This window comes from Chiloscyllium plagiosum, chromosome 31 (assembly GCF_004010195.1).
Source record: "Chiloscyllium plagiosum isolate BGI_BamShark_2017 chromosome 31, ASM401019v2, whole genome shotgun sequence".
In the NCBI taxonomy this organism is placed as follows: domain Eukaryota; kingdom Metazoa; phylum Chordata; class Chondrichthyes; order Orectolobiformes; family Hemiscylliidae; genus Chiloscyllium; species Chiloscyllium plagiosum.
In genome coordinates this window covers 21,852,652-21,924,740 of record NC_057740.1, presented here as the reverse complement: position 1 = coordinate 21,924,740, position 72,089 = coordinate 21,852,652, and the positions used below count along the sequence as shown (strand labels likewise).

General features: G+C 40.8%; 1 protein-coding gene across 4 annotated transcripts; it reads right to left on the bottom strand.

Moving 5' to 3' along the window:
• Window positions 1-24,115: 24,115 nt before the first annotated feature.
• hmg20b (high mobility group 20B) lies at window positions 24,116-68,676 on the bottom strand. 4 transcript variants are annotated; one of them, XM_043721130.1, is made up of 12 exons: window positions 68,406-68,433; window positions 64,293-64,344; window positions 56,831-56,975; window positions 54,349-54,558; window positions 46,123-46,243; window positions 43,616-43,653; window positions 42,360-42,438; window positions 40,587-40,802; window positions 32,995-33,127; window positions 30,409-30,530; window positions 25,295-25,492; window positions 24,116-24,725 (listed from the first exon to the last, which is right to left on the bottom strand). In XM_043721130.1, exons 1-10 carry the CDS (start codon window positions 68,416-68,418, stop codon window positions 30,518-30,520), a joined length of 1,020 nt encoding a protein of 339 aa, XP_043577065.1. In that variant the 5' UTR covers window positions 68,419-68,433; the 3' UTR covers window positions 24,116-24,725; window positions 25,295-25,492; window positions 30,409-30,517. The 4 variants fall into 4 exon arrangements, with proteins under 4 accessions (XP_043577065.1, XP_043577067.1, XP_043577064.1 ...); XM_043721132.1 differs by lacking the exon at window positions 68,406-68,433 and adding an exon at window positions 68,518-68,676 and having other exon boundaries at window positions 24,116-25,492; XM_043721129.1 differs by having other exon boundaries at window positions 24,116-25,492.
• Window positions 68,677-72,089: the final 3,413 nt, after the last annotated feature.

Below are 72,089 nucleotides of genomic sequence, written 5' to 3'. Positions count from 1 at the left end.
CTCCATCTGCCACCCCTCAGACCATTGGCCCATCTGACTAAGATCCTGTTGTACTCTGAGGTAACCTTCTTTGCTGTCCAGTACACCTCCAATTTTGGTGTCAGCTGCAAACTTACTAAATATACCTCCCATGTTCACATCCAAATCATTTATATAAATGTCAAAAAGTAGTGGACCCATCACCAATCCTTGTGACACTCCACTGGTCACAGGCCTCCAGTCTGAAAAGCAACCCTCCACCACTACCCTCTGTCTTTTACCTTTGAGCCAGTTCTGTATTAAAATGGCTAGTTCTCCCTGTATTCCATGAGGTCTAACCTTGCCAACCGGTCTCCCAGAAGGAACTTTGTTGAATGCCTTACTGGAGTCCATATAGATCACATCTACCATTCTGTCCCCATTAATCCTCTTTGTTACTTCTTCAAAAAACTCAGACACGTTTCCCACGCACAAAGCCATGTTGACTACCCCTAATCTGCCCTCGCCTTTCCAAATACATATGAATCCTGTCCCTCAGGATTCCCTCCAACAACTTGCCCACCATGATGTCAGGCTCACCAGTCTATAGAACATAAAACATTACACCGCAGTACAGGCCCATTGGCCCTCAATGTTGCACTGACCTGTGGAACCAATCTGAAGCACATCTAACCTGTACTATTCCATTTTTGTCCATATGCCTACATAATGACAATTTAAATGCCCTTAAGTTGGCGAGTCTACTACTGTTGAAACTTTATTGCTGGAACAGCACAGCAGGTCAGGCAGCATCCAGGGAACAGGAGATTCGACGTTTCGGGCACAGGCCCTTCTTCAGGAAATGAAGAAGGGCCTGTGCCCGAAACGTCGAATCTCCTGTTCCCTGGATGCTGCCTGACCTGCTGTGCTGTTCCAGCAATAAAGTTTCAACTTTGATCTCCAGCATCTGCAGACCTCACTTTCTCCTCGAGTCTACTACTGTTGCAGGCAGTGCGTTCCACACCCTTACTACTCTCTGAGTAAAGAAACTACCTCTGATATCTGATCTATATCTACCACCCCTCAATTTAAAGCTACGTTCCCTCGTGCTATCCATTGCCATCTGAGGAGAAAAGCTCTCACTGTCCAACCTATCTAACCCTCTGATTATCTTATATGTGTCAATTGTCACAACTTAACCTTCTTCTCTCTAATGAAAACAGCCTCAAGTCCTTCAGCTTTTCATCTTAAGACTTTCCCTCCATACCAGGCAACATCCTAGTAAATCTCCTCTGCACCCTTTCCAAAGCTTCCACATCCTTCCTATAATGTGTGACCAGAACTGTATGCAATACTCCAAGTGTGGCCGCATCAGAGTTTTGTACAGCTGCAGCATGACCTCATGTTTCCGAAACTCAATCCTTCTACCAATAATAGCTAACACACCATATGCCTTCTTAACAGCCCTATCAACCTGGGTGGCAACTTTCGAGGATCTATGTACCTGGACACCAAGATCTCTCTGCTCATCTACACTACCAAGAATCTTACCATTAGCCCAGTACTCTGCATTCCTGTTATTTATTCCAAAGTGAATCACCTCACACTTTTCCGCATTAAACTCCATTTGCCACCTCTCAGCCCAGCTCTTCAGCTTATCTATGTCCGTCTGTAACCCAGAACATTTTTCGTCACTATCCACAACTCTACAGACCTTCATGTCATCCGCAATTTTACTAATCCAGCCTTCTTTGCCCTCATCCAGGTCATTTAAATAAATGACAAACAACAGTGGACCCAAAACAGATCCTTGCAGTATCCCCCTAGTAACTGAACTCCAGGATGAATATTTCCCATCAACCACTACCCTCTGTTTTCTTTCAGCTAGCCAATGTTTGATCCAAACTGCTCTATCATCATCACTCCGATGCCTCCATATTTTGTACAATAGCCTACCATGAGGAACCTTATCAATACCTTACTGAAATCCATATACACCACATCAACCGCTTTACCCTCATCTACTTGTTTGGTCACTTTGTCAAAGATCTCAGTAAGGTTTGTGAGGCACGACCTACCCTTCACAGAACCGTGCTTACTAACCCTAATCAACTTGTTCCTCTCTAGATGATTATAAATCCTATCTCTTATAACCCTTTCCAACACTTTACCCACAACCAAAGTAAAGCTCACAGGTCTATATTCCCAGGGCTGTCTCTACTCCCCTTCTTGAACAAGGGAACAACATATGTTGTCCTCCGGTCTTCTGGCACTACTCCTGTAGACAATGACGACATAAAGATCAAAGCTAAAGGCTCAACAATCTCCTCCCTGACTTTGCGGAGAATCCTAGGATAAATCCCATCCGGCCCAGGAGACTTATCTATTTTTACATTTTCCAGAATTGCTAACACCTCCTCCTTAGGCAGCTCAATCCCATCTAGTCAAGTAGCCTGTATGTCAGTATTCTCCTCGACCACATTGTCTTTTTCTAGTGTGAATACTGATAAAAAGTATGCATTTAAGACTTCCCCTATCTCCTCTGACTCCACGCACAACTTCCCACTACTATGCTTGATTGGCCCTAATCTTACTCTTGTCATTCTTTTATTCCTGATATAGCTATAGAAAGCCTGAGGGTTTTCCTGGATCCTATCCAACAATGACTTCGCATGTCCACTCCTGACTCTTCAGCTTTCTCTTTAGGTCTTTCCTGGCTAACCTGTAACTCTCAAGCACCCTAACTGAGCCATCACATCTCATCCTGACATAAGCCTTCTTCTTCCTTTTGAAGAGAGATTCAAGTTCCTTAGTAAACCACAGCTCCCACACTTGAAAACTTCCTCCCTGCCTGACTGGTACATACTTATCAAGGGCCCACAGTAGCTGGTTCTTGAATAAGCTCCATATTTCAATTGTGCCCATCCCCTGCAGTTTATTTTCCCAAATTATGTATCCTAAATCTTTCCTAATCACATCTTAATTGCCTTTCCCCCAACTATAGCTCCTGCCCTGCAGTATATACCTATCCCTTTCCATCACTAAAGTAAACATAACCAAATTGTGGTCACTATCACCAAAGTGCTCATCCACCTCCAAATCTAACACATGGCCAGGTTCATTACCCAGTACCAAATCTAATGTGGCCTCGCCCCTTGTTGACCTGTCTACATCCTGTGTCAGGAAACCCTCCTGCACACATTGGACAACAACTGACCCATCTAAAGTACTTGAACTATAGTATTCCCACTCAATATTTGGAAAGTTGAAGTCCCCCATAACAATGACTCTCTCACTCTCGCTCCTATCGAGAATCATCTTTGCTATCCTATCCTTTACATCTCTGGAACTATTTGGAGGCCGTTAGAAAACTCCCAACAGGGCAACCTCTCCTTTCCTGCTTCTAATCTCAGCCCATACTATCTCAGTAGAGGTAGCCTACTATTTCCCAGGCTGCTGTAAAATAGTACTGCAACCGTAGTACTGCAACCGTAATACTGTCCTTGACTAACAGTGCCACACTATTCCCTCTTTTACCATTTTCTCTGTTCTTACTGAAACATCTAAATCCCTGAACTTGTAATAACCATTCCTGTCCCTGCTCTACCCATGTGTCCGAAATGGCCACAACATCAAAAGCCCAGGCACCAACCCATGCTGCAAGTTCACCCACCTTATTCCTGATGAAGGGCTTTTGCCCGAAACGTCGATTTCGAAGCTCCTTGGATGCTGCCTGAACTGCTGTGCTCTTCCAGCACCACTAATCCAGAATCTGGTTTCCAGCATTTGCAGTCATTGTTTTTACCTTATTCCAGATGATCCTGGCATTGAAGTAGACACACTTCAAACCAACTTCTTGTCTGCCAGTACCTTCTTGCGATCTTGAAATCTTCATTCTGACTTCACTACTCTCATCCTCCTGTATACTCAAACTACAATTTTGGTTCCCATCCCCTGCTGAATTAGTTTAAACCCACCCGAACAGCATCAGCAAATTCCCCCCCCAGGATATTGGTACCCCTCTGATTCAGGTGAAGACCATCCTGTTTGTAAATGTCCCACCTACCCCAGAAAGAGCCTCAATTATCCAGGAATCCAAAAGCCTCCATCCTGCACCATCCCTGCAGCCATGTGTTCAGCTCCTCTCTCTCCTTATTCCTCGCTTTGCTGGCATGTGGCACAGGCAACAAACCAGAGATAACAACTCTGTTTGTTCTAGCTCCAAGCTTCCACCCTAACTCCCTGCATTTCTGCTTTAAATCCCCATCTCTCTTCCTACTTATGTCGCTGGTGCCTATGTGGACCACGGCTTTGGGCTGCTCCCCCCCCCAAGGATTCTGAAAAGTTGATCAAACATCACAAACCCTGGCACCTGGGAGGCAACAAACCAAACGTGAGTCTCTCTCATTCCCACAGAACCTTCTAACTGTCCCCCTAACTAAGGAGTCCCCAATGACTAATGCTCTGCTCCTCTTCCCCTTCCCTTCTGAACAACAGGGACAGACTCTGTGCCAGAGATCTGTGCCCCATTGCCCCTTATAGTTCCCTGGCTTTTCCTTACTTTCTCAAATAGTGGCACCATGTTTGCCAATCTCCAGTCTTCCGGCACCTCACCTGTGTCTGTCAATGGCACAAATATCTCAACAAGGGGCCCAGCAATCATTTCCTGAGCTTCCCACAGAGTTCTAGGGTACATCAGGTCCTGGGGATTTATTTATTGTTATGCATTTCAAGACATCCAGCACCTCCTCCTCTGTAATACGGACATTTTTCATGCTGTCACCATCTATTTCCCCACAGTCTATATCTTCCATGTCCTTCTCCACAGTAAACACTGATGCAAAATACTAATTTAATATCTCCCCCATCTCCTGCAGCTCCACACATAGGCTGCCTTGCTGATATTTGACAGGCCCTATACTGTCCCTACTTATCCTTTTGTCCTTAATGTATGTATAAAAACCCTTTGGATTCTCCTTATCCTATTTGCCAAAGCTATCTCATGTCCCCTTTTTGCCTTCCTGAATTCTAAAATGTCTTGAGGTTTTCTGGCTCTGTGGCCCTTTTGGGCAAAGAGTTCCAGATGCCCACATTCCTCTGGGTGACATTGTTCCTCACATTCCCTTTAAATCTTTTTCTTACCTTACAACTATGCCATTTCGATATTGACCCATATGCAAAGGGGAAAGATTTCTTCCTATCTGTCCTGTCTATGCTCCTCAGAACTTTGTGCACCTTAATCAGATCCTCCTACAGCCTTGTCTGCTGGAAAGAAAACAACTCCAGCCTGCCTGGTCTCTATCTAGCTGAACCAGTCCAGCACAAGCAGCATATTGGTCTCTTCTGCACCCTTTTAAATGTAATCACATTCTTTGGTGCAGTGAGCAGAAATGCACACAGGTCAGCAGGTGTGGCCTAACTAATACGACATAATAGCTCCATCATAACCTCCTTGCACTTGCATTCAAATGGAAAAAAATTGATGAATCAATATTACACTTATGCAAACCAAAACCAGAAGACACTGACAATAAGAATAAAGAAACAGCAAGTGAACAAACCCAGGCAGCATCAGCGGTGCAAAACAAGTGTTAACATTTCATGTCTATGACTTGTTATCAGCACTCCAAAGAAATTGGATTCTAAGTTTTAAAGACAATGGAAAGCAAGAGTGAGCTGGAAGAGCAAAGAGGAATAGTTTAGGGTAACATTAAATATGATTTCCTGATGCTAAAGCCAAAATAGAAGTGCAGAACCAAAGGTCGTGTCCAAATAAAGCTGAATTGTTCGAGAAGCTCCATGTGAATGCAACACCGCGGGATAAATAAAGAGAAAGACCAACTTAGCAAATAAAAATGCACCATAAGAAAGAAATAGAAGAAAAGGTTATGATGAAAAGTTGCTGAACTCAAGGTTGAGTCTAGAAGGCTGTAGAGTACCGAGTGGAAAGATGAGGTGTTGCTCCTGGAGCTTAGAGAGAGCTTGCCTGGAACGGGAGCGGATTTGAACGGTCAGCGTGACAGCGAGCTAGAGAATTATATTTTAAGAACTGGAAGCTCAAATTGCGGTTTGCCGACAGAGGGGAGGTGGTCCACAAAGTCTGCATTTGGCCTCCCCAGTTGCTGACGGCGGGGGCATTTGTGGTACAGTGGGAACGTCCCTACCTCTGGACCAGGAGGCCCAGGACCAAGTCTCACTGGCTTCAGCTGTGTGAAGAAAAATACCAGGGAGGACCACATGGAAGTAGATGAGATATTAAGCTCTCTGCCGAGAAGTCCGCTTGGTGGACAGGTTTCAGATCTCGACCTGGTCCTGCTTTCCTTTTTGCTGCGTGACCTGATGTGAGTTCGGATTTTTCCCCCGTTTTGGTCCTACCTTCTCAAATATGTGGGTGTGGCCGAAACCTTGGGAAGGTAGGACCTGCACTTTGAGTTAACAATGGAGACTGGAATGAACAAGCCCGATTGTTAGCGGGGGAAAGAAATCATTAAGACGTGAGAGGATGTGTGAGGAAACCGAGTTAACTGTTTCCGAACCGCGTCGGAGTGACTGAAGTTTAGATACTAAGCCGCACTTTTGCAAGCAAGCCATCTTTTCAAATCACAGCCGGTTAAATTCACAATCAGCTCGTACATGCAGCTGTCTCAAACTGCCTCCAGTCATATCGCACCATTTAGGTTGCAGTACTATATTCTTTAGGCGAATGATGAATTGCATTACCTGAGTACTGACCTTAAAACATTGCTTATATAAAGCAGAAAAGCTCTGAAAATAAATGGAATAAAGATGCAACAAAAGACATCGTGTGGCTTTTGAAATTAAAAAAAAATGTCTGATGAAGGAGCTGGAGAATGTTCCCCTTTCTATAGCAGCAACATTGCATTGACAATAGTAAATGTCATGTCTTTTCCTGATCTTTTTGCCGACATAGATGACACCTTTCTATTTAAACCACCCGCCGGTGTTTTATGGTTAATTATTGAATTAATTTACAGAAAGTCAAGTGAACATGTTGAGAGTTATTTCATGTTTGTGCATGAGCATTTTTTGATTTTTTTCGCAGCTATTAAATATTTATGTTGTAAAATCCTACTCGGTCTCTTCACTCTGTGGTGTGTTGCTTCCAGCATGATGACTCACCACACTGAGTACCCGTGAATTATTGCTTAATATTGGAACTGTGATTCACTTTCCAGGCCGTTCCTGTACTTAACCTGAACAGTTGATCGTAAGACAAGTATGCAGCAAAATGAAATTGCTGATACACTTTTATTTAACAGAAGAAAATGAATCATGAGTTTATCACACTTGTCAAGGAACAAAACTGTGGGGATTGTAAATGTCGCAACAGCCTCCAAATAATCTTGTAAGTGATGCCTAAATGGCATTGCCTGAGATACTGAACAAAAAAACAGCCATTTCCCATAACCAGGGAAAGAGACTTTTGAAAGGCACGCCCCGGTGGAACCATTTTAAATCTGTCAAATACTGAAATCTCTATACACCTTCACTGCAGTTAAGGTCCTCAATCATTTACCCGGTTACTCTTGGTGATGTATTCGAAGTTTTGTGTTCTGGCATGAACGCAGTGAATCATATTTTATGTAATAACCTGCCTGTAGACCTGCTAACGACAGTTGAATTCATATCCCCACTTAACTAATCCATTTGGAAGTGCTGTACTTTGCTCTGAATTTGCTGAACTGTAAAAGAGTGACAGTATGCTATATTTGTGACCCATTTAATCTACGGTTCTGAAATTGTATCGAAGCTGACAGTACTGCACACAGGATAGCGTGCTAAAAACGGATTCCTCCTCAGAAGTGCGCTGTGCATCATAATCAGAAACGATGGCATTTTTGCATTTGAAGACCTTGCTGCAAAGGTTTGATTTTTGAGTCAAAGATTCACATGTATCTGCGCGTGTGCAAGGATGGGGCAGCAGAGTGCCTCACTCCAGAGCATGAAGATGCTGTGGAAATGAAGACAGCTGGGAACAGTCACCTTTCTCTGAAGGAACTTGATGAATCGAAATTTTCCACAACCACTCCTTCGCTTACTAACTGGCACAGAAAACATTAGCTTAAATCTAAAAGTAAGGCAATCTTCACGGCTACAGAGCATGGATTCTTGAAGAAAACCAGGAAAGTGTGGGGAAAGAAAATGTCTGTAACACTGACAATTCTCCTATTGGCCAGGCCTATTGGTGATATGTGTGTGATGTCCCTCTAGGCGGTGCTCCGGTCTCCACTCGCTCATAAGGTACAGTCTGTCCAGCAATGGTGATTAGCTATTTCAGGGTGCCAAAGTTACACGCACTGGACGGATGGCAGTCTCTATCGTTCACACCACTATCAGCTTTTACATTTTCTTGCAGGAAATGAAGCCGCGGAAGCATATGAATCTATTTGCAGCAGCCTGGGAAATAATTTGCAGCAAAATATAACATTGTAAGCAGACTGCCATTTTGCTTTGTCCTGAGGCTGACAGGGCACCCCAATCCATAAAATTTCTTAATTTTTTCAACGGATCTGCTATATTTTAATAATCAGAGCCCTCTGTCTCTAGCTTTGAGATCCCAGGACGTGCAAATACGTGTCCAAGAAGCACACCCTCTGCAGTTCTGGAGTCATCAATTTCCTACAGCGCTTTAGTAGAGTTTGACCCTGTAAAATTAAAATAATATAATCGTAGAAATTATGTAGCTGTCGCGTCCACACTCTGATCACGATCCTGATGCTACCTTTGCTAATAATGTCCGCACTTGCTTACTGAGTAGAGATGCAGCAATGGCAGGAAGAGACAATGCTCTGTCGATTATTCGTAACGTTTATTCTCAAAATGTGGGTTTCATTTCGTGTTGGATTTTCCTGGAGATATCAGAAAAGACTGACATGCAATTCGGAGACATGTAAGCACTCTTTCTCTATTGCACTGGGGATTTAGCCTTAGGCAATGTTCCAGTGATCATAAATCCAGTTTGGAGGTGGGGGGAAATCCACTAATGCTTTGGGGTAGTGAATTTATTTACATTATCTTAGTGTTTTGCCCATGTCATCGTGGTGTCATGAAAGCATTGTCACTTCAAAGGGAGAAAAATATAAGGGCACTGTCACATAATTTACTCAATCGCTTTCAGTGTGGAAATGCCCTTCAATGAGAAATGAGGCTGAGATTGTTTAGAGACACACAATTTATATAGATATATACTATATATACTGTATGGTATACATACATATATAATCTGCACTTTTTGAAGAGCAAAGAGTTCTCCAGATACCTTAGTCAGTATTAAATCCTGAATGAACACTATATCATTTGCTTTTCTTGAGACAATGCGAGATACACACGTTATGTTGTCATAAAACAGCTCCCAGACATCTCTGCAGGAGTTGCTCAGGATAGTGTCCTAGGTCTGATCATCTTCAACTGCTTCATCAATGACCTTCCCTCCATTAGAAGGTCAGAAGTGGAGATGTTGGAAGATGATTGTTCAGTACCATTCTCGACTCCTCAGATGTGAAGCAGTCCACATTCAAATGCAACAAGGTCTGGACAATGTCCAGGTTTGGGCCGACAAGTGGCAAGTAAAATTCATGCCACACAAACGCCAGGCTATGACCATCATCAATAAGAAACAATCTAACCACTACCCTTTGATATTCAATGGTGTTACCATCACTGAATTCCCCACTATCAACATTGACCAGAAACTCAACTGGACTTGCCCCATAAATACAAAAGCTACATAGATACTGAGGCAAATAACTCACATCCTGACTCCTGAAAGTCTGACTGTCATCTATAAGGCACAAGTCAGGTTTGAGTGATGGAATACTCCCCACATGCCTGGATGGGTGCAGCTCTAACAACATTTGAAGAAGCTTGACATGCCATCCAGGACAAAGCAGGATGCTTGATTGGCATTACACACACAAACATCCACCACCAACACTCAGGAGCAACAGTATGTACTATGAACAAGATGCACTGCAGAAATTCACCAAAGATCTTCAAACAGCACCTTCCAAATGCATGACGACTTCAGTCCAGAGGAACAAGGACAGCACACCACTATCTGCAAGTTCCTCTCTAAGCTACTCATCATCCTGATTTGGAAATATATCACCATTCCCTCACTGTCACTGGGTCAAAATTCTGGAATTCCCTCCCTAATGGCAATGTGGGTCAACCCACAGCAGGTGGACTGCAGCAGTTCAAGAAGGTAGCTCACCACCACCTTCTCCAGGGAAACTAGGGACAGGCAATAAATGCTGGGCAGCCAGTGATGCCCACATCCCACAAATGAATTTTAAAAACCTAGCAGTGACTACATTTTAAAAGTAATGTATAAGTGGTCCTGTTTCAAATGTCTAGGAATATGAAAGGTCCAAAAGAAATACAAATTAGAATCATGGTGTCATAGAGATGTACAGCATGGAAACAGACCCTTTGGTCCAACTCGTCCATGCCGACCAGATATCCCAACCCAATCTAGTCTCACCTGCTAGGACTAGCCTATATCCCTCCAAACTGTTCGTATTCATATACCCATCCAAATGCCTTTTAAATGTTGCAATCGTACTGGCCTCCACCACTTCCTCTAGCAGCTCATTCCATACACGTACCACACTCTGTGAAAAAGTTGCCCCTGAGGTCTCTTTTGTTTTCTTTTATCTTTATTTTTCTGCCTAACAATCCTAAATGGGACCAGGCACAAAAGATTTAGGAGTTAGGCATTTAAAAGATAAATCTTTTTGCCTAAGAGGGAATAATGCATACAGTCTAAATTTACCGGGGTGGGGGGGGAGGTGTGTCGGGTCAGGAATAATGTGAGCAGATAAGTGGAAACAGTGCCCAGAGAGAGAGAAAGTAAGTTGGGAAGACAAAGGGATAATTGATAGTAAGCCAGGGAAGAAGAATTCAATCATTTACTTCAAATTTCAGCTACTGAAGATCTAAAACTGTCAGGGAACTTCATTAGCAAATTCACAGAGGACTGCATGCCAAAGGAGTCAATCTGGGTGTTCCCCAAGCGGAAACCTTGGATGAATGAGGAAATCCACTCCCGACTGAAGACCAGGAATGCAGCATTCAAGGTGGACGATCCAGACCTATACAGAAAATCCAGATATGACCACCACAAAGCCTGATCAGAGATACCAAGAGGCAGTACCGGACCAACTATTCCCCCTGCCACCTGTGGCGAGGCATAAACAACATAACGGGATACAAAATGAAGCAGAGCAAGATAGTGGACAATGACACATCCCTCCATGATGTGCTCAATGCTTTCTGTGCTTGGCTTGAGCAAAGTGCCAGCAGTGCGATGTTACCTGCCCTGACAGCCCCAGGCACACCTGTTCCTTTCTGCACCGCTACAGATGTCAAATCAATATTGCTGGGAGTCCACCCAAGGAAAGTGACGGGCCTGGTGGGAGTCCCCAGCAATACACACAGCTCCTACGTGGACCAGCTGGCAGAGGTATTCACTGACATCTTCAACCTCTCCCTCCCTCATCCCCATACCTAAGAAAGCACGTGCAATGTGCCTTATTGACTACCGCCTAGCAGCTGTGACCTCCATGATCATGAAGTGCTCCGAGAGGCTGGTCACGGCCCACATCAACTCCAGTCTCCCAGCCTGCCTTGGTCCCCTACAATTTGTCAACCGTTTAGATTAGATTTCCTACAGTATGGAAACAGGCCATTTGGCCCAACAAGCCCACACCGACTCTCTGAAGAGCAGTCCACCCAGACCCATTCCCCTACCCTATATTTACCCCTGACTAATGCACCTAACACTATGGGCAATTTAGCATGATAAATTCAGCTGACCTGCACATCTTTGGATTGTGGGAGGAAACCGGAGCACCCAGAGGAAACCCACGCATAACAGGTCCACAGCAGATGCCAGTTCATCGCCCCGCACTCATCCCTGGGACACCTGGACAATAAAGACACCTACATAGGGCTCCTGCTCATTGACTACAGCTCCATCTTCAACACCATTATCCCCTCCACACTGATCTCAAAACTCCAACACTTGGGTCTCAGCTCCACCCTCTGCAACTGGATCCTCAGCTTTCTGACCCATAGACTGAAATCAGAGAAGATAGACAACTGCACGTCCTCCACGATAACATTCAACACTGCAACCTCCCAAGGATGTGTTCTCAGCCCCCTAGTGCACTCCCTGAACACCCACCACTGTGTAACCAAATTCCGAACATAGGCCATTTATAAGTTTGCTGAAGACACCACTGGGGTAGGATAGATAGCAAACAACGATGAGTCAGAATACAGGAAGGAGCTAGAGGGCTTGGTGATGTAATGCAATGGTAACAATCTCAATGCCGGCAAAACTAAAGAACTGATAATTGACTTCAGAAGGAACAGAGGAGAACATTCCCCCCATCTACATCAACGGAGCAGAGGTTGAGAGGGTTGAGAACATCAGGTTCCTCGGAGTTATAATAATCAACAACCTTTCCTGGACTTTCCATGTAGATGCAACTGTCAAGAAGTCACAACAATGCCTCTTCTTCCTCAGGCAGCTCAGGAAATTCAGCATGTCCTAAGGACCCTCATCACCTTTACAGATGCACCATAGAAAGTATGCTGTCCGGGTACATAATGGTCTGGTATGGCAAATGCTCTGCCCAGGACCATAACATACTACAAAGGGTGGTGTGCACAGACCAGACTATCATGGAAGCCAACCTTCTATCCATGGACTCCATTTACACAGCTCATTACGGTGGAAAGACTGCCAATATCATCAAACACCCATCCCACCCCAGTAATGTTCTCCAATAACATCTTCGGTCAGACCCAAGATACAGAAGCTTGAACACGTGCGCCAGCAGGTTCAAGAACAGCTTCCTTCCCTGCTGTTAGTAGACTGATGAATGAACTCTCTAAGTTCAAAAAATGTTGACCTTATTAATGTTGATCTTGCCTCATGCACATCCTGTGCTGTGTCAACTGTATGTGTCTGTGTAAACTGTAAGTTTTTTATTCACCAGCGAATCCATAGTCCTTGCTTTCAATGATCTGCCTGTACTACTCACAAACACAGCTTTTCATTGTACTTAGGTACATGTGATAATAAATAAATCAAAAACTGATAATTGGGGAATCCAAGATGGCAGCAATCTAGGAAGATCAAGTTTCAGAGCTGTGTACTGCATCGCAAGTGGGATAAAGTCCTAGCTTGCCCTACCCGGACCACTGCAATATCCTGGGACTCTGGAAAAGTCATGGAGTCCCAGGAAACTGTCAGAGAGCAACTTACTTCTGTTTACGTCATCCAGGGATGCTGAAGAACGGAGCTGGTACATCTAAGGCCGGGCCCAAGGCCCAGCCTGCAGGATCCTCAGACTCGATTTCTTACCAGGTCCTGGTGAAGGAGCTCATGAAATCTCATGAGGAGAAGCTGGCCCCAATCTCTATCATGCTGCAGAAGCATAAACAGCAACTGGGACACCTGGAGAAAAGGGTGGATGAAGTAGGACACAGGATCACAGTGGTGGAAGCTGATACTAATTCCTCCAATGATAGGATCCAGGCCCTGGAGACGCAGGTCTGTAATTTGCTTGACCAGATTGATGACCTTGAGAACAGGGGCAGGAGAAATAATATTCGGATCATCGGTCTGCCGGAGGGTAATGAAGGTGAGCAGCCGGTGGAATTTATTGAGGACTGGTTGCCAAATTCCTTAACTTGGAGGCTGGAATGAGAGGCTTGATGATTGAGAGAGCTCACCAGGTCACGGCGAGGTGGTCAGGTCTGGACCAATGTTCTCGTCCTATCTTGGTGTGGTTTCATCACTATAGAGGTAAGGAGAGAATCATGGAAGTTTCCAGAATCTAGGGGAAGGATCCAAAGGCCCTAGTTTAAGAGGGCTCTATGATCATGTTCTTCCAGGACTTCTCAGCAGCGGTGAGAAAATCCTATGACTGTGTCAAGAGAAGACTGAGGGAGCTCGGGATCCAATACTCTGAGGTATCCGGCAGTGCTTCGGAACACCTTAGATGGATCGGTACATCTCTTTGACATGGACAAATTAAGTTAATCTGAACAATTTAGTATGTACAAATAGTAGTGTTCTTTGGGTATGCCTCTGCTTTACTTTAAAAAGGAAGTCGGTCGGGGCTTTCTTTTCCTTTTTTTCCATTGGTAATAATCTGATCTAAACTATGTTTGGGGGCTGTTGGGATGTGTACTTTCAAATTCTAAGTTAAGTTATACCAAAGGATGGGTGGGGTATTTACCCTTTTTACTTCAAAATTTCTTTGTCACATTGCTATTCCATGGTGTAGTTTCCTTCTTTTCCACTTGTGTTTGTGGTGCAGCTCTAGCTAGGAGGAGGGAAAATGGTTGGGATGGCTAGATGCCTAGTTATGGGCAATTTATGCCCGGTTCAGGAATTAAATGCCCTGGGTGCAGTATTGGCAAGATGGGAAGTTGGATTTTGGGATGTGTAGATGCCCCATTTGGCAGAGGGTGAGTTTCCCAATTCAGCACCATTGGTGCTTTATATGTTGGTTTGTTTTGGGGTTTTTGTTGTATGTAGTCTTTGATAGCTTTGTAGGTTTGTTAACTGTGGTGGGTTTAGTTTATGTAGTTCTTATGTTCGATGGATCTTGTGACACTAAGGCTCGGCGATTTAGAATTTGAGTTCCTTCTTTCTGGGATCTAAACGTTACTGCAGAAGGCTATGGCTAATGACATGATTAAAAGGTGTACCTGGAACATCAAGGGAGGTCACTCACCAATTAAGAGGAAGAAAGTACTTTCAAGAATTAGAAAGGAAAAGGTGGATATTGCATTATTGCAGGAGACACACTTGGACGCACTTTGAAACTACAGCAGAATGGCTTTGATCAGGTTTACTTTTCTTCTTTTAATACCAGAAGTAGGGGAGTGGCTATATTGATTAGAAGGAGTCTCCCATTTATGTTACTAGAGTGTGTTGAAGAAACACAAGAGAGGTTTGTAATCCTCAAAGCCCTGATAAACGGGGAAGAATATGGTGTTTTAAATGTCTATTGCCCTCCGACTTATCCACTCAAATTTTTGGTAGATGCATTCTCTTAAATTGATCAGTCTCAAGTCCCGGCATATCATTACAGGGGGAGATTTTAATTGTCTTATGGATCCCACAGTAGTCAGGTTGCCCAAAGACCTCCCCGATGCCATCTGTGGATCTGTGTATGGATGTAGGCTTGGTGGACATCTGGAGGCGTTTCCACCCTACAGGCAGGGATTTTACATTTTTTTTCCAATCCACACAGATGTCACGCTAGACTTGGTGTCATCTTCTACGACTGGTAATATTACCGTCTCTGATCACAATCCAATGTACCTGTTGGTTAAGATTAATTGGGCCCAAGGCATTAGTGAATGGATCCTTTTGTTCTTAAGGATAAGAAGTTTGTGGAGTACGTCTCTAAGGAATTTAGGACTTTCCTAGACAGGCTTGGTTAGTAGCCCATCTGTCCTTTGGGAAACTGCCAAAGCCTATGCCAAGGGGTCAGTTATTTCCTACTTTCAGAGGGCCTCGTTGGCCAAGCTACAGAGGATTACGGCACTGTGTTCTGCATTGAATTCTGTGCTCATGCAGACAGCAAAGAAGGAGCCTACTTTCGCAAAACAAAGGTTATATGAGCATGGTGACAAACTGAGTATGTACCTAGCATATCTTGCCAGGAAAAGGCGTGCCCCTCAAGCTATTATGCCAATTTTAACATTTTTAGGTGCAGCCAACAGGGCTGTCTCCTTTTGTCATTGCATTTTACATTGATGATTGAACCATTGGCAGAGGCCATTCATAGGGACTCCAACATATTGGCTCCAGAAGTGGGGTCAAAAATACACAAGATTCCATTGTATGCAGATGATGTCCTCATTTTTTTGTCAAATCCAGTAGTTTCGGTACCTTGCCTGATACAAAGCATCAGCTTTTTTAGCAAATTTTTGGGGTACAAGGTTAATCTTGCAAAATCAGAGGCTATGCCTATGGGTGGTCTTGCAAAGTTACTAGGTCTTGAGGGCGAATCTCGATTCCCATTTAATTGGTCACAGGGAAGTTTTATGTATTTGGGCATATTCATTACTCCAATTCTTGATCAGTTGTTTAAAGCTAATTTTGTTCAATTAATCGACAAAATCAAACAAAACCTTCAAAGATGGGAAGTGCTGACAGTCTCATGGTTAGGTTGGATAGCGCTTATTAAGATGAATATTCTCCCCCGTTTGATGTACTCTCTACAGATGCTCCCCCTGATTTTCAATAAGCAAACATTCAGGAGACTGAACGGCTGGTTCAGCTCTTTTATTTGGCATCATAAGTGGTTTCTTATTATAATAGCTAAACTGCAATTGCTTCATGGGCGGGGGGGCGGGCGGGGGGAGTGGATCTCATGGACAATAAAAACTGTCAACTAAGCTCCCTTTTATCTTACGTGAGTGATCGGGCTGTGGGGACCCTCTTTCAATATGGTTAGATATCGAAACTTCTCAGGCAAGGTGTCCCTTTACTAGCTTGCTGTTTTTGGACAAAATGAGGACAGTTAAGGGATATTGCCATAACCCAATAGTTATCAATACTGTTAAAGCATGGAGGGCAATACGGCAGAGGGAAGGCAATATTGGGAAACCTTTTTTTACACCTACAGTGGGTATGCTGGGTTTTCAACCAGGGATGATGGATTCAATATTCAAACATTGGGCAGCTCGGGGTGTGTCTTGCCTGGGTGATTTATTTGAGGGAGAGACAATGATATCTTTTGATCTTCGTGCAGAAATGAGTTTTCTAGGAGAGGCTTCTTTCATTTTTTTCAAGTTAGGGATTTTATTCAAAAAAAAGACTATATTTTTGATTGATCCCTACAAATCTGATAAAGTGAGGAGGATGCTCAGTGTTAAGAAAACACTTTATCTCATCAGATGAGTTCGATTGACTTTGCATGGTGTGGGAGAGAGACATAGGCTTTGAGGTATCCTCAGAGGCATGGGAAGATATTTGGGAAAAAGCAAGAAAGATATCAATTTGCAATAAGATCTACGCTTTACCATTGAAGATTCTCTACAGGATCCACTTGGCTCCGGATCGTTTGTCAAAACTTAAACCAGGGGTATCTTCAATATGCCCCAAGTGTAAAGTTAGTACGGGCACTCCTACCCATTGTCTCTAGTCCTGTGGTAGGCTTCAAACATACTGGAGCACTGTGACAGATACAAGAGAGGGGATTTTGGGAGGGTAGAATAGGACCCAATCTCTCCTCTTCTTGGTCTACCCAGCCTATTCCCTGTAGATTCGCATTAGAAAAACTTTTCAACATCCTCACTTTCTGCACAAATAAGAATATCTTGTTAGGCTAGGTGTCTGAAAACACTCCAGGCCTGTCAGGTTGGTGTAAGATTGTTATGGAGCATATTGTTTTTACCTCTCCTCTTCTTGGTCTACCCAGACTATTCCCTGTAGATTCGCATTAGAAAAAACTTTTCAACATCCTCACTTTCTGCACAAATAAGAATATCTTGTTAGGCTAGGTGTCTGAAAACACCCCAGGCCTGTCAGGTTGGTGTAAGATTGTTATGGAGCATATCCCTTGGATTTTCTTACAAGTATGGTATACCATAAAACTGAAAATTTTTATAAGACATGGCAGCCCTTTTTGGAATACCTGGACACAGATTTGTCTGCCACACTAATAAAGGCTTTTACATAGCCGCAATGATTGTGATTTATGAGTCCAATATCCAGAGAGGGGGAAGCTGCGAAAGTGTGAGAAAATTAATGCTCTCTACATTCAAGTGATGTTTTGTTTTGCTGTGCTGTATTATTATTTATTTAGTTAAGTAGTTGATTTGGGTTTTTTAAACATTTATATATATATATTTACACATTTGTAGATGAAAGCGGGTTTGGGTTTTTAAACTTTTTTTGATGTCCTTTCTTTGTATTGCTTTGAATTGTATTGCTTTATATTTATTGTACATTTTAAAAATCCAATTTTCAATAAAAATATATTTAAAAGAAAAGCTGATAATTGAGACAATGAGTAGGTGAAATGGATTGGGTGTGCTGAAAGCTGCCAATGTCATGAAAAGGTCTAGATGTGGGAATGGATAAAGGGCATGGAAGGAGATATTCAGTCTCTAAAACGATGGAACTTGATATTGAGTCCTGAAAGCTGCAGAGCCCCCAAGCAGAACATGCTGAACTGCACTGAAGCATTTCACAGGCCTGAGACAAAAATGTTGGTCAGGATGGCGAGTTGAAGGAGCTGGCAATTGGAACGGGGTTGGGGGTCATTTTTATGGACAACATGAATGTTCCACAAAGCAATTACCAAGTCTGCATTTTGTCTCCCTAATGTAAAAGGAGACCACATTGTGAGCAGTGAATACAGTGAACAAGATTTAGTGAAGTGCAGGTAAATTGCTCCTCTGTGGCTTTGAATAATGAGGAGAGTGGGAGTAAATGAGCAAGTGTTGTGTCATCTGTAGTTGTATGGGAAGGTGATGTTGGGGTGTGAGAAGATGTTGGGAGTGGAAGTGGGAAAGGTCTCTACAAAAATGCCGAAAAACAGAGGGTAGGGGAATACAGCATGTGTCTGGCAGTGGAATCCTGCTGGAGGTGACGGAAATGGCATATTTCTCTGTTCTGAGCTGCCTGCAACACCGTCATTTGCTAGCTAAATTAACATCTGTAGCTGCATTCACAGCACATTATCCCTCTGTTCTCCTAACTTTTCTAAAGTATTAATGTGGGTCAACTTTGCAATCCTCCCCTTATCTTTGCATTTCACAAGTTCTGCTTGTACAAAAACAATGCATCGTTACCTATGAAATCTTTCTTTCCTCATTTGTTGGCCATCTCAGAGATTTCTACCAATCTCCCTTTGCTTCCGCTACACTTTCCATCCCTTGTGGTTTGGCTCATCATCTGCTTCCAGATATACTGAATAGTATATGCTGAATGCTTCCTGTTTTGCCTCCCAATCATCTTGATACAGTTTACTGCCATTTTGGTGCTGCCAAACTGCCAGTCTGATGGGTCAAAAGATCAATCCTCAAAGGAGCCTACACCATGGCTGTCCTTGAACTGCTCTGTACAATTAATCATATCAGTTGTGGCACTGAACTATATACCCTTTGTTCTGACCCAACAATGTACACACTAAGAATGAATGCAATAAAAAAAATAACATTTATTGATTAGAATAAATGGAAAAATGTTATTGTTCCTAACACAAATATACTAATGGAACTGTCATCTCAAGACGTTTATTGGATTCCTAAGACTTCTGCAATTATTATTTTTAATAGTATATCCTTTGCTTGAATACTTTTTAAATTAAATATTGTAGGTTAAGGTTTGGTTTGCAGAAGATAGATATTGAACAAGTATACACAAATAGTTTATATATCAGTACATTGACTATGAATAGGTACTGAAGAGAAAATGAGGTCTGCAGATGCTGGAGATCAGAGATGGAAATGTGTTGCTGGAGAAGCGCAGCAGGTCAGGCAGCATCTAGGGAACAGGAGAATCGACGTTTCGGGCATTAGCCCTTCTTCAGGAAACCTATGAATAGGTACTGACAATCTAGATACAAAATATATAATTGTTTGTTGATCTCAGAGGCCTTGGAGCCGATCCCATTCAAATTGACGTGTTGATAGCTTGGATCAAAACGCAAGTAGGACAGTGGACATCAAACCTTGCCTATCACTAAGGTTTTGGCTTCCTAGGAGAGCATGCCTACACTGTGTTCCCACTGAAACCATAATTCAGATACTTTAACCAACGTTAACCATACATTCCAAGAAAGAATGCATCAAATTTAAAGTTAATCTTCAACTTGCTTTTATATTCCATTTGCTACATGTAAATCATGTTCTGAGATGCCATATATTATTACAAATACATTTTGTAGGGAGGTTATACTTCAGTTATACAAGGCACTGGGAAGACCACATCTGGTGCACTGTACACAATATTGGTTATCTTGTTTAAGGAAGGATATGAAAGCATTGGAGGCAGTTCAGAGAAGATTTACTAGCCTAATACATAGCATGAAGGTGCTGTCTTAGGAGGAAAGGTTGGACAAACTAGACTTTCACTTGTTGGAATTTGGAAGAGTAAAAAGTTGATTTGGTTGAAACAGAAGATTCTGTGAACTCTTAAGAGTAGAAACGGAGAGGATGTTTTCTTTATTGGGAGAATCTAGAACTGAGGCACACAGTTCAAAAACCAGGGATTTAAATTAAGACAGATGAGGCCATTTTTTTGCTCTCAGTGAATGGTGAATTTTTTTGGAACAATTTTCCTGAAAACATTGTGTAAACCAAGTCATTGAATATTTTTAAAACAATTTGCTAGATTTTTGCTATGCAAGGGGATGAAAGGTAATCAGGATTATGTGGGAATGCGATTTTGAGAATACCAGCCGATTAGCCATGATCTTATTGAATGGCAGCGTAGGCTCCATGGGACTACTCCTGCTCCTAATTCATTTGCTTCTATGTAGTATTACCTGCTAAACAAAAAATGATGGGGGACAGAGAACCAGAGAAGGTAAAGGGGTGAAAGGAAGAAGACAGAAAATTGACAAAATACTGCAGGTATAAATGCATTCTATTTAGTGAACCTTTCATTTATAGACCAATTAGAAATCAGTCCCAAAATATGTTATTTGCAGATCAGTTGTGAATATTGTGGTGTAGAAAAGCAGAAAATAAAGAGCCACCTTCAATATGTTTCACAACAGTAAGAATGATTACCGATATAAAGTAAGCTACCCGTCCTACCGAATGTTCTTACTATGGGAACAACATTAACAAATCATTTCTTGGAAAGACAAACCAGAGAACATAACAACTGACTATGATCATCAAGGAATGCCTTGTCTTGGCTCAAAGAGAAGGAACTTCTAAAGGAGAATGTTTACTGTCAAAGCTAAACTAATTCATTTTATCAAAATGAATATTTTAATGTTAGATCACTAAATATGTTGCCAGAGGAGTGGGCAAGTTTGTAAAACCAAAAGATAACAAAACATAAACTAGCAAATAATATCAAATTAGACAGCAGGTGCTTGTATATAAAGGGAGAGGTCAAAGTGAACATAATCTCTGAGAAGGAGCATGTGGAAATAATAACAAGGAACCAGGAAATGGCAGAGGAGTCGAATAAATTCTTTGCATCCGTCTCCACAGTAAAAAAAACACTAATACATTCCAAAAATAGTAAGTAATCAAAGGTCAAAAGAGAGGAGGAAATAAAAACAATAACTATGAATAGAGACAAAGTACCAGGGAAACTAATCAGGTGAAAGGCAGTTATTTTCTCTAGACCTAATGGGATGTGTGGTGGGGAATATCACCAGCCTCAGAATCAGAGTTGGGGTTCAACGAGAGTTTATTGCACAAGGAATACCAGAGATCCAGGGAGAAAAGACAGCAACAGCAGTGGTCAGCTGCAATTCTTCTCTCGACACAGAGCATGTCAAAATACTTTTATACATTTTGTAATATAATTGGTCAATGATGACATTATTTGTAACATGGTTTGATTGTGGTAAACATTGCAGAATCATTAATAGTTTCAGTACAGTCAGTTCCAGTGCAGCCTTTGTTAATTTCAGAGGGGTCATTGTCAGTTTCAATGTCTGCGGGGAAGTCCATTGCTGTAGCAATGGATGCTAATCGCTCTTTCGGAGAAGGATGATTCCTACAGCCCTGGCTATTGTCACTCTGTATCGAGTCTGTATCAAACTGTTAGCATTTTCCAGACACTTTGGCGGGCAGTATACGCTACTCATGTGTATTCACTCCCCCATCCACTTTAAACTAATCAACTAGTTTGAGAGTGCATTGTGCTGGCATTCTGGTGGCCCCAGGCAGTGTCTGTGTTTGCTCTGCTGTCTCTCTCCATATTGTGGTCCGGCAGCCATCTTGTGTGTCAAGTGGCCAACTTATGGCTTAGCGGCCATCTTGTGTTGGTGTGCCTAGCGTCACCCTGCCCCTAGCCATCTCCCACTTAAGTATCCTAAGATATTAAAAAGGAAGTAACTACAGTGATAGTGGACACAATGGTAGTATGCATGCCACAAAGCTTGATACAGCAATGTAACCAAAATGATGAAAAAAGGGATTCAAGAGTGAATTGCTGGCTCTGTATGGTTATTCCGATGTCCTTTTGGGTATCTTTGATGTTGTATAGTTCAACTTCTACATTCCATACACCAGTTTTACATTGCAAGCTCATACAAGTATTTAGAGTGAACCACAAGATTCCAATATAAAACTGAAATTGCTGGAAAAGCTCAGTAGGTCTGGAAGCATCTGTGAAGAGAAATCAGAGTTAATGTTTCAGATCCGGTGACTCTTTACCAGACCCGAAACGTTAACTCTGATTTCTCTTCGCAGATGCTTCCAGACCTGCTATGGTTTTCCAGCAATTTCTGTTTTTGTTTCTGATTTATACTATTGGCAGTTCTTTTAGTTTTCACTATTTTCCAGTATTAGTACGAATGTAAAAAGTGATACATACAATCACTGATACTAAATTGAGAAGCCTCAGCTCAATAAAAATAAACACCATTCCTCAAGTCATGGAGTGGGACATATATAAGCATTCAATCTTATATATGAAATCTTTATGATCTTTATGAAATGCAAGATCTTATTAAAGATCTATTTTTAACTTTATCATAACAGCTGTTTGTGTATCAGTGTTTGGAAGAACAAGATGAATTTATAAATTTATCCTATCAATTTATCCTTCAAATTTTCGCTAATTTGATCTGTTCAGTCAGTTCTCCTATGATTAATGTGTTATTACCGTCTCATTTCTGCATCTGGACCACACTCAGCGTAGGAGCATCTTCAAGTCAATTCTTCTTGGGAGTGATTTTGCTCAAAAAACACCATCCCCAAAAGACTTTTTTTTAAAATGCCACAAAATAGCTTTCTTTAACTACTCCCATTGTATTAATATGATTTGGAGATGCCGGTGTTGGACTGGGGTGTACAAAGTTAAAAATCATACAACACCAGGTTATAGTCCAACAGGTTTAATTGGAAGCACACTAGCTTTCGGAGCGACGCTCCTTCATCAGGTGATTGTGGAGGGCTCGATCGTAACACAGAATTTATAGCAAAAGTTTGCAGTGTGATGTAACTGAAATTATACATTGAAAAATTGATTATCTGTTGAGCCTTTCATCTGTTAGATGAAAGAAGTGAAACTATCACTGTATTCTAACAGATGAAAGGCTCAACAGACAATCAATTTTTCAATGTATAATTTCAGTTACATCACACTGCAAACTTTTGCTATAAATTCTGTGTTACGATCGAGCCCTCCACAATCACCTGATGAAGGAGCGTCGCTCCGAAAGCTAGTGTGCTTCCAATTAAACCTGTTGGACTATAACCTGGTGTTGTATGATTTTTAACTTTGTATTAATCTGGCTTAATATATCTCAACAATTTTTCTGTCAATTATTTGTTGCGCCCATCCTTTAACCACAACATTTTAAATTTAGTTTCGGTTCTGAAGGGTGGGCGTGAAAATACTGGTGTACTGCACTGAAGCAGAAGACTTGAGATTTGATTCTAGTTCTGTTGCAGAATTCACACAGTTGGCCATCCAGCCCAACTGATCTACATTAGTAGTAATCTGCCACATGCATCTCCTTCCATCCCCATCGCTCTGATCTGTTTACTGGATTCCCCTTAATATAGCATTAGTTATAAAAGTTAAGATTTTCCATGTTAAAAATAAAATAAATAACAAAAGAAGTTGCAACCTGTCCATAATTCTACTTGTTCCAGTGCTCCCATTCCACCCGCTTTGATTTTAGTCTTTGAAAACAAGGAGCACCCTCCCCTCAGGTGTTGAACTGATCTCAGACAGAGAGTGCTGGTGGGACTGCAACAATTGGTTGGAAGGTTACCAGAGTAGGAACTGCAAAATTAAGAGTTCCTGAACGTTAGGTTATCAGGCCCTGCAGCTGCACACCTGCCTATAATCGGAGAAAACAACATTTTCAAAAGAAAAATGGGGCTGATAAAAGAGTGGAAGTCACGGAAGCATGAGTGGAAAAGGTAGCTTTTAAAAAAAAAAGGTCTCGAGGACTTTCATCTTTTTTATTTACAGAGACAAAAGAAAGTCACTCTTGTAACTGTTGCAACTTACAGAACTAAATTAACATTTAAACCTAAAACACCACATTTCTAAGGCAGATAGCATGCGCTTTTAAACACATTTAACCGACCTCCCTTGCTGAATTTACTGCATGCACCCAAATGTCAATACAAGCGGTTCTCTCGTTTCTCAACGATGCTTTGAAATTGGTGGACAGAACTTAACCCAGATTAAAAAGCAGAGAAAGCAGCAAGATCACTTGCTCAGTATGTGATCTTCGTTTTCTTTCGTTCGTATTACAATATAGAACACAAACATCATTCTTACCACTAACACAGGATGTCAGTATATATTTGTCAGTTATGAATATCATTTCAAATGAAAAAGTGCTCACAAATGATCTTATAGTACATGTTTATATTTATGTAAAATAAATACTATCACAAGAATGAATAGCACTATATCACCCAATTTAGAGTAGTAGTTTTCAACTTCAAGGTTTACTCTGCTTTTATTGACACACGAGGCAACGTACATGCTTATTTCGGTTTCTATTGTTCTTTTCTATTTACCCCAGCGTCAGAGGGGACCTGACAACCTGGACAATAAGACAAATAAGACGTTAACAATATTGCTGTTCAGGTTGAGTGTGTTTGGAAAGAATAAGGAAAAATTGTCACTTTAAATAAATGAGAGCAGACGTAATGTGAATATATTAATTCGAGTATTGATTTTACTGTACAATTCTTATTGGGTTTATATGAACAGCAGTACTCAATGGGATTTTGCCATCATAGCTAAGTGTCATGAAAACATGAATACGTAAAAAATAATTCTATTTACCTATTGTGAATTCATTACCAATACTTTAATCTCACCTCAAGTAATTTTTTTGAATTAATGTAATTAAAATGTGTATCATGCAGATATTAAATGAATCAATTTTGATTAGTACCAAGCACAAAAATATTTACAATTTTCTACCTGTGTGTAGCTAACTTAAAAAAACTGCAGTATTTTCATACCAAATGCAAACAAGAAATTCTATAGTGAAATTATTTGTTTGAGAAGATATGTTCCCCAGGTCTTGTACTATACATATTCCCTTACATTCTATGGAATGTAATCTTAACTAAAGAAAATGCAATAGAATTTCTAATTCCTCACCATATTTTAGATTCCAAAAGAAATTCACACAATCCAATACTTTAATTGTACATTATCTTCTATCCAAGATGGAGGACGGGAAAAAACCTGTGGCTGGAAGAGTTGCTTCTTTTTGAGGTATTTTAGGTGTTGGAGGTGATTTCCTCAAATTCCAGGAGCGGCAATTACTATTTTATATGCTGTTGCATTGTTTTGGAACTTTGGAGGAAGAAAAATCAAAACAACAGCAGTTTTAAAAGTGAGAAGGACAGAAAAAAAGGCAGTAAATGGTCAGTGAAGGAGACAGAGAATGAAGCCTACGCTAGTAACTGACACAGCAATGATCTGTGCATTTACTACCTTTGCTGTTTGAATTCATGTATCTCTGGACATCAGAGTGCATTTAGGAAAACTTAAGAGCGAAATTTACAACTGATCTTGGAGGAACCTGTATGGGAGAACTCACAGCACAGGAACAGATATGTGCATAGCATTTAATGTGTAACTTTGCTGCAAGTGCACGTTTTTTAGAACAAAAAGGCAGTGCTATTTTCTGGGTCTGTAGATCGTGAAGGAGCAAAGATGGCCTTTAGCAGAGTGATGTGCTCTTCTTGTAGGAAGTGGGAGTTTAGGGAGAGTTTAAATGATATTGAGGATTATGTCTGCAGAAATACTTTGGTCGCATAGATTGAATGGATCTGTTGGAGCGACAGTTAGAGGCAATGAGGAATTTACAACAGCCAGAAGGTGTGATGGATGGCAGTTACAAGAATGGAGAAAAGACGCAGAGCCAGTCACATAGATGAGTTAACTCCAGGAAAGGAAGGAGAGTTAGGCAGATAGTGCAAGAGGCTTCTGCGGCTATCCCCATTTCAAACAAGTACACTGTTTTGGAAAACGTAGGGGATACTGGACTCTCAGGGGAATGTAGCACGGACAGTCAAGTTTCTGGTATTGAGACTTGCTCTAAGGTAATGTACGGTGTGTCGGGTTCCAAGTGATCAATAGGGGATAGAGGACTCTATAGTGAGGGGCACAGACAGATGTTTCTGCAGCCAGTGAAAAATCAGAATGGCGTGCTGCCTCCCTAGTGCCAGGATCCAGGATGTCTCAGAGAGAATGCAGAATGTTTGCAAAGGGGAGAGGGATGAATAGGAGATCATTGATTTCAATGCATCCAACAACATAGGAACGGAAAAGGATGAAGGCAGAATATAGAAAGTTAGACAAGAATTTGAAAAAAAAAGGAGAGGTCCTTAAGGGTATTAATACCTAGCAAGTTTTGAGAAGAATTGTAGCTCACGTTGAGGTTCTGGATGTAGGTTTGCTCGCTGAGCTGGAAGGTTCGTTTTCACCTTCCAGCTCAGCGAGCAAACCTACATCCAGTATTAATACCTGGATTACTCCCAGTGCTATGAATTGGTGAGAGTAGGAATAGGAGGACAGCGCAAATGAATGAACGAGTGGCTGAGGAGCTGGCGTAAGGGAGAAGGGGTCAGATTTTTGGGTCATTGGAATCTCTTCTGGGATAGAAGTGACCTGTACAAGAAGAATGGATTGCACCGGAATCGGAAGGAGACGAGTATACTGGGAGGGTGATTTGCTAGAGCTGTTCAGGAGGATTTAAACTAGTAAGGCGGATAGTGAGGAAAGAGATCAATCTGAGACTGATACAATTGGGAAAAGGAGTGAATCAGTCAGTCAGGGCAGTCAGTCAGGGTAAGCAGGGACAAAGCAGAGAACAAGGTAGGGCTGAAATTAAACTACATTTACTTAAATGCAAGAGGCCTAACAGGAAAGGCAGATGAACTCAGGGCATGGTTCGGAACATGAGACTGGGATATGATAATAATTACAAAAACATGGCTCAGGGATGGAACAGGACTGGCAGCTTAATATTCCAAGATACATATGCTATAGGAAGGATAGAAAGGGAAGCAAGAGAGGAAGGGGAGTGGGGAATGGCATTTTTGATCAGGGATAACTTTACAGCTGTACTGAGGGAGGATATTACTGGAAATACATCCAGGGAGGCAAGTTATTTGGGTGGAACGGAGAAATAAGAAAGGGATGATCACTTTATTGGGATTGTATTATAGACCCCCTAATAGTCAGAGGGAAATTGAGAAACAAATTTGTAAAGGAGACCTCAGCTATCTGTAAGAATAATAGTGTGGTTTTGGTAGGGGATTTTAACGTTCCAAACATAGACTGGAACTGCCATAATGCTAAGGGTTTAGATGGAGAGGAATTTGTTAAGTGCTTACAAGAAAACATTCTAATTCAGTATGTGATGCATCTACTAGAGAAGGTCCAAAACTTGACCTACTCTTGGGAAATCAGACAGGGCAGGTGACTGAGGTGTCAGTGGGGAAGCACTTTGGGGCCAATGACCATAATTCTATTCGTTTTAAAATAATGATAGAAAAGGATAGACCAGATCTAGAAGTTGAAGTTCTAAATTAGAGCAAGGTTAATTTTGACAGTTTAGGCAAGAACTTTCAAAAGCTGATTGAGGCAGATATTCTCTGGTAAAGGGACAGACGGAAAATGGGAAGCCTTCAGAAATGAGGTAACGAGAGTCTAGAGACATTATAATTCCTGTTAGGGTGAAAGGAAAGGCTGGTAGGTGTAGGAAATGCTGGATGAATAAAGAAATTGAGGGTTTGGTTAAGAAAAGAAAGCAAGCATATGTCAGGTATAGACAGGAGAGATCAGGAAAATCCTTATAAGAGTATAAAGGCAGTAGGTGTATACTTAAGAGGGAAATCAGGAGGGCAAAAAGGGGACGTGATAGCTTTGGCAAATAGGGTTAAAGAGAATCCAGAAGGATTTTATAAATACATTAAGGACTAAAGGGTAATTGGGGAGGGGGGGGGTGGGGGGGGAGAAGAGAAGAAAAGCGAGGAGGAATAGGGCCCCTCAAAGATCAGCAAGGCAGCCTTTGTGTGGAGTCGCAGGAGATGGGGGAGATACTAAACAAGTATTTTGCATCAGTGTTTACTGTGAAGAAGGACATGGAAAATATAGAATGTTGGGAAATGGATGGTGACATCTTGAAAAATGTCCATATTACTGAGGAGGAAGTGCTGGTTGTCTTGAAATGCATAAAAGTGGATAAATCTCCAGGACCTGATCAGGTGTACCCTAGAACTCTGCACAAACCTAGGGAAGTGATTGCTGGCCCCTTGCTGAATCATTTGTATCATCGATAGTTACAGGTGAGCTGCCAGAACACTGGAGGTTGGCTAACGTAGTGCCACTGATTAAGAAGTGTGGCAAGGACAAGCCAGGGAACTATAGACCAGTGAGCCTGATGTCGGTGGTGGGCAAGTTGTTGGAGGGAATCCTGAGGAACAGGATGTACATGTATTTGGAAAGGCAAGCACTGATTAGGGATAGTCAACATGGCTTTGTGTGTGGGAAATCATATGTCTCACAAACTTGATTGAGTTTTTTGAAGAAGTAACAAAGAGGATTGATGAGGGCAGAGCGGTGGACGTGCTCCATATGGACTTCAATAAAGCATTCGATAAGGTTTCCCACAGGAGACTGGTTAGCAAGGTTAGATCTCATGGAATACAGGAAGAACTAACCACTTGGATACAGAACTGGCTCAAAGGTAAAAGAGAGACGGTGTTGGTGGAGGGTTACTTTTCAGACTGGAGGCCTGTGATCAGTGGAGTGCCACAAGGATCGGTGCTGGTCCTCTACTTTTTGTCATTTACAGAAATGATTTGGGTGTGAACATAGGAGGTACAGTTAGTAAGTTTGCAGATGAAGTGGAAAGCGAAGAAGATTACCTCAGATTACAACGGGATCTTGATCAGATGGGCCAATGGGCTGAGGAGTGGCAGATGGAATTTAATTTAGATAAATGCGAGGTGCTGCATTTTGGAAAAGCAAATTCGAGCAGGATATATATGCTTAATAGTAAGTTCCTAGGGAGTGTTGTTGAATAAAGTAACCTTAGAGTGCAGGCTTGTATTTCCTTGAAAGTAGAATTGCAGGTAAATAGGATAGTGAAGAAGGCCTTTAGTATGCTTTCCTTTATTGGTCAGAGTATTGAGTATCGGAGTTGAGAAGTCATGTTGCGGTTGTACAGGTCATTGGTTAGGACACTATTAGAATACTGCGTGCAATTCTGGTCTCCTTCCTACTGGAAAGATGTTGTGAAACTTGAAAGGGTTCAGAAAAGATTTACAAGGATGTTGCCACAGTTGGATGAATTGAGCTATAGGGAAAGGTTGAATAGGCTAGGGTAGTTTTTCCTGGAGCATTGGAGGCTGAGCAATGATCTTACAGAGGTTTATAAAATCATGAAGGGCAAGGATAGGATAAATAGACAAGGTCTTTTCCCTAGGGTGGGAGAGTCTAGAAGTAGAGAGAATAGGTTTAGAGTGAGAGGAAAGGGACCTAAGGGGCAACTTTTTCACACGGAAGGTGGTGTGTCTATGGAATTAGCTGCCAGAGGAAGTGGTAGAGGCTGGTATAACTGCAGCATTTAAAAGGCATCTGGATTAGTACGTGAATAAGGAGGGTTTAGAGGGATATGGGCCAAGTGCTGGCAAATGGGACTAGATTAGGTTCGGATATTGGGTCAGCATGGACGAGTTAGACCGAAGGGTTTGTTTCTGCACTGTACATCTCGGTGACTCTCTGACTCTAATATATTATTCATATTGGTGTAAGATCCTATTAATGGTTGCTGACATTTTTTATCTAGCAATTTTTGTACTGGAAAATAATGCTTTTTTTTTAAAAATAGTGTTTGAAAACATTAAAGATAAACAGACAGCAAGATCATTACTGCATCAAGTAAAAACGTAACACTTAAGCTTTCAGTTGTACAAAATACCAGCAACTATTTAGTAATCTGACAGAAAATAAATTATATATATAGAACCACCTGACTTGTGATAGTTTAAAGTTTCTGTCTTTGCACATAATTCAATTCATATCCTAGTTTAGCATACATTACAGGTATTCAAACATTATGAACATGCATACAAGACAAAGCAATACCTTTCAAATCAGAAATATCCCATCAGATCTTAGGATTATTAAAACCAGTACACTACATACGTGCAATAGTCATAAGGAGACTTAAAATGTTAATATTTTGCATAATTTACCAAGTCTATGGTGGAAACTAGCTATTTTAAAAATCCAACAAGTTGCAGTCTCTGGTGGAATACCATGGATATGGTTATTTTGCATTTTTACAAACATTTCTTTCCATCTTCATAACTTATCACTGAAAGGCAAAATTTAAGAAAATAAAAATCACAAATTGAATGTCAAAACACTAAACAATTTCTATTTTCTAAATTATTCTGGTGCAATTGAGTCAAATATCATTCTCATCAATTTGAATTTAATTAAAATTCAAGAAACGTTTCAGATTTCTATTTTGGGAATTTCTATATTGAGCAGCTGCAATTTTCCACATTAGATTGCAAGTGTCAGCAATCACTTCAAGATTAGATGCACAGTCAGGGTTCCTCTACTTATGCCAACTTCAGACCATTACCTCTAACTACATGCATCAGTGATTTTCTTTCATCTACAACATCATTGTCTAGCATTTGAGTGAGAGATTGCTAATTTAATGCTACAACGCCATGTGTAAATTAAGGAGTGTTTAAATAATTTAGAATTTGTATGGTATTTTCTCACATGTGGTTCTATAACTATTATATCTGTGCTCCTGCCAGTCTCAGTTTTTGTGCTGGACAGATGATTTTGTTCATTGTAGTGAGTGCATGAAAGTTCATCAGAAAGTAGAATGTGGAGCACAATGTGCAAGTAGTAAATTGCCTTCAAAAATAATGGAATTGCACCTACAGTTGGATGAATAAAAGGGAGATAGTATAGGTCAGGATGGAATTACTTTGGTTGTAAGGAATTATGATAATAAAGATGGAAAGAGGAAGAAACAGTGAAGCAGATGATAAATTAATGGCAATGGCAGCAGAACCAGCCGACAGCTGAAAATATGCAGGATTTCAACTAAGGACCAAGAAGCCATTCCAAAAACGTTATTATTGCTCAACAGTGTAATAAACAGAACATTACCCAAATCAGGAAAAGATTTGGTGCTTTTCACCTTCTCAGGACATCCCACAGTGCTTTACAGCTGAAGAAGAAAATTGTGAGCTGTGTGGTTTCAAGGTGATGTTTTTAAACTTTAAATATGATGAAAATACCAGACTACAGGAAATAATGTATTACTAAAGAGGAAGAATTTACGTCCGAAGATTTCAATATTTCATAATGCTACTCATGGTGAACCAAAGTACATCCTGTTTTCTAACTAGTTTTATCAATTTGTAATGAGCAAAGTGCTGCGGAATGTGCAAGCTATACACAAAAAATTTCATGTACATTATTAATGGACCTCTGTGGAATTGCACATCAGGAGCTAAACCAAATGAAGTCTTGTGCTCAAGTAGAGTTAAAAATGAGGAAGTAAGGGCATGCACCCATTACAAAGTCATAATGTTATTTTTCTTTTCTGTACCTATGTTCGCAGTTAAAATAGAAACTGCTTATGTAAACTTGTCATGTTGCAATGACATCCTCCTATTAATGGCAGAAAGGTAACACCTCCACTGAGAATGTAATTACAGGCTAACAAATTTAGATAAGATAGTTTGCACCAACATGGGGAAACAAATTAAAAATGGAAAGAAAAAGCTGACTAAAAGTATGCAAAGACAACATTTTTAATTTATTAGTATATACACAGATAACATTTCTCAAGAATTGTATGATTGGGCTCAATGTGGCAGCAGTCTTCCTAATAGGGTAGTTAAAAAAAAAGTTCCGAGATCAAGGTTAAAGTATTAAATTGTAAGTCAAAAATGGCAACTGAAAAGTCATCAATGGTCAATAAATGTTAAGTTTTACTGCAATACAAATTCTCACAGTTTTTAAAAAAATGTGGTAAAAGAACATGACCATGCATGCACATGTGTCAAAAAAGGACACTGGATTCACTGCAGGTGATACCACCTGTCAGAAGACTGAAACAGTACAAAAGAAAAATACCATGGGATTGTTTAGTTTTGACCAACTTGAATAGTACATTGATTTCTATCAAACAGATTTTAATTTTATACAGATTGGTAGACCAATTGACTCACAACTCAAAACTTATACCCCTATATCTGGCATAAAGAGAAACTGCGTGATACTGATATAACAATGTATTCTTTTGCAGAGTTATTTTGCACAGAACGTTACACATGCTGTGCTCCACAGATCAACTATCTTGGTTGAAAAATACAATGTTGTTAACCTCCACAACTTAGATCACAGCTAGTATTCGGATTTATTTACATAATTTTAATTAAACAGAAGCAAAGTATTTACAGTAAGTTAGAAGTACAGGGCTGAATTTGCCTGATAACTTAAATGGTACTAGACATATCACCCACATGAGCAAACACAATCAAGCGCATTTTTATTCTTTTCCATGTACAAATGTAAATTTCTAGCTATATAGCAATAAAGGATGGAAACCTGAGACAGTAATTCCTCGCCTATCCTGACATGAGGTCAAACACCATGTCCTACCAGATACTTGTGACAATAAGTTAATCTAGCAAATACTAAAGCTGAAATGTAGCTATTAGTTAACCTCTATTTGACTTAAGAATTACATTAAAAAAAAAGTAATTTTCCTTGTTGTGTTCAAGTTATTTGTCAAACCTTACCTATCCAGCTGGCTGATGATCTCCTGCACCCTTCCAACTAGTTTTTCATATTCTATGGGACTGCTCCCAATGATATTATGGAGTTTAGCCATGTATGTATCAAGTGTTCCTTCTGTTGGTGTTTCTCCAGTACCTAGTAACAAAAAGGAGGACCAGACTGGGTGAAAATAGTAACAAACAGATTTGGATAGATATCACAAAGATGCACCGATGTCATAGAAGAGAACATTGCCAGTTACATCTTTTTGAAAGTTTCATGTTTAGTAGTAGCAAACATCAGAAATGAAATTACATCAAATCTGCAACATTAGTCTAGAATTTCCAATAAAATAGCCATTGCAGCAGAGTCAGTCATGCAGCATGGAAACAGGCCCTTTAGTCCAATTCATCTACATGGACCAGATATCCCAATCCGACCTGGTGCCATTTGGCCCAGTTCCTCTAAACCCTCGCTATTGATGCGTCAGTTAAGACACATTGTTGTCATTCTATCCACCTCCACCCACTTCTCTGGCAGCTTGTTCATACACACACTACCCTCTGCTTGAAAATGTTCCCCCTTAGGTCCCTTTTAAATCTTTCTCCTCACCATAAGAATATGGTTTCTGCACCCTCAACATTCTTTTGGAAAAAAGTCTCAGCCTTTCTTAACTCAAATCTTCCATACCCAGTTTCATCCTGAACCCTGTCTCCAAGTGTGATAACATTCTTCCTATAACTGGACAACCAGAACTGGACATACTATTCCAGAAGAGGCTTCACCAATGTTTTGGACAGCTTCAACATAACATCCCAAATTCTATACTCAAAGGATTGAGCAATGAAGGCAAGCATGCCAAACATGTTTTTAAACACACTGTCTATATGCAACACAAAATTTTAAAGAATTATGTATCTGCAGCAATAGGTCCCCCTGTTTTTACAACACTACCCAAGGCCCTACCATTAATTGTATAAGCCCTACCCTTGTTTCTTATACCAAAATGCAATACCCTACATTTATCCAGATTGAACTCCATCTGCCATTTTTCAGTCCATTGACTCATTTGATCAAGATCCCTTTGTAATCTTAGAAAACCTTCTTCAGTGTCTACTATGCCACCAACTTTGGTGTCATCCACAAACTTACAAAACATGCCTTCCATATTCTCATCCAAATCATTTATACAAATGACAAAAGACAACCCAGAATAGATCCCTGCTGGTCACAGGCCTCCAGTCCGAAAAGGAACCCTCCACTATTACTCTCTCTCTCTCCCGGTCTCCTGCAGTTAAGCCAATGATGTATCCAATTGGCAAGCTCACCTTGAATCCCACATGACCTAACTTTACTAACCAGTCTACCATGCAGAATCTTGTCAAAGGCTTTACTAAAGTCCAAATAAACACAGTGTCTACTGCTCTGCCATCAACCACCTTTTTGGTAATTTCCTCAAAAAAAAACTCAATCAAGTTTGAGAAACATGATTGTCCTTGCACAAATTTTCATGCTGACTATCCCTAATCATTTTTTTGTCTAACTGTCCATAAATTCTAATCTTTTATAATCACCTCCAACAATTTACCCACAACCGAAGTCAGACTTACAGATCTATAGTTTCCTGGTTTCTCTCCCTATAACCTTTGCCACTTTCCAGTCACCAGGCACCTCACCCTTCACTGTAGATGATGCAAACATTTCTTCATTGGGTCTCAATTTCCTCCCTATTTCCCACAACGTTCTGGGAACATTAGATCAGGTCCCAGAGATTTTGTTACCTTTATATTATCTCAGACCTCCTGAACCTCCTCTTCTGTAATGTGAACTGATTTAAAAACATTGAAGCCTCTCTCTCTCTCTCTGCATTTCTCTAGACTCCATTTCCTTCTCCACAGTAAAGATATTCATTTAGTATCTCTCCCATCTCCTGGGGTTCAACACAAAGATGATCTCCTTGATCTTTAAGAGTCCTTACACTCTCTCTAGTTACTCTTGATCTGAAATGTATTTGTAGAATCTCATGGGATTATCCTTAACCTTTTCTAACACAGCTATCTCACATCCCCTCTATGCCTTCCTGATTTCTCTCTTTAGAATTCCCCTACAATCTTTATATCAATTAAGAGACTCAATTGAACCAAGTTGTCTATATCTAAAATACGATTTTCTTTTATTTTTGACAAGAACCTCAATATTTTTATTCAGCCATTATTCCTACATCTCATGCTTTAATAACAGGAACACAATGCCTCTGAACTCTTCATCACACTCTTGATCGCCTCCCACTTCTCAGGCATCGTTTTACCTGCGAACGGTCTACTCCAATCAACTTTTGAAAGTCTTTATCTCATGGCATTAAAATTTGGTCCAATTAAGAACTTTAACTTTTATGGAAGGCTTATCCTCTTCCATAATCCTTTTGAAATGAATAGAATTATAAATCGCTAAACCCAAAGCGTTCCCCCACCTTTACTTCAGTCACCTGCCTTCCCTTGTTGACCAAAAGAAGGTCTAGCTTTGCTCCTTCTCTATTAGGAGCATCCACACATTGAAAAAGAAAGTTTTCTTGAACTCATTTGACAAATTCTTCACCATCCAAACCTTGAACACTATGGTAGCCCTAGTCAATGTTTGGAAAATTAAAATCCTCCATTATTACAATCTTATTATGCTTACATATATCGGAGATCTCCCTACATTTGTTTCTCCATTTATCTCTTACTATTGGGGGGCCTGTAGTGCAATCCCATCAAAGTGATGTTTCCCTTTCTTATTTGTACACATTAATTTCTACACATCTATTTTCATTGGACGTTTTTCACTGGAGCTTAGGACATTGAGAGATGACCTCATAGAAGTTCATAAAATAATGAGATATAGATAGGGAAAAGACAACTACTATCAATTCTAAGATGGGGAATTTCAAGACGAGGGGACATATTTTTAAGCTGAGAGATTTTAAAAAAAGACATAAGAGGCAAATGTTTTTGCACAGCGGTGCTTTGTGTGTGGAAATGAACTTCCCGAGGAAGTGGTGGATGCAGGTACAATTTAAAAGACATTTGGATAGATACATGAATAGGAGGGGTTCGGAGGGTCATGGGCCAGCAGCAGGCAGGTATTTGTTACTGTGGTGTGGTCATGAGTGAAGTCTGGCATCTGAACCCACATCCTACTGTAGTGTATTGCTTAAATGGTGCTCCTTTAGTCTGGAAGTGGTTTTTCAGTTAGTCATTTAAGTAGAAACCTTGAATTTTTAAAGGGTACATTAGACAGTGTACATTTTAAAGGGTCCATTTTATTACTTTTTTTTGACCATTGAACAAAAATACCACCGGCATTAATATTCTAATACTCAGGTTAAATTGGATATTGAACTCCGTTGTGATAAACTGCTTAAATTAAAGTGAAATGTCTGCTGTGTAAACAATATTAGAGCACAATCAAAGAAAGCCTTTTGCTTCTACATTGTAGATGGACAATGTAACATGTTGTGTCACACAATATTTAGCTCTGTTATTTAAATAGCTTAATCACTTCCTTAATGACTGGTCTTGTGTGTACAAAGTATACTTTAGTGGAAAGCAATATTTCAAGGTAACTGCCTACTTTCCACATTTATAAAGCTGCTAAGGCATAACTTTTGAAAATAAAGCCACTTTTTTTTGGGACTTTGGTGTTACTTTCTATTGTGTGTATGATCAGTACTGGTAAAATTAGGGAAATAGTTGACATTAGACAGCTTTACAATCACATGAGAAGATACGTTTCATCTGTCAACCCGGATGCATTTGGTCATGCTTCAGAGCATGAAACAGCATGGAGAGTGGGGAACCTGCCAAGTCAAAGCTGCAGTGGAACGGAGAGTGGCCTTAGACAGAGAAACAGCATTGAGAGAGGTGGACCCAGTGTTATAAGTGAAGGGAAGAGAGCTGCTGGGGAGGAGCTCAGCTTAGTGTGAAATAAACAGTGACATCATAGGAAAACCTTAAATTCATTGTTGCTTGCTCAAGGAAGTCTGACTCAGAATTGATGAACTAAAGTCTGAACTTTGGACACTGAGACATTAGTAACTACCTTTAATTCAGTCTGTGGTCAGAGACAGGAGGGTGTGACTATGAGTGAGGCAGGTGGATGGATCCAGCAGGTAGTTTTGCAGGAGCCTCAGCTCTTGTCCTTATCCAGCAGGTTCACAATCATACCATTGTGTGAATGAGAGCGGGGTCTATAGGCAGGATGGGCAAACTGACTGTAGCACAGTCGTACAGGGCACCATCAAGTGGGACAAAAAAAAAAGAGAAATGCAGTGGTAAACTTGGATAGTAAGGTTAGGGGCACAGACTCTGTTCTCTGTGGAAAGGCCTAAAAGGCTCTGTTGTCTACCCGGTGACATGTTTCAGGATGTCTTATTTGGGCTGCAAAGGAACATGGAATGGGAGGGGAAGATCCAGTTATTGTGGTCCACATAGGTACCAACAGTATAGGTAGAACAAGGAAACAGGTTTGATTGAGTGAATATGAGGAGGTAGGGGCTAAACTAAAAGCAGAACCAAAAAAAGTGGTAACTGCCAGATTGCCACCTCAGCCACAAGATAATTGGCACAGGGGCAATAAGAATAAAGATTTAAATGTGGGGCTGAAAGATTGGTGTGGGAGAAATGGGTTTGAATTCATGGGTATTGGGACCAGTACTGGGAACAAGATAGGCTGCCTAATCTTGTGGGGACTATAGTCCTGGTAAATCACAAAGGCTGCAGATGGGGCTTGAATTTAAATAACAGAAGTGGTGGTTCAGTTGCATGGAATATCAGTAAATCAAAGTTCAAGGAGAAGGTAGGAGTACAGGTGAGCGATGAGGCTGACTGTTACCAGAAAATAAAAGGAATGATATAGGCACTAGAGATCAAAAAGTAGAATCAATCCAGATAGAAGAAAAAAATAGCAAGGGAAATATGCAATCCATTGTTTCTCAGTGGGACATAGTATAAACTAGGAAATATTGGGAACTTGCAAGAAAGGCATGGCAATAATTGTTGACCCTTATCGATATACATATACAGAGGAACCTCGATTATCCGAATGAGATGGGCTGGCACTATTTCGTTCAGATAACTGAATATTCAGTTAATTGATTCAATGCCTCTGCCCTGGGCTCAGAGTTTTAAAGTTTCCTTTTTCCTCACTCACTCTGCCTGACTTGCTCTCTTTCAGTTTCTGGGTTTGTTTCTGAGCATACTCACTTGTGTATAAGGGACCTGCAGCATTGCTGAAGCCTCCCACAACCTATACCCCCTCCAGAGTAAGAGCTGAGATGAGATCAACCATGAACATATTGAATTACACAGCAGACTCAAGGGGCTCAATTGCCTACACCTGTTCCTAGTTGTTAGGTTCTTATGAGCATCATGAATTCTCTAACTCCTCCAATAGCAGCCACTTCATTTTCTGGGAAAGGCAAAGGAAAGCATTTAAATTTTAAAAATAAATTAACAGTCCAGGGGCAATTTAAGAAAGCTAAAAATCTACAAAACCTTTTCCTCACAAATGACCAGCAGGCAATCAAAAGAATTCTGGGAGACTATTGAGCATGAAGCATATCTGCTCATATGCGAGCCACATTTTTGTACACTGTCGGCCAAAGCCAGGGCCTGCTCACTTTTAAATGTTTGTAACAAATTTGCACTCGTGGTGTATGATCCAGTTCGAGATTCTATGGCCAACTTAGAAAAATCTTGCATCTGACCCAGTTCCATTTCAATCAACCTCTTTGCAACGCTCTGTATTCTTCCCTACCCGATTTATTACAAATTATCGGTCGATCGTCAAAGTCTCCTTTTATTATTTCAAAGATATCAATAAAGGTCTACTTCTATCTGGTGCAAAAGAAAATGCATTGCAGTAATTTATCTAACCCATGACCTAATTTGCAATCGCACAGGACTTTTGTCTTATTTAATAGCCACTTGTCTCTGTGACTTGGTGTTTACTGGCATTTTGGTGTTTCTACTTATCTGCTTAAATGTATTTTTTTCATATTTCACTTCAGAAATCATTGCACCCACCATTCAGATTTATTGTCATCAACAATGGCCCAGATTTTCTGACAAGATATGAAAACCTTATTTCAATCCTGTTTGGACAAAAAGGCACATTCCTTGAGATGAGTTCTCCCTGAAAATTTTCTGGTCAGTAGTATTCTCACCTAAAATCAGCACAAACAATTTCAAGTGGTCACAATAACAGAAGCATGGAGCATGCCTCCATTAGTAACCACTCCTCCTTTTTCAGTTTAAGTGCTGTACTCAGATCAGAGTTGTATAACACTGAAACAGACCATTTTGTTCAACTCATCTGTGCCGATCAGCCGTCTTAAATTAATCGGAGGACCAACACCTCGGTAACTATTCAACTGAACCCTGACTCACCACCCATAATTGACCCAACACCCCACCAGATGTGACTTCACCCTGGGCAGGCTCACCGCTGAAGCTCCCCCGATCTTCCTCAACTTGGCACCCTTACCCTTCTCTCACCAACCCGACAGCCAAACTCCAAATTCACCTTAAATACTTAGTTTCTCTGAACAGCTTTCAAAATAGTAAATGGATCTTTAAGTCACCTGATTGTGTCATTCGTGTAAATGATTAGGATGTGCACATTGGAGGAATTGTTAGTAAATTTGCAGATGACATCAAAATTGGTGGTGTAGTGAAAAGTGAAGAAGATTATCTAAGAGTACAACAGGATCTTGAATTTTTTGTGGGGAGGAGTTGCAGAAGTTTAATTTAGATAAATGTGAGATGCTACATTTTGGAAGGGCAAGTCTTTTACAGTTAAATGGTAGGACCCTTGGGAGAATTGCCGGACCACGACCTAGGGACACAGGTGCAGAGTTCCTTGAAAGTGGAGTTGCAGGCAGATAAGATAGTGAAAAAGGGTGTTTGGTATGCTTGCCTATTGATCAGAATATTGAGTATAGGAATTGGGATGTCATGATGTGATTATGTAGGACATTAGTGAGGTCTTCTGTAGGAAGGTCACCCTTCTTGTAGAATCATAGATTCATACAGCATAGAAACAGACCCTTCGGTCCAATCAATCCGTGCTGAACAATACATTACTTTCTCTATCTAACCAATGTTAGATTTCCAAGTGAAGGGAGATGGGTGATCCATTTTCAGACCTCAGTCAGTTGAGTTTTGACTGTTCCAAAGGTGTACAGACTCCATTTAGTCACCACTCTCCCTCAAGATTCTCTTTTTTCCTTAAAGATAATTACCTCAAGGAGCACATTTGGAACAGTCAAAACCCAACTGACTGAGATCCGAAAATGAATCATCCATCTCCCTTCTCCTGGGAGTATAATAGTGTTTCAACAGGGAAAGTAATATCTGCAAAAGAATGTAATGACCAGAACTCATCACAGGTGAGTACAATGCAATGGTTGAATGGCTATGGGAGTCATGTCAGAAAAATAATTACAACAAGGAAATTACAATACATATGTACACCATGAGCTATGCCAGTTGTTCAAAATGGCCTGGAAATTATATCTGCACAATTTTGTGGATGATTCAATTACTACTTTCTTTAAACTATTTTCTATTCTCACCTGGAATGGGAATTGAAGCAAAGCTGGTGGTAAGGGCCTGGCGTACTGCCTGGAGCTGATGTTGCAAGGTCAGTGTTTGCCTCTCTTCCAATGCCAACTCCTGCTCGAGTTTCTCTTTGGCATTATTCATAGTCTCTATGTGTTTTTGTAAGATAACATTCTGCTCTTCAAATTCCACATTTGACTTCCTTAATTTTCGTAATTCTGATTCACGAGCTTGAAAAGAGAAAAGAAAAGCTCAATTTGAGTATTTGTTTAAAAAAAAAGATGACAAGTTCATAGTAGTCAGAATTTCCTCAATTTGAAAGGTGTATTAACTGTTTATTCTACTTTCTAAAAGGAGAAAGTACTGTGGCAACACAAACAAACACTCAAATTAATTAGTGTGATCAGTCCCTTGACAGAGGTGGACATTCTTTCTTTGAGATTGTGTTGAGATTTTACTGTTCAAAAAATCCTGAAGCATACAAAAGTCAAAAGCATCGAACATGCATTCAACTAAAAATGGATCAATCATAAAGATATCAATGTTTGGAAACTATCATGCACAGGGGATGTCTGATCAGTCCAAAAATCACACTAATGGCAACAAAATAGATAACCTATGCTGCTCTGAAAGGGATCTATAAGCACAGAAACATAACTAGGAAAAAAAAACATGCTACAGATAGGTAACTCATCTTCTCAATCACCAACATAAAGATATCAACTGCATTCAGTACCTTGCATGAACATTTTACCACGTGGGAATTTATAGCTTACTTCCTGCAGCTGATCCAGTGACAAGCTGAGGGGATTGGTGAAATGAGATATTAATTACTGAAATAATTTAAATACTTTGATATTAAACTTTCTTCCCCATGAAAGTAAGCCAACATTGTACAGCTCCTTCAGATGTAATTTCACTCGTTAATGCTTTGTATCAAAGTAATTAAAATTTTAAGCCTAAAATAGGAGTCATTAAAGCATGAATAATCAAAGTCAATGCCAAATAACAGCATTATGCAAGTTACAAGGTATATTATCTGAGATTACATATTTTAATTGCTACATTTATTTTGGTTCTCAAAAACTGTTTGGTTTCCTTGATTTGTTTAGTTTTGTTTTAACTAAACTGTTTGAACATATTATGACATGTCCAGAGCAAGGGGAATTTTAACTCTGGCTTTCTGGCCCAGAGGAAGGGGCACTACTATTATGCAACAAGACTGCTCCTTCACCCCCGCAACTTTTTTTGTGCCCAACTTAAGAAAGGAACTGACTTGTGTTTAAGTCATTAGGTAGCACAATTAATTAGTCTTCATTGTATTAATTAGCATGGCAAGTGGATATAATCATGATTCCCAATTGACAGAGAACACAATCCTTTCCTCATCCATTACATACAAATTGAGACAACGTCCATTTATATTCTGATTTTACAATCTTGGGAATGATCAATGTTTCTATAACTATTTAATGTCTAATAATAACTTCAACTATTTTATTTTGAATAATGCTTAAATCATAGTTAGATTGAGTCTCAATTTCCTTATTAACTATATTAGCCCAAACACTTATCATTGTTGCCAAGTTCTGTCAGTTGCCCTTTCTAGCAAGTAAGAATAGAAACTGATGATGGTTACCTCATTATCTAAAGAGACAGGGCATCTAGATCAGACACCAGACCAGAGATCACCATGGTCTGAAAGTCTTGACACTGTACTACACATCACATCTATCCACTGAACAAAACTGCCAATCAGCAGGAAAACTCGAATAGAATCAGAATACCTTTGGTCTGGTCAAGGAATTCCTCTGTAAAAATGGGGGTGTCAAACATGGAAATTCTGTCTGGTGAATCATCAGCTGCCTGAATTACAAAAGATAGACAAATGAAACACTAACCAGCCTCACTTAGACAAGGATAGTGCAGAAGCAAATAATTCATCTAGATTCTAATTAAAAGGTCATTTATTCATTCATGGTCATAAATTCATAGTCAATTAATGAATAAAGGTCAGAGGAGCATAGTCAGGGAAAAAGAGGCAGAAAGCATGGCTGAATAAAAGATATAAAACAAAAGCAGGAGGAAAAGATAGCTTCAAAGTGGCGGAGTCTAAAAAACTGGGGCCCAACCAGGATTACTAATGAAGTTACTCATTCACAACTTCTTGAAGAAAGCATTTCAGATTATGGAATCAACAACACAATCTCTAAAATTTGCAGACAATATCAATTGGAGAAAAGATGGTCAGTGCTGAAGGAAAGCATAACAAATCACAAGATGAAATTAATAAATGTATAAAATAAGTATATAATCGACAAATGTATTACAATAGTGGAAACTTGAAGGCATCACATTTTATTAAGAAAAATAAGTTACACATTACTTAGAAAAGAGAAACCTAAAAGAAGATTAAAAAGGGAAAAAAAATCTGGAAGTAAACATTACACTAATCACTCAAAGATTAACAAGGCCAAAAACAGAAGCAAAACCACTGGTAGGGTTGATTGCTCGAGGGAAATAATTTAAAAGTAGGCAAGTTATGCTAAATTTATATTATTCTTGGTTAGACCACACTTGAAGGGCTCCATACAGTTTTCTGATCAGAACAGCACAAAATGGATGTAGAAGTGAAGAGAATACAGAAAATATTTACTATGATATCAGAATTGCGAGTTGAAGCTATAAAGAAAGGATGCAGAGATAGCATCTCCATTCTCTTAAAAAGAGAGGCCAAGGGGATGAATTAACAGCAATGTGAAATTATGAAAGTTTTTGAAACAGGAGACAGAGATGAAAAGGTTTTCCACTCATAGATAGACCAAAGCTAAGAGCAGTGCATTCATTCAACATAAAGTGGAGTATTAACAGTGACCTGCCAAGCTAATACTTCATTAAATATGAAAATATGTAGTTCTAAATTGACAAATTATTCACATCATGGAACAAGATTTTCCTTAGAATGAATAGAGTAATGCATTGTCCAAATAGTTTGGCGATATACAATGCAGTTGTTTAAAAAAAAAATCACATGATCACACACCTTGGGGACGGGACCATTAACTCCTGGCCACAGCTCTTCTAAAATGAAATAGCAAAACTGTTAGTTATCTTTCAATTTAAAACTTCCATTTGCATTACATAACAGCTTTAAAATAGAACATCTCAGGAGAGAAATCAAACAAAGTCAGATGATTATTAGGGAAGCTGACTAAAAGCTTGGTCAAAAATACAGTGCATTAAAAGGAAAAATAGTAGATAGGGGTTACAACTGCAAAATAACACTGAGAATTTTACAATTGAGATACGCTAGATTAGGACCTAAAGCAGGTCAGCAAGTACAACGGGTAAGTAACATTTGTGGAACAGAAAAACCATCCCAAACAAGAATGAATCTAATCACATGTCTTTGATATTCCATGACAATACCATTGCTGAAGCCCCCAGTATCAACATAGTTTCCACTCAGTGGTAATCCAACAATGTAAATACGGTGGCTACAACAGCACAAAAGGTAAAGAATTCTGCGCTAGGAACTCATCTCCAGTCTCTCCAATGCCTGCTCATTATTTCCAAGGCTAGAGTCACAAATGTGACACAATACTGTCCGTTTACCTGGAGAGTATTACAACAACACAAGCAGCTTGACATCATCCAGTACAAAGCAGCTCACTTGACTGGCACCTCATCCACCATTGTCAACATGAAGGAATGCACAGTGGCAGCTTACAAGATGCACTGCAGTAAATTTCATTGAACAAAATTGATACCATCTAGAAGGGCAACATCAGAGGATAGGCCACTTTTGGAATATCACATAATTCTAGTTTCCTTCCTATCGGAAGGATATTATGAAACTTGAAAGTGTTCAGAAAAGATTTACAAGGATGTTGCCAGGGTTGGAGGATTTGAGCTATAGGCAGAGGCTAATTAGCTGGGGTTGTTTTCCCTGGAGCATCAGAGTCTGAGGGATGACCTCAGAAGTTTATAAAATCATGAGGGGCATGGATAGGATAAATAGACAAAGTCTTTTCCCTGGGGGAGCCCAAAACAAGAGGGCATAGGCTTAGGGTGAGAGGGGAAAGATGTAAGAGGGACCCAAGGTGCAACGTTTTCCACACAGAGGGTGGTGCGTGTGTAGACTGAGCTGCCAGAGGAAGCGATGGAGACTGGTACGATTGCAACATTTAAAAAGGCACCTGGATGGGTAAATGAATAGGCAGGGTTTAAGAGGAATATGGGCCAAGTGCTGGCAAATTGGACAAGATTAGACGTGATTAGGTTTCGATATCCGGTCGGCATGGATGAGTTAAACCGAAGGTCTGTTTCCGTGCTGTACATCTCTCTGACTCTCTGTACAGGAGCACCACTACCTGCAATTTCCATCAAAGCACCACGCCATCATGATTTGGAAAAATATTGCTGTTCCTTCATTGATGCAGGGTCAAAACTCTGATATTCATTTCCTAACAGTACTCTAGGTGGATAAATTCTACAATGGACTGTAGAATTCAAGGAGGTAACCACCCTTTCAAGGGCCATTAGGAATGAATTCTGGCTCAACCAATAGTGATCATATTCTGTGATAAAGAAAGGTAATGAAAAGGTAAACAGGATTTGCTGCAAGTTAGGATAGGGACAGTCGAGATTTAGTTCAATACACCTTTATGAAGGGTAAAAGAGTCTCAATGATACCAATCAATATAAAGAAAATTTCACTGTCAGCATCATACCTCATGAACTTACTTTCTTTCATTGACGAATAGAAGTAATTCTAAAAGCTACTCTAATATTTTATTGTGCCTCACTCCCCATAATCAAAACCTTTTATTCCATGAAGATTCAACTGGTAAAAGATACTCTTCGGCATAACTGAGTGCCTTTTCAATTCCGTTTCCTCAAAACTCCAACTATCTTTTAACACTAAATACGAAGAGCTCAAGTTTTTTTTAAATTATAAGATAAAGACAGTCCATGTAGTTATTTCGGTTCCCAGCAATAGTTTCCCTTCATTTTGTCCAAAGTCTCTTCCCATTACTTTCACCTCCTGCTTTTGTTTAACTCCTGACCATTAAACAACCTGTTTCCAACACCTTATTCCGGTCTCCAATCCCACAATGATCCAATGTTTATTCGCACTATTAACCTGTAAATAGCTCCTTCAAGCACCATCCAATTCCCTCAAAGTCACCATTACCATCCTCCCTCAAAAGTAAACTCTCCCTCCATTCATTCATTTTTTTTTAAATGGGCCCCTCCTTTAACATATTTTCACCTCCCACCTCAATATTATGCCCACCAAAAACACCAAATTTCAGTATTAGAACCTAGTAGTGGCTGTTATGGTAGAGGAGGAGGAGGAATGTGGGCATCCATTCAATGGACTCACATAAATGATCATTTCAAGTATTAAAAGAAACTGACTTCTGAATATCAAAATCACCAAAAAGGGAAAATTAGCAAGTATGAAAATTATTGTTTAAACAAAGATCTTCAGTATGTTTCAGCAGTGTTAGTTTACGGTGGTGTGTACTCCAAACCAGTTCTTACCCTTCTTTAGTTTCTTCTCCTGGATTTTTTCTGTGCTCAGTTTATAGGCCTCAGTTTGCTGAAATTCTTTAAGTTCTTTCAGGTACTGTTGTTTGTCCTTTTCTGCTTCGTCCAAATAATGCTAAATATTGGATTAAATAAAAGTCTTCAACTGCTGGGTGAATAAGAGTCAGTGGCATCATGTGCATTAAGTTTATACCTGTAATCATTCATTGTGACCTTAATCAGCATAATATGTTGTACCAAGTTTCACAAGGTTCGCTCTCAAGCTTGAAATTTCCATTTGTGACGCCCATCTGGTATTCAGGACAATAAATATTGTTTCGAGAACAACATGTAAAAACTGAAACATTTCCTGCCACGTCTATATGGACAAAAATCATATTCTTTTAAACTCTCTATCCAAGATCATAAATATAGCAAACATTATAAAATTATGACCCTGGTCTTCAGTGTAGTCATTCTGGGAACAGTGTTACAAGTGAAAGTCTTACTTATGACAAATCAAATTTTTGAGGAAAGCATAAAAGAACAGCACAGTAGGATTAGGCACTATCTTCTGTGAGGATCAGGAGTGAGAAACATATAAATAAAGTACAGATCTTTGCAAAAAGCAAAGAGTTTGTTCCTCTGAGACAGGCAAGGAGGGGTAAGATTAAGGAACCTTGGATGATGAGAACATGAGAGCTTCTCGCCAAAAGCAAGAAGGCAGCTTATACAAGGTGGAGGAAGCAAGGATCTGGCACAGTTTTAGGATTACAGGCTTACTAGAAAGGAGGTCAGAAGTGGACTGAGGAGAACCAGGAGGGGACATGAGAAAGGCCTGGTGGGAAGGATTAGGGAGAACCCAAAAGCATTTTAGATATACGTGAGGAATAAGAGAATGAGCAGGAAGAAGGTTATGGGCGGCACGGTGGCACAGTGGATGGGCGGCACAGTGGTTAGCACTGCTGCCTCACAGCGCCAGAGACCCGGGTTCAATTCCCGCCTCAGGCGACTGACTGTGTGGAGTTTGCACATTCTCCCCGTGTCTGCGTGGGTTTCCTCCGGGTGCTCCGGTTTCCTCCCACAGTCCAAAGATGTGCAGGTCAGGTGAATTAGCCATGCTAAATTGCCCATAATGTTAGGTAAGGGGTAAACGTAGGGGTATGGGTGGGTTGCGCTTCGGCGGGGCGGTGTGGACTTGTTGGGCCGAAGGGCCTGTTTCCACACTGTAAGTAATCTAATCTAATCTAAAAAAAAAGGTAGGGCTGGTCAGGGATAGCATAGGGAACTTGTGCATGGAGTCCGAGCAGATAGGGGAAACCCTAAATGAATTTTTTGCTTCAGTTTTCACGAAGGAAAGGGACCTTGTTGTGAATGAGAACTTTAAGAGGCTGGGAAATAGGCTTGAACAGATCAAGATTGATGGAGCTGATGTGCTGGAAATTTTGGCAAACATTAAGATTGACAAGTCCCCAGGGCCGGACGATATTTATCGCAGGTTGCTCCAGGAAGCTAGAAAGGAGGTTGCTAAGCTGTTGGCGAAGATCTTTGCTTCCTTAATCTCCACAGGAGTGGTACCAAAGGATTGGAATGAGGCGAATGCTGTTCCTCTTTTCAAGAAGGGTAATAGGAAAATCAGTCAGTCAGTCAGGTTTTGGAAAGAATTCTGAGGGATAGGATTTATGACTATTTGGAAAAGCACAGCGTGATTAAAGGCAGTCAGCATGGTTTTGAGAGGGGCAGGTCATGCCTCAAATCTTATTGAGTTCTTTGAGGAGACGACGAGACAGGTCAACAAAGGTCAAGGAGTGGATGTGGCGAATATGGACTTCAGCAAGGCATTTGATAAGGTTGCCCACGGTAGGCTCATTCATAAGGTCAGGAGGTATGAGATACAGAGGATTTGGCTGCCTGGATTCAGAACTGGTTGGCTGACAGAAGGCAGAAAGTGGTTGAAGATGGAAAGTGTTCTGCCTGGAGGTCAGTGGTGAGCGATGTCCTGAAGGGTTCTGTTTCTGGGTCTCTGCTCTTTGTAGTTTTCATAAATGACAGATGAGGTGGTTATGGGGTGGGTTTGTAAATTTGCCAATGACACAAAAGGTTGTAGGTACCGTTGATAGTATAGAGGGCTATTGCAGGCTGCAGTGTGACATAGACAGGATGAGAAATTACAGATGGACTTAAACCTGAATAAATGCGAAGTGATGTATTTTGGAAGGTTGAACTTGAATGCTGAATATAGGATTAAAGACAGGATTCTTGGCAATGTGGAGGAACAGAGGGATCTTTGTGTTCAAGTATATAGATCCCTCAAAGTTGCCACCCAAGTGGACAGGGCTGTTAAGAAAGCATATGATGTTCTGGCTTTCATTAACAGGGGAATTGAGTTTAAGAGCCACAAGGTTTTGCTGCAGCTCCACAAAATCCTGGTGAGACCACACTTGGAATACTGTGTCCAGTTCTGGTCTCCCTATTATAGGAAAGAGACAGAGGCTTTGGAGAGGATACAAAGAAGGTTTACCAGGATACTGCCTGGACTGGAAGGCTTGTCTAACGAAGAATTTTCTGACTAGGCTCTGAATTTTCTCTCTGGAGAGAAGGAGGAAGAGAGGTGACCTGATCGAGGTGCACAAGGTAACGAGAGGCATGGATAGAGTCAATAGCCAGAGACTATTTCCCAGGCAGGATTGACTGACACGGGGATCATCGCTTTAAGGTGTTAGGAGGAAGGTATAGAGGAGATGTCAGAGGTAGATTCTTGACACAGTTGTGAATGCATGTAATGTGTTGCCAGTGGTGGTGGTGGAAGCAGAGTCATTAGGGACATTTAAGCGACTGTTTTACATGCACATGGACAGCAGTGAATGGAGGGGTGCGTAGGTTAGGTTATTTTATTTTCGATTAGGAATAATCCTCAGCACAACACCATGGGCCAAAGGGCTTGTTCGGTGCTGTACCTTTCTATGTTATACAATTTGAAGAAAGATATCTGTGAATATATAAATTGTGGGTAAAGCAATTAGTAATGGGCTGGCTGGTCTGCTGAAAATGTATTAAACCAAAATTTTATTTTAAAAATGGCTTTAGATTCAACTCTTGTAATTCTAAAGTGCTTAAAATTAAATAGAAATTTTGAAGTTGTCACAACCCAATGGAAAAGTGCACTGATTCTAAAGCCCCTCTATTCCAGAAATTATCACAAAAGGTAAAGGTTTAATCAAAATACTCCAAGTCCCAGATTTACTTGATGGACTCAGATCAACTGAAAACACAGGCCAGGTTTCTGTATCTAACAAGAACTCCTGTTTAGTCCAAATAGAGTCATAGAGATGTACAGCATGGAAACAGACCCTTCGGTCCACGCCGACCAATCTAGTCCCACCTGCCAGCACCCGGCCCACATCCCTCCAAATCTTCCTACTCATATACCCATCCAAACGCTTATTAAATGTTGCAATTGTACCAGCCTCCACCACAACCTCTGGCAGCTCATTCCATACACGGACCACCCTCTGCATGCAAAAGTTGCCCCTTAGGTCTCCCTTATATCTTTCTCCTTTCACCCTAAACCTATGCCCTCTAGATTAGATTAGATTACAGTGTGGAAACAGGCCCTTCAGCCCAACAAGTCCACACCGACCCGCCGAAGCGCAACCCACCCATACCCCTACGTTTACCCCTTACCTAACACTACGGGCAATTTAGCATGGCCAATTCACCTAACCTGCACATCTTTGGATTGTGGGAGGAAACCGGAGCACCCGGAGGAAACCCACGCAGACACGGGGAGAATGTGCAAACTCCACACAGTCAGTCGCCTGAGGCGGGAATTGAACCCGGGTCTCTGGCGCTGTGAGGCAGCAGTGCTAACCACTGTGCCACCGTGCCGCCCTCTAGTTCTGGACTCCCCGACCCCAGGCAAAAGACTTTGTCTATTTTTCCTATCCATGCCCCTCAATTTTGTAAACCTCTATAAGGTCACCTCTCAGCCTCCAATGCTCCAGGCAAAACAGTCCCACCCTGTTCAGCCTCTCCCTGTAGCTCAAATCCTCCAACCCTGGCAACATCCTTGTAAATCTTTTCTGAACCCTTTCAAGTTTCACAAGAACTTTTCGATAGGAAGGAGACCAGCACTGCACACAATATTCCAACAGTGGCCTAACCAATGTCCTGTACAGCCACAACATGACCTCCCAACTCCTGTACTCATTACTCTGACCAATAAAGGAAAGCATACGAAACGCCTCCTTCACTATCCTTTCTACCTGTGACTCTACTTTCAAGGAGCTATGAACCTGCACTCCAAGGTCTCTTTGTTCAGCAACACTCCCTAGGACCTTACCATTAAGTGTATAAGTCCTGCTAAGATTTGCTTTCCCAAAATGCAGCACCTCGCATCTATCCGAATTAAACTCCATCTGCCACTTCTCAGCCCATTGGCCCATCTGGTCCAGATCCTGTTGTATTCTGAGGTAACCCTCTTCGATGTCCACTACACCTCCAAGTTTGGTGTCATCTGCAAACTTACTAACTGTACCTCTTATGCTCACATCCAAATCTAGCTGCAGGGGAACAAAATTATGAACTAACAACATCCAAAGTAAGTCCAAAATTCTAACTACCTTTAAATACATACACACTCACACCCCAAAAAAAGCATTGTGTGTGAAGGACAAAACATTGGGAATCACAATTTAATCGCACCAGTCTATTGGCTTTGCTGAGGAGTTTGTTTTTCCTCCCAAGACCTTCTATCTCCAATCACCTTTCTCCCAGGTTCTTTCAGTTCTTTGCCAAAGACATGGGACTTATACATCAATTGTTCAGTTTCACCGTTACTGGTTAGAGGCAATTGTTTACAGCAAAGGGTAAGAAACAAGAGACTGCGTCCAAGTTTGAGTTATTTTGGTGTAGAGGCAGACTTCACTTCTCCCAGTCTGGAGAATGTCCTCTCCTATATCATTGACAATTGCTAGCCACTCCGTTGCCCAGGAACCAGGGTTGAGAGGTTGATACCTTTGGCATCTACAAGCAGCCACAACTAGACAATTAGCAATCTATAGCTGACCAAATCTCACAAAGCACACCCCCCCCCCCTCATATTATTTTATCTCTCTCCCCTACTGTATTCAAAGCAACTGGCAAACATAGCTCAATGAGTTCCAGTACTTGTTCTCCAAAGTGCAGTAACTCTTTCCACAGTCCTTCCTTTTAACATAATCCTTTTCTATTTTAGCCCACAATCAAAAATAAAACATAATTTAAAAAAATGTGATTTTCACAAAATTTTGCATAATTTCTTGTGATTTTTAGTCATTTCCAATCACAATTATTTCAAATTTGTTCCTGGCATTGCTGTCAATAGTAGTACTTATTGGCTATCATGATTCCCTTGGGTACATGGAGGTGAGTCACCCGCTTCAACAACTATAGTCAGTGGAGTACTATGAGAAAGGAAGTTCCTTCATTGTTGCTGGGTCACAGTCCTAAAATGATGACATATTTCCAAGTCAGGCAGGAGCCTGTACATAGTAGTGTTCCTATGTACCTGCTAACTAGCCTTTCTAGATGGCACAGTTCACAGGTTTCAGAGCTGGTATTAAAGAAACTTGGGAAAATTACTGCCGCATGTCATACATAGGTAGAATGTAAATAAACAAACCACAGTACTTAAGTGATATAAGAAGGGCCAATTAAATGATTGCTTTGTCCTAGCTGGCATCAAGCATTCTAAGTGTTGTTGAAGTTGCACTCATCCCATCAAGTGAGGAGTAATCCAACACACACTTGCTTGTAGATGATGAACAAGGTATGGGGAATATGGATGAGAGAATTTCCAGCCCCTAACCCACTTTTGTAGCCACAGTATTTGACTGGCTGGTCTAGTTTACGTTTTTGACCAAATGATGAGCCCCAAGGATGAGAAGTGTCATTTGGGCTGGGAGAAATTCTGTGATATGTTCTTGAGAAGCAGTAGTGATTAGACTTTACTACAGGTGGTCATTACCTAGCACTTAATTGGCACAACCATTACCTGCCACTTAGCAGTGCCTGAATGTTGTCAGAAATATTTTTAAAATTAACTAATTCAGACATGCTATGACACATTTCTGGGAGCAGTGGAGACTTTCACTCAAGCCTTCTGGTTCAGAAGTACGAACACTACTGCTGTGCAACAAGAATTTTATAAGAGTCTTGCTGCTTTTGGCACATACGAAGTCAATATCAGAGGAGCTGCAAATGGAAATCATCAGGGAATGTCTATTTCTGAATTATCAAAAGATACTATCAGGGCCTTTTGCTCAATCCTTTACCAAGTCACAGAGTCTTACAGCATGGAAACAGAGCTTTCAGTCCAACTAGTGCATGCCATGTTCCTAAACCAAACCAAACCAATCCCACTTGCCTGCGTTTGACCCACATCCCTCCAAACCTTTCATGTACTTATCAAAATGTCTTAAATCTACTACTTTTTCTGGCAGTTCATCCCATGTATGAACTGCACTGTATTTAAAAAGAGTTGCCCCCCCCTCCCCCACCCCATGTCCTTTTTCCATCTTTCTCCTCACCTCAAAAATGTGTCCCCGAGTTTTGAACTCCCTCACCACCTCACCTTACCTATGCCCTCATGATTTTATAAACTTCTCAATCTCCTACAATCCAGCCTATCTTTATAACTCAAACCTTCGATTCCCAGCAACATTCTGGTAAATCTTTTCAGAACCCTCTCAAATTTAATATTATCAGTCTTATAGCAGAATGACCAGGACTGGACACAGTACACCAGAAGAGGCCTCACGTCTGTGCAACCTCACCAGGAGCTGGAAGGTCATGTTGCAGCTGTACAGGACATTGGTTAGGCCACTATTGGAATACTGCATGCAATTTTGGTCTCCTTCCTATCGGAAAGATGCTGCGAAACTTGAAAGGGCTCAGAAAAGGTTTACAAGGATGTTGCCAGGGTTAGAGGGTTTGAGCTATTGGGATAGGTTGAATAGCCGAGGGCTGTTTTCCCTGGAGCATCAGAGGCTGAGGTTTATAAACCTTATAGAGGTTTATAAAACCATGAGGGGCATGTATAGGATAAATAGACAAAGTCTTTTCCCTTGGGTGGGGAGTCCAGAACTAGAGGGCATAGGTTTAGGGTGAGAGGGGAAAGACATAAAAGAGACCTACAGGGCAACTTTTTCACGCAGAGGGTGGTACGTGTTTGGAATGAGCTGCCAGAGGAAGTGGTGGAGGCTGGTACAATTGCAACATTTAAAAGGCACCTGGATAGGTATAGGAATAGGAAGGGTTTGGAGGGATATGGGCCATGTAATGGCAGGTGGGACTAGATTGGGTTGGGATATCTGGTCGAAGGGTCTGTTTCCGTGCTGTACATCTCTATGACCATGACATTTCATCTGCTATACTCCCAACATCTGAGCAATGAAGGCAATTGTTCTAAATGCCTTCTTAACCACCCGGTCTACACATGACACAAATTTCAAAGAATTATGTGCCAGAACCCCTAAGTCTCTCTGTTCTACAACATTACCCAGAGCTGTACTTTTAATTGCATAAAAGTTGTCCTGGTTTGTTTTACCAAAAATGCAATACTTCACATTTATCCAAATTAAACTCCATCTGCCATACCTCAGCCCATTGACCAATTGATCAAGATCCCTTTGTAATCTCAAATAACCTGCATTGTCCACCAATTTTGGTGTTATTCACAAATTTACTAATCACTTCTCCTACATTCTCATCCAAATCGTTTATATAAATGACAAACAAAAGTAGACCTAGTACGGATCCCTGTGGAACACCGCTGGTCACAGGCCTCAAGTCCAAAAAATCCCTCCATCATCACCCTCTGTGTCTTACTGTCAAGCCAATTTTGTATCCAATTGGCAAGCTCTCCCAAAATCCCATGTGATTTAACATTACAAATCAGCCTACCACGTAGAACCTTGTCAAAGGCTTTACTAAAGTCCATGTCTACCACTCTGCCCTTATCAATCTTTTTGATTACATCTTCAAAAAACTCAATCAAGTTTGAGAGTTAATTTCCCTTAAACAAAGCCATGCTGACTATACTTAATCAGTCCCTCCCTCTCCACATGTAAATCAAAGTCATTCAGGGACTTTAGTCATTTCTTTCTTGTCTTGCTCTTTCAACAGTTGTAGAGCAGAGTAATAAGCGAGTAATTTTCAATCTCTAAAAGGACGATGAAAAGTATATAAATAAAAACATACCTGCTTTTCTAAAGCAGGAAGTTTGCTCCATTCATTTCCAAGCATGCGTGTGATTTCTGGGAATGGCAAGTCTGGATGCTGCATACGAATTTGCTCTCGACGCTCATTGAGAAATCGGACGTACCCAGTTACAGGTGCTTTCGGACCATTGGGTAAAACTTTCTTCCTTTTCTTTCCTTTTGGCCAGCCCCGTTTTTTCACTACACGTTGCTGTGTAACAAACAGAAGCCAGTATACAGTAAACAACAAACTGACGACAACAGTGAATAAAAGAACAAATCAGAAACACTACACTATACACTCAGTTTGCATGCAAGAGATTAGACTAGTACATACTCACCAGTTTGTATAACAATATTGGCATTAAGATACTTGCATTGACCTACCCTAGCTTAAAAAAATGTGAATCCAATTTCAAAATTTAACAGTCCAAATCTGTATTCATTAACACCAATGACAAGATTAGGTGCATGCACTGATTGATTAGGCACATTGATGGATTTAAGTTTAAATCAAGATTAGACAGAAATTTTGTTGATGATGTTGAACAACGAAGATCACTTAGACTAAATTCAGAAATTTGAGGGTAAGGCAGACCATTTGCACAGACAACACTAAGTCAACTTCAATTGCCCAAATTCTATTTTGATGACAGTCAACATCTACTTTGTTTTTCTGGCCTTTTGTAACTTTAAAACTAATAGGAATTGTCACCAAAACAGAGATTTCCTCGACATAATAGACAACCTCCAAAAATGATGGAACAATGTATCATGATACCAATAATTGTTTCAACTATCCTCCAAGTCCAAGCAGATAAGAGTTCATCAAACAGAATTTTATCTTTTAAGGCTGTGTTAATCTTTTACTTTCCCTAGTAACAATGCATAATAAAAGGGCAATTATCATTTAATCTAACTGTATAATGTATTTTATCATGCTGCCAAGACTATTATCACTCTTAATAACAAGCAGATTTCCGATTGACTCCTTATAAATAAAAGCTTCTAAAAATGATGTACCCAATGAAAAAAAAGTGCATGTAGAAAATTGGAGGTGTAGTGGACAGCAAAGAGGGTTACCTCAGATTACAACAGGATCTGGACCAGATAGGCCAATGGGCTGAGAAGTGGCAGATGGAGTTTAATTCAGATAGATGGAAGGTGCTGCATTTTGGGAAAGCAAATCTTAGCAGGACTTATACACTTAATGGTAAGGTCCTAGGGAGTGTTGCTGAACAAAGAGACCTTGGAGTGCAGGTTCATAGCTCCTTGAAAGTGGAGTCGCAGGTAGATAGGATAGTGAAGGCGGCGTTTGGTATACTTTCCTTTATTGGTCAGAGTATTGAGTACAGGAGTTGGGAGGTCATGTTGCGGCCATACAGGACATTCATTAGGACACTGCTGGAATATTGCGTGCAATGCTGATCTCCTTCCTAACGGAAAGACGTTGTGAAACTTGAAAGGGTTCAGAAAAGATTTACAAGGATGTTGCCAGGGTTGGGGATTTGAGCTATAGGGAGAGGCTGAACAGGCTGGGACGGTTTTCCCTGGAGCGCCGGAGGCTGAGGGGTGACCTTTGAGGTTTAAATAATTATGAGGGGCATGGATAGGATAAATAGACAAAGTATTTTCCCTGGGGTCGGGGAGTCCAGAACTAGAGGGCATAGGTTTAAGGTGAGAGGGGAAAGATATAAGGGAGACCTAAGGGGCAACTTTTTCCACACAGAGGGTGGTACGTGTATGGAATGAGCTGCCAGAGGATGTGGTGGAGGCTGGTACAATTGCAACATTTAAGAGACATTTGGATGGGTATATGAATAGGAAGAATTTGGAGGGATATGGGCCAGGTGCTGGCAGGTGGGACTAGATTGGGTTGGGATATCTGGTCGGCATGGACAGGTTGGACCGAAGGGTCTGTTTCCATGCTGTACATCTCTATGACTCTATGACCCAGAGGAAGAGTCATATGATAAATGGGACCATTGTCACTTCCCATTCAGCATGGCTTCTTTCCAGATTTTTCTTTCTTCTCAAGATCATTTGTTGCCATCACTGGGTACAGTGTTAGGTGAAATTCTGCAATTGTGTGTAGGGTGCATTTGCACAAGGAAGAAAAATGCAGACACAGGGAGAAAAAGCGTGACTACGAGATGAATTCTTAGGTAATTATTTTTTGAACAGACATGTGGCACATGAGCTGCCAAACAGACACCAGTCTTAAGTTGTTATATTGTGTATAAATTTGAATTTCCTCAGACACTAAACTGAAGTTACACGAGATATAATTATGGACTTCAGCAATTAAATTTGCAGATTATTGGTATAATTATCTTGGAGTCTTGTGTGCACGAGGTTAAAGATCAAATGCAACAACACTATCATAATTTCAATAAATCATATGCATTGAAGACAGACAAGATTTTGAGAGACCCAGTTACTAGATTATAAAATTCAAAACACAATATAGATAATTTTCTTACCTCTTCTTCACCATTATTTGTACCCCCAGATACATTTTTGTCAGACTGCTTCTGAGATGCTGGACTTTTGGAATTCTCAATAGCTTCTTGTTTAATAACAGTCTGCAACACTCCATTGTGATTGAAAGCTTTAGAAACAAGGCTCCTGCACAAAAATGTGTAAAATACTCTTTTGCATTAATCTTTCCAATTAGATCACTTGTATGTAATTTTCAAAAATTTATCCAATTTAGATTCCTAATCCTAAACTAGTGAAGTGGTGTACATTTTATCTTAAACTACAGTTCAATCGATGTATGCATAAAGGACTGAAGTTATCACATCAAGCAATCTGAATGCAACTTTTCAAATATCTAACTATGCTTGTTCTGTATAAAATTTGGTATTTATTAGTTAGTAGAAGTATAACTTTAAAAACTGGAATTTGATTAAGGACTATATAAATTAAGTATTCTGATCAGTACAAGTTTATTCTCTATGCAAATAAAAGCCACTCAAAGTCTTAAAGTTCTGCATGCAAATTTTCATCTTTCCTATTTGGTTAATGAAACAACTGCAGAGAGGCTGATATCTTGTCACAAAGTCACCATTTATTTATTTACATGGGCACAGTACACGCACTCTGACCAGCCAGTTCAGAGCTTGCCGCTAGAATCGGGAGACTGTGATCAAAACAGTGAAGAGGAGGGCAGAAATTAAATCAAAATAGAGTTCGAGGGGGATTTTCTATTTATAGCCATCAGCCAGGGCTCACTGATTCGCCCTGGTTAACAACCCCAATCAAGGATCTCATTTAATGAGATCCACCCGGCCCTTGCTCCAAATCACTAGTTACCAACTATCAGAAAGAACTCTGTTCTACCAAACTCAGTACCCTGACTCATACTATACCGCCATTTTTAACTCAAAGCTTAGCTTTTAAGTATGAATCTTTGAAGGGTTTAACAGAAATCTGCATGCAAATAAATACAAGTTCATGAAAACTGCCAGTTGGGATCCCAGGAAATAAAAACAGCTAGCTTATAGCTTCTTTTAGAGATAAAGTAAACATATGGAAAACAATATATTATCATGACCAGAAACCTACGAATCTGCTAGAAACTTACAGGGCCTTAAGTAAAGACGATGAAGTGATCATTTGAACAAGCAAATAAAAGACTGCAAATCAAATATGAAAGTGGTCAGTTTTTTCACTGGAGTCTACGAGGTTGAGAGGTGATCTTACAGAAGTTTATAAAATCATGAGGGGTATGAATAGGTTTAAGGGAAGTACAGCTTCCCTACGATGGGGGATTTCAAGACTAAGGAGCATATTTTTAAAGTGAGAGGAGAGAGAGATCTAAAAATGACAAGGGACAAATTATTTACAGAGGATGGTTACACGTGGAATGAACTTCCAGAGAAAGTGGTGGAAGCAGGCACAAGTACAATGTTTAAAAGTCACTTGGATAAGTACATGAATAAGAAAGATTTAGATGGATATGGGCCAGATGCAGGCAAGTGGAACTAGTTTAGTTTGGGATTATGTTTGGCATGGACTAGTTGATCCAAAGGCTATTTTCGTGTTGTCCAACTCTGACTAATCCAAAACACATTACTGTATTCTATCTTTGCCAAGGTATACTGACAGTAAAAGAGCAGTAGTGGAATCAAAGTTTACAGGGAAAAAGGCAGGAAAGTGGATAAAGGAACGTTGGATCCGTTATAATCCATTGGCTCGAGTGGCTGAACAGCCTACTTCTCTTCCTATTCCTTATGATCTTATTTGCGCTTACTAGAGGGATCGCCACTTTCCAATACAGCACTATCCACATAAAAGACAATTCCATGGCTGTCACTGGAAACCAGAACAGGCTGTAATGTAACTAGCCTGAAATGTACAAATTGGAGTAAGAACCAGTTAAAGTCAGACTCTCAAAGTTCTTTTTTGCAGTCAAACACTTAGAGGAGTAGCAGAATTACTGTATGCCTAAACAATTTCTAAACTTTTAAATATGGATGTTAAATTCCAATCCAGCATTTAATTTTGATAATAAGTGGAACCTCCACGCTTCTGAGAAGAGACTCCAATCAGGGCTCCCCCTAGAAACATGGAGTCATTCTTCCTTTCTGACAGCTTTCTCATACACAAAACTGTCAGATGAAGGGAGATCACACCTTCCTTTCAAAAGTGGTCAGCAGCCATATTCTGACATTCATAAAGTCAGGAAGTATGGGATAGAGGGAGATTTGGCCATCTGGATTCAGAATTGGTTGGCTGACAGAAGGCAGAGAGTGCTTGTGGATGGAAAGTATTCTGCCTAGAGTGTTGAGTGGGGTCCCGCAGGGCTCTGTTCTTGGGCCTCTGCTCTTTGTAGTTTTTATAAATGACTTGGATGAGGAGGTTGAGGGGTGGGTTAGTAAAATTGCAGATGACACAAAGGTTGGAGGTGTCGTCGATAGTATAGAGGGCTACTGCAGGCTGCAGCCTGACAGACAGGATGCAGAGCTGGGCTGAGAAATGGCAGATAGAATTCAACCTGGATAAATGCGAAGTGAGAGGAACAGAGGGATCTGGGTGTGCAAGTACATAGATCCCTCAAAGTTGCCACCCAAGTGGGTAAGGTTGTTAAGAAAGGTGTTTTGGCTTTCATTAACGGGGATCGAGTTTAAGAGCCACGAAATTTGCTGCAGCTCTACAAGTCCCTGGTGAGACCACACTTGGAATATTGTGTCCAGTCCTGGTGTCCCTATTATAGGAAAGATACAGAGGCTTTGGAGAGGGTGCAAAGAAGGTTTACCAGGATGCTGCCTGGACTGGAGGGCTTGCCTTATGAAGAAAGGTTGAATAAATTCGGACTTTTCTCTCTGGAGAGAAGGAGGAAGAGAGGAGACCTGATTGAGGTGTACAAAATAATGAGTGGAATAGATAGTCGATAGCCAGAGACTTTTCCCCAGCGCAGGATTGACTGGTACGAGGAGTCATAGTTTGAAGATATTAGGAGGAAGGTATAAAGGAGATATCAGAGGTAGGTTCTTTACGCAGAGAGTTGTGAATGCATGGAATGCATTGCCAGCTGTGGTGGTGGAAGCAGAGTCATTGGGGACATTTAAGCGACTGCTAGATTTGTACATGGATAGCAGTGAGTTGAGGGGTGCGTAGGTTAAGTTACTATATTTTATATTAGGATTAAACCTCGGCACATCGTGGGCCAAAGGGCCTGTTCTGTGCTGTACTTTTCTATGTTCTATGTTCAAAGGTCTTGACAGTTGCTGTCAAACCGTAAGTACATAATGTAAATGTATAATATTAGGGTAATTAGAGATGTGCAAGGTAAACATGGGGTCTGTTGAGTAGTTACTCAGGAGTTAGATTATGTATTTAATAGAATATCATTTTCTAAGTAACCATTTCTCATAATTTCATTGGAACCCTCACAGACTCAGCTTTAAATGAAGGTTTTCAGATGGTCCCAGCACAGAGAAATGGCCCAGCATTTATGGAGTCAGAGATGTACAGCATAGAAACAGACCCTTCAGTCCAACTCGCCCATGCCGACCAGTTATCCTAACCTAATCTAGTCCCATTTGCCAGCACTTGGCTTATATCCATCTAATCCTTTCCTATTCATATACCCATCCAGATACTATAAATCGTACCAGCCTCCACCACTTCCTCTGGCAGTTCATTGCATACATGTACCACATTCTGCGTGTAAAAGTTGCCCTTAGATCCCTTTTATATAGCCTAACAAAAGGTGATATAGCTTTAAATTGAGGAGTGAGACACTCAGGACATATACCAGGGGTAGTTTCTTTACTCAGTAGTAGAGGCGTGGAACGGCTTACCTGCAACAGTAGTAGACTTGCCCATATTAAAGGCATTTAAACAGGCATACATATGGATAATAACGGAACAGTATAGGTTAGATGGGCATCAGATTCATTTCACAGGTCGACGCAACAGAGGGCCAAAGGCCCTGTACTTCGCTGTAACATTCAATGTTATATGTATCTTTCCCCTCTCACCCTAAACCTATGCCCTCTATTTCTGGACTCCCCCACACCCCCCAGGCAAAAGACATTGTCTATTTATCCTACCCATGCCCCTCATGTTTTTATGAACCTCTTATAACATCAGATTTTGAACAGCATGAGCTCTTAGGGGCAGGGTACTGGCATCAACAGAGGATTGGCTGTAGCAGAACAGAGTGGGGATAAAAGGGTCTATTTTAAGAATAGCAGTCAGTTACTAGCATGGGGCTTCATGTTGGGACCACGCTATCCATGTTAACAATCTGGATGGAAGAACTTAAGGTATTGTTGCTCAGCTTGCAGATGATATAAAGATAAGTAGGCAATGCTGAAGCAGCAAGACTACAAAGGACATGGACATGTTACAAGAGTGACAAAGAAATGGCAGATAGAATACAATGTGTGAAGAGTGAGATTATGCATTTGGGTTGGAATAAGGCAGAGATGATTTTATGAAGGGGTAAAGGCTTTGGAACTCTAAAGTACAAAGTAACTGGAGAGTCCTGGTTCAGGATTCTCTTCAGGTTAACATGCAGGTTTGGATAGCAGTCAGGAAGGGCAAATAGAATGTTGACATTCATTTCAAGAGGGCTACAATGCAACAGCTGAGATATAACTGCTGAATAAGGCTCTGTTCAGACCACATGTAGAATATTTTGAGCAGTTTTGGTTTCCGTATCTAAGGAAGGATGTCCTGGCCTTGGAGGAGTCCAGAGGAGGTTTACAAGATGATGAAACTTACAGAACACTGAGAAACCTGGGCAGAGTGGTTGTGGAGATAATGTTTCTACTCGTAGCAGACAGAGTGGTTAATCTGTGGAATTCATTGTTGCAGAAGGCTGTGAGTGCCAAGTGCACTTGAGACAGTAATAGATAAGTTCTTGATTTTTTAGGTGACCAATGGTTATGGCGAGAAAGCATGGGAATGGAGTTGTGAAATATATCAGCCATGATCAAATTGGGAGGCAGACTCCATGCGCCGAATAGCCCAGTTCTGTTCCTATATCTTAAGATCGTCTAGAGTAACTCACCCTGTGATTTTGGAAATTAGTTTCCAACAGCACAAACCAGCGGTGCAACAGTATACTCCACATTTGCCTGGACGTGTGCAGCTCCAAGAAGCTTGACACTATGCAGGACAAAGCAGGCCATTTGATGATCACTACATGCATAAGTATTCCCTCCCTCCACCACTGATATTCAGTAGCTGCAGTGTGTGCCATCTAGAAGATGAACCATGGCTCCTTTAACATCACTTTCCAAACCCATGATCATCTTTCTGTAAGCACAAGAGCAGCATACACTGGAGAAAACCACCACCTGAATCTTCCTCTGCCAACACTCACTACCCTGACATGTAAACAGATTACTGTTCCTTCAATATCACTGCATTGAAATCCTGGAGCTTCCACCCCAAGACAATTAAGGGTTCACCTACAGCAAATGTACTGACTCCAAATGGCAGATCACAATCATCTTCACCACAGTAACTAGGAATGATGTGGTCAGTGACTTCAACATCTCACAAATAAAATATAGAAGTCAGGGAATTCCACTTTACACTTATAAAACATCACCTTAAACCCTGTGAATAAAGATACTTAAGCATAAAGTTTCACACCTCCTTGGACAATTTCTTTAGAGTATGTTACAACACGGATTCCGCAAGTTCCATATGCGCATTTCTAATATAAACTGACATTTCAAATGTATGGCCAACAAAAAAAAACTCTGCCAATATCTCCAGATTTGACTTTTCCAGTGGTCTCCAAGCAGCCATGCCCCAGACCCACTTCTGAAAATTTTAATTCAGCCAAAGCTCTGCTATACACAACCAAGTTCTGCTTCTCTTACACCCCTACTCCTGGCTCCCCAATCTCAAGACTTCAAAATCAAAATGCTCATCCTTGTGCTCAAATCCCTTTATGGTATTGCATTTCTTTAACCTTCAATCTGCTTCAGCCCTACAACTTGCCATTCCTCACACTCGAGCTTTTCATACAAACTTAATTCCATTTATGGCATTTAGTAGTGGTATCTTCAGCCAACTAAGTGGAACTGCTTCACTAAATCCCTCTCGTGCTCTACGTCCTCCCATTACTCTCATTAAAACCTTCTTTTCGATAAAGCTTTCGGTCACCTCTCCCATCATCTTCTTTGACTCAGCAACAATTTTATGAGTATGCACCTTTGAAGCTTTTGGGATTTATGTCCAGAAAGACAGAAGAAATGCAACTCATTTAATTGAAAAGAACTGTGTGTGCTTTTGAAAAGTTGTCTATTACAAATGTATTTGCAAACTATTTCATATAATTTTTCATAAAAAATTCAAGATAAAACTTGTATTTATCTACTACTTTTAACATAATCAAATTGCGTATGCTATGACAAACAAAATGTAACACTACTGCACATAAGATGACATCAGGGCCGATGACCAAAAGAGATAGGTTTTGAATAAGTGTCTTAAAAGTGGGGAATTCTAGAACATAGGGCTTGACTGCTGAAGGCCCAGTGTTGGAGATATTAAAATTCAAATGTTAGAGAAATCAGAGTAAGTCGAGTAGAGGGACATTTGTGAGTGATAGAGCTGGAAAACATCATATAGAGGCCATGGAAAGATTTGTAAGGATGAAAATTTTATAACTGATGTGCCATTTAAAATAAAGCCTACTTAGTTTAGGAGAATCAAACATTCGTCATGGAGAGGGGTGGACTTAGTGATATTGTGATAGGGTTTGTGATAAGCCATGGTAATCGGTACCTATGTCTTCCTAATGTTTAGCTGAAGAACATTTCTGCTTGTCCAGACATGGGACAAATGGTCTGATAATTTAAAGGCTGAGGTGGCATCTAAGTAACTGAGGGTGAGGCAGAGACGATCATGGAAACTTAAATTGTTTTCAGATTGGGTCACTAAGTGGTAGCGCATAGATGAAAAATAGAAGGCGACTAAAGATTTTTCCTTGGAGGATACTGAACCCAAAGGGCAAGAGCAAGAAGAGGAGCCATTTTGGTTATTCTTTGATGTAACTAGATAGGTAAAATGCGGTTAGGCATTTGAGTTTCCACCTGGCCTGAAAATAGTGGATATGTGTTTCATTTATCAACCAAGTCAAAGACTTCAGTAGAGTCATGATAGCCGGGAATGAAAACTTACCGTTATCATACTCAACTAGATAACATATCTGACTTTGGTGAGAACATTTTTGTGCTGTGGCAGGATGGAAACTTTATAGGAAAGATTAAGAGTTTGGAAAAATTCAGCACAAATTCAGAAAGCAACAACACAATACAGAAGGCAAAAGCTGGAGCAGTAATTTGCAAGGACATAAGAACAGAGTTCTTTTGTTGAAGAAGGGTGATGATGGCAGGTGTGAAAGGATACGACATCAGCTGGTAATAGAAGCTATGAAAGTTGGGTGGTTAATGTAAATAATCTACTCACCCAGCCATGACGACGGATTCTTTATTACTTTGTGAGGTCATTATAGGATAATCTATGACAATTTAAGAGATAAATATTAAAAAAGCCTCCATATCAATCGTCAAACAATTAGAAATAAGTAAACAAATAATTTTTCCATTCAATTTCATTTTATTACTGTAAGGATAGTCATCAATATGGCATCTTATTCCTTAACTGTATGAGTATAGTGATTGAACTAATTTCTAATTGCATATAAAAACTGGACTTACCACATATACTGCCTCTGAAGATTCAGTGACCAGGAGCATAGAGCAGATATTAACAGCTATATAAAAAACCTAAACCAATGCCATATCATAGGGCAACCTTGCTGCAAATATCAACGAGAAGAAAGAACTAGTACTAGCTGAGTAGATTTGAAAGGGCAACTTGCACCATTCTAAATGAAATCAGACTCCTGAAAGTCAGGAAAAATAACTCTGTCAAACAAAAAGTGTGTAATCAAGCAGAAAGGAAAACACTCCCTTAACCAAAATTAAAAAGCCTTGATCAATATTTTGTGGCTAGAGTAGTTGATCAAAAATCACAAGCAGACTGAAGAACATATACAGCACCACCTGACATTTTACTCAGGTAAATTACACTCTGAAAAGTAATAGTTTATAATAATAGGTATTAAAACTGCAAACATAACAACTAAACAGACACTAAACAATAGTTTCCACCAACTTAGTCAGCCTTGCACACTAAGAACAGCACTTAATGTAGGAAATGGGGTCTTGTCTGTCAGCTGAGCCAGAAAAAGCCCCACTTTATTTATCTCCTTTAGGGAAGGTTTGCCATATTAAGTATCACTCAGGCACATAAATGGACTTATAAGGCTGCCCTTAAATCAAGGATGCATGGGGACAAGTTGTTTATAGGTATCGGCTTGTCAATCAGAAATGGTGGCTGTTGTCAGCACAATATCGCCATAAGGTTGTGGATTATCACTGGATCCCAGGTTAGACATGGGAGAAGTACTGCAGGGTGGGGGTGAAGGTTACAGGTAAGGTGGTGTGGCATCAAGGAACCATTGAACAAAGGACCCCAGATGCAGTGCTTTAGTGGTTTGATCATCAGGTGGCCCATCTAGAGTCATACAGCACAGAAACAGACCCTTCAGTACAACCAGTCCATTAGAATTAGAATCCCTACAGTGTAGAAATAGGCCCTTCGGTCTAACAAGTCCACACCAACCCTCCAAAGAGTAACCCCCAGACATTCCCTTACTCTATCATCTATACTTTTCCTCGACTAATTTTTTTAAGATTTGTTTAGATTCCCTACAGAATGGAAACAGGCCCTTCAGCCCAACAAGTCCAGACTGACCCTCCAAAACAGTTAACCCACACAGACCCATTCCCTACCCGATATTTACCCTGACTAATGCACCTAACACTATGGGCAATTTAGCATGGCCAACTCACCAGACCTGCACTTCTGTGGATTGTGGGAGGAAACCAGAGAACCCAGAGGAAACCCATGTAGGCAAAGGGAGAATGTAAAAACTCCACACAGACAGTCGCCCAAGGCAGGAACTGAACCCAGGTCCCTGGTGCCGTGAACCACTTGAGCCACTGTGTTGTCTCCAACCTTCACAACTTTGGATTATGGGAGGACATCAGAGCACCTGGAGGAAATCCATGCAGACACAGGAAGAATGTGCAAACTCTACACAGACAGACAGTCACCCGAGGCTAGAATAAAACCTGGGTCCCTGGTGATGTGAAGCAACAGTGCTAACCACTGAGCCACCGGGCTGGATTAAAACACAGAAACAGCAGAATGAGGCTCTTAAATGAGCATCAGCAGCAAGAGAAGACTTTCTCATGTTTAAGATGGAGTGGTGTTTCCACCTGCCTTCCGCCCACTTGATTAAATGCCAGCCTCCCCACCAAATCCATCTGAGGCAAATGCATCAAATTTCAACAAAAAATCCTAAATCCATTGAATGCCTTAAAAAGAATCATTTGCTATAAATAAATCGAACATAAAACGGCTTTAAAATAATTCCCAATATCAATTTCAAATAAAATAAAAAAATCTGAACCAACAACACAGCACAGAAAAGATCTGCAATTTTTGAAAGACCTCTCCAGTTAATCCCGCCATTTTTCCCATTCACTAAAATTTTCCTAATTTCAAATATTTATCAAATTCCCACTCGATAGTTACCAACAAACCTAAATAATTTTAATTATGAAAAAGATCTTAAGGCTGCAGGAAACATCGCAAATTGATGGTTTTGTGCAATAACTATCTTCCAAACCAGTTCCATTCTCCACAACTGCCTCTGGCAAACATGGGCAGTTAACTGATGACAAAGGATCTGCCCGATCACCTATGTCTTTGTTAACTCTATAACTGACTATTCCAGCACTCTCTGACCATCTTCCAACCTCCATACACTTCAGATCATCTAAATCACTATTGTCCATATAACATGTCAATATCTGATCAACCATCACTGTCACATTCAACCCCTGAATGGCTTCCAGCCCAGCAGGGCCACAACTTTAAATTCTCAACAAAAAGAGCCAAAAAAAAAGCAGATGCTGGAAATCCAGATAAAAACTACTAAAATTGGTGGAGAAACTCAATAGATTGGACAGCATCTGTGGTGTTCTGAAAAAAGGCCATTGGACCTGAAGCATTAATTCTGTTTTCTGTTCATAGATGTTGTCAGACCTGCTGCATTTCTCCAGAAATTTTTATTTTTGCTTTCCATTCTCATCTTCATTTTACAAATTCTTCTACAGCTTCAACCATTTGTTTTTATTACCTTCTCAGCCTTAGAATACTCTGAATTGCTCAAGGTGGGCAGCACGGTGGCACAGTGGTTAGCACTGCTGCCTCACAGCGCCTGAGACCCGGGTTCAATTCCCGCCTCAGGCGACTGACTGTGTGGAGTTTGCACGTTCTCCCCGTGTCTGCGTGGGTTTCCTCCGGGTGCTCCGGTTTCCTCCCACAGTCCAAAAGATGTGCAGGGTCAGGTGAATTGCCCATAGTGTTAGGTAAGGGGTAAATGTAGGGGTATGGGGTGGGTTTCGCTTCGGCGGGTCGGTGTGGACTTGTTGGGCCGAAGGGCCTGTTTCCACACTGTAATGTAATCTAATCTAAGTTATAGACACTTCAGTACCCTGACTTTAATACCACTGAGGACTTAAGCTCTGGAATTTGCTCTAAGGATCTTCATTTCTATTTTGTCTTTTCCCTATAAAACACTGTCTGAACATGCTTATAGACCCCTATCCTGAAATCTCCATCCAAAGCTCTGTGTTAAATGTTATTTGGTCATCATTCCTGTGAAGTCCCTGAGAGTTTTTTTTTTAAAGATATTAAAAACACTACATAAATGCAAACAAAAACAGATATTGCTGGAGATGCTCAGCAGTTCTGGGAACATCTATGGAGAGAAATCATTCTTAATGTTTCAGGACCACTGACCCTTCCTCAGGATGCAAATATATATGCACAATGATAGGCAGCAACTTTTTTATTGAAGAATAGAGGGGTGACCTTATAGAGGTTTATAAAATCATGAGGGACATAGGCAAGTTGAAGAGCAAAGGTCTTTCTCCTAAGATTGGGAGAATTCAAAACTAGGTGGCATTTTTTTTTAAGGTGAGAGAGGAGAAAGATTTGAAAAGGGACCGGAGGGGTAATGTGGTCACACAGAAGTTGGTTGGTAAGTGGAATGAATTGCCAAAGGAAGTGACAGATGCAGGTGCAGTTACAACAATTAAAAGACATTTGGACAGGTGCACAAAGAGGAAAGGTTTAGAAGGATATGGGCCATACATAGGCAAGTGGGACTAGTTCAGTTTGGGAAATTTGGTCAGCAGGGATGAGTTGGATAGAAGAGCCTGTTTCCGTGCTGTATGACTCTATGCAGTCTATACTCAAACATAAAATGCAAGTTGTTGTTGTAATGCTGTGCCATTGAACTCTGTGTTCCTGATGGGCGCATGCGCAGAGACCCCGGCTCACACTGCCCTGGCCGTTAATTAGTTTTTTCGCCTTCTGCATCGCAACTTTAAAAAAAAATCAGAAATATATATACACAAAATGAATCGGAGATTTCCCAACCTGAAGATTTCATCCCTCCACTTTAGATCTCACCAGGCGGATTATAATTACCGCACCTCGTCAGTAAAAAAGAAATTAAGGATTCCATGCAAATAGATCTTAGTTAAAATACCTTTTCTTTAAGTTTATTAATTTGCCATCGTCCGACGAGAATTATGAATTTTTATTTTCTTTTTAAATAATCCAGTAAAGAACCCCCTTCAATTTCAACCCTCGGCGACTTCTCCCCCGCTGGAAGGAGGTACTTCTCAAACAACACTGCTACCGGAAGTAGACGCCCATCTCTGCGCTTATTGGATACGATTCCGCCGCCGATGCAAATATGTATGATAATACCAAATATCGCTCGCTGCGAGTGGTTACCTGGTGTCTCAATTATAAACGTCACAAACACCCGCTGACGGTTACGTTGTATTCTTGACCAGTAGAGAAGCTTCATGCAAATTAACCTGCCCTACCGTCCCGCCCATATCTGGCTGTAACTATACAGGCGTGGGCCGCTAAATGCAACTTGCATCATACTAACTGTACCCTGTAGAGTCTGACAATTAAAACAAAAGGGGTTATTGCGGTGCAGTGATAACGTCCCTATCTCTGATCTAGGAGACCCTGGCACAGTAGGGCTTAAGCCAGAGTTGTCTTGTCACAAAACATTCAAAGAAACAGTTATGAAGAAGGGTCAGTGAACTCGAAATGTAAACCTTGTTTTCTCCCTGCTGCCAGATCTGCTGAGTTTCTGCAAAAAATTCTCAAGAGATACTATCTTTTTTGCAAATCAATACAAAAAAAGCTTACAATGCAAACAGCTGGTTAATAACAATTGAGTATAGAGTTTTTCAAAGCACAATAAGGGATCTTTTGACACACTGTGTAGGTGCTTGTTCATAAAGCATGTATATGCTCCAGTCCTATTTCCAAAACTTGGCACATTGCTTTTGTATGCTATAGCCCATGCGATGGCACTTCAAGTTATCATTTAAATAGTGCTCATTAATTGATCTATTGTCACATTTACCGAAGTACAGTGAAAAGTGTTGCTTAAGAGCAGTACAGGCAGATCATCGTAAGCAAGCTGTACAGATCAAGGGTTATAAAAACAACTCTGGCAGCGACATACAGGTTTCATCGCACAGAGCAGGCACGAGGAGAGATCAACATTAGCGAGATCAGCATAACCTGAGGCTGGAGAGTCCATTCAGCAGTCTAGTAATGCCCAGTCCAGTAAAGCTGTTTCTGAACATGCTGATGCATGTTCAAATGTCTGCATCTTCTGCCTGAGATAAGAGGTTGTAGGAAATTATTACAGGGGTGCGATGGGTCTTTGATGATGTTGGCAGCAATAAGTTGTATAAATGGACTCCATGGATGGAAGGTTGGTTTCTGTGATGGTCTGGGCTATGCACACAACCTTCTGTAGTTTTATGGTCCTGGGCAGAGCAGTTGCCATACAGGCAGTAATGCACCTGTATAGTATGCTTTCAAGTTGGTCAGAGTCTTAAGGGACATGCCAAATTTCCTGAGCCACCTGAAGAAGAGGCGTTTGTTGTGCCTTCTTGACCGTCGCATCTACATGGGAAGTCTAAGACAGGTTGTCACTCTTAGGAACTTGATGCTGTCAACCATCTCAATCTACACTCCATTGATGGTGCATTCTCCTCCTTTCTTGGGGCAATTATCAGTTCTTTAGTTTTGCTAACATTGAGAGAGAAGCTGTTCTCATTGAACCACATCACCAAGCCCCCTCTCTACCTTCTGTATTTTGACTCGTCATTGTTAGATATCCGTCCTACTATGGTGGCGGTGTCAACAAACGTGTAGGTGGCATTTGTTCTGAAATTTGACAACACAGTCTTGGGTGTACAGGGAGTAACAGTAGGGGCTAAGGACACATCCTTTGGGGACTCCAGTGTTGAGTATTGTCTATCTTCACTGATTGCAGTCTGTGTGTCAGAAAGCAGAGGATCCAGTTGCAGAGAGTGGAGCTGAGACGAACATTTCAGGAGTTTTGAGATCAGTCTGGAGGGGATAATGATATTGAAGATGGAACTATAGTGGATAAAGATGAGTCTGACATAGGTGTCTTTGTTGTCCAGATGTTCCAGGGTTGTGTGCAGGGCTAGGTGAGAATGTGTATAGGATATAAGCAGGTAGGGAAAGAATTAAATTGAGTTTTGTGAAACAAGAGGTTCAGCTGAGCATGACTTAGATCAGATAAGAATGTGCAGCTAACAATGGGGTGCTGGAGGCAAGGGTAATGGGTTAACAAGGTGGAAAAGCATTCATTATGTAGAGCCATTTAACAATTTTGGAAGCATTCAATATGTAAGGTCAGTTTAAAAAGGTGAAAAGCCTTCATTATGTGAAGCCAGTTATTCATTGTGTTACAGCAGATGGCTTAATCTTTACTATTAACACTCACTGATCGTAATGGTCACCCAATCAATATGTGTGTTACCTTATCTGGATGCTCCTCCCTGTAAAATGGCTGTATAATTCATTAAGAAACTGCTGTTTGAGAGACAAGACTGGGAACCCATGTCCCTGCGCACACTGGCAACCCATGTCCCTGATCATTCTCTCTCCCTCCAGGGCCCGGACTAAAGATGCATAAGGTAAAGCCATACTGTCCTCCGAGCGTTTTGCTTTAACTGGGGGGGGATGCGGGATGACAGAGGGAGTTGACGTCCACTGCAGACCTGTCGTTATGTCAGTTGGCAAATTGTAAGGGATTGAGGTAGGCTGGGAAACAGGATTTGATGTGGGCCATGACCAGTCTCTCAAAGCATTTCATGAATATTGAGGACAGAGCCACTGGGCAGTAGTTATTAAGGCACATTGCATGTGTTTTCTCAGGTACTGGGATAACGGTGGTCTTCTTGATGCACTAAATCTTGAGGGCTTAACCAGAGACACCATCCAGGCTCATTGCTTTCCTTGGGCTGACTCCCAGGAAGACCGATCTGATGTCTGCAGTGGTGACAGTGGGCACAGGTGTGTCTGGAGCAAGTGTCACCGCACCACTAGCACTCTGCTCAAACTGAGTAGAGAAAGCATTGAGCACATCAGGGTGGGGGGGGTGTCTTTGTCCACTATCTTGCTCTACTTCATTTTGTATCCTGTTATGTTGTTTAGGCCTTGCCACAGGCAGCAGGTATCTGTTTGGTAGGTTTGGGCCTCTAACTTGGTCCGGTACTGCCTATTGACATCGCTGATGGCTTTGCGGAGTTCATATCTGGATTTCCTTTGTTGGACTGGGTCATCCGATTTGAATGCTGCACATCTGGTCTTTAGTAGGGAGTGGATCATCCAAGGTTTACACTTAGAGAACACTCAGTTGACTTCCTTGGTACACAATCCTCCACACATTTGCTAATGATGTCTGTGACGGTGGTTGCGTACTCAGCTAGGTTTTCTGCTGGGTACTTGTACACTGTCCAGTCCACCAATTCCAAGCTGTCCTGGAGACAGTCTTCCGCAGCCTCAGAGTGGTATTGTAGTTCCTTTTGTGAAGACTCCCCCCATTTCAGCTTCTGCTTGTAAGCTGGGAGGAGGAACACAGTGCTGTGACCTACTTTTCCGAAGTGTGGACTGGGGGTGGAGCGGTAGGCTTGACGGATGTGTAGCAATGGACCAGAATGTTCGGTCCTCATGTTGGGTAAGAGATGTGTTGGTCATACTTTGGCA

Bases quoted from the DNA above. Each gene is read 5' to 3' on its own strand.
- hmg20b (XM_043721129.1), bottom strand. The intron at 56,976-64,292 runs GTGAGTAGATTA...ATTTTTGTGCAG, and splicing joins GAATCCGTCGTCATGGCTGG to GAGCCTTGTTTCTAAAGCTT. The intron at 42,439-43,615 runs GTGTGTGATCAT...TTTGTAATTCAG, and splicing joins TTAATGGTCCCGTCCCCAAG to GCAGCTGATGATTCACCAGA.